The sequence below is a fragment of the Quercus suber genome, unplaced genomic scaffold (assembly GCF_002906115.3).
Source record: "Quercus suber isolate HL8 unplaced genomic scaffold, Cork oak 2.0 scaffold_419, whole genome shotgun sequence".
Lineage (NCBI taxonomy): Eukaryota > Viridiplantae > Streptophyta > Magnoliopsida > Fagales > Fagaceae > Quercus > Quercus suber.
The window spans coordinates 177,770-242,050 of NW_027069870.1; the positions used below are offsets into that span (position 1 = coordinate 177,770).

At 36.4% G+C, this 64,281-nt stretch overlaps 3 protein-coding genes across 5 annotated transcripts; all 3 read left to right on the forward strand.

Annotated features, from left to right (window-relative positions):
* Positions 1 to 21,308: 21,308 nt before the first annotated feature.
* Positions 21,309 to 45,719, forward strand: LOC111998263 (uncharacterized). Of its 3 annotated transcripts, none has more exons than XM_065761567.1 (4): positions 21,309 to 21,907; positions 43,812 to 44,045; positions 44,486 to 44,556; positions 44,706 to 45,719. In XM_065761567.1, exons 1-3 carry the CDS (start codon positions 21,854 to 21,856, stop codon positions 44,549 to 44,551), a joined length of 354 nt encoding a protein of 117 aa, XP_065617639.1. In that variant the 5' UTR covers positions 21,309 to 21,853; the 3' UTR covers positions 44,552 to 44,556; positions 44,706 to 45,719. The 3 variants fall into 3 exon arrangements, with proteins under 3 accessions (XP_065617639.1, XP_065617641.1, XP_065617640.1); XM_065761569.1 differs by having other exon boundaries at positions 21,309 to 21,550; positions 21,647 to 21,907; positions 44,486 to 45,719; XM_065761568.1 differs by having other exon boundaries at positions 21,310 to 21,907; positions 44,821 to 45,719.
* Positions 45,720 to 48,644: 2,925 nt separating this feature from the next.
* Positions 48,645 to 51,935, forward strand: LOC136062482 (cysteine-rich receptor-like protein kinase 3). The gene is made up of 7 exons (XM_065761566.1): positions 48,645 to 49,539; positions 50,160 to 50,270; positions 50,358 to 50,497; positions 50,592 to 50,802; positions 50,895 to 51,129; positions 51,303 to 51,444; positions 51,542 to 51,935. The coding sequence occupies exons 1-7, from the start codon at positions 48,768 to 48,770 to the stop codon at positions 51,869 to 51,871; spliced, it is 1,941 nt and encodes a 646-aa protein (XP_065617638.1). The 5' UTR covers positions 48,645 to 48,767; the 3' UTR covers positions 51,872 to 51,935.
* A 2,192-nt stretch (positions 51,936 to 54,127) lies between these two features.
* LOC111998278 (cysteine-rich receptor-like protein kinase 3) lies at positions 54,128 to 57,678 on the forward strand. Its single transcript, XM_024030381.2, has 7 exons — positions 54,128 to 55,022; positions 55,640 to 55,750; positions 55,838 to 55,977; positions 56,072 to 56,282; positions 56,375 to 56,609; positions 56,783 to 56,924; positions 57,022 to 57,678. Exons 1-7 carry the CDS (start codon positions 54,251 to 54,253, stop codon positions 57,349 to 57,351), a joined length of 1,941 nt encoding a protein of 646 aa, XP_023886149.2. The 5' UTR covers positions 54,128 to 54,250; the 3' UTR covers positions 57,352 to 57,678.
* Positions 57,679 to 64,281: the final 6,603 nt, after the last annotated feature.

Sequence of the window (64,281 nt, forward strand, 5' to 3'; positions counted from 1 at the left end):
TTTTTTTTTTTTGAGAATTATTGAATTCAGTATGACTACACTAAAAATTGGATCAGCTAAAAAAGAAAGAAAAAGAAAAAAAGAAAACAATGTGGGAACCACAAAGATATGCGAAACTTACACTATGTTTGGTAACTGTTTTTTTCCTCTTATTTTTTATTTTCGAAAACAATTTTCTATTTTTAAAACTAAAAAACTTGTTTGACAACTTAAAATGGATAGAAAACAAAAACTGTTCTCAAAACTCAATTTGTGAAGAAAACTGAAAACATGCAAAGGTTAGCATTAAAGTGAATGAAAATACACATTTAATTTAATGAATCTGTCTCATTTAATGAGTTAGCATTAAAGTTCAAATATTCGTAACAACATATTTTAGTATTTTCTATTTTTTTCTTCAAAAAACTTTTTTTTTTTTTAAAATTTCAACTAACAAAACATGCTTTTGATTTCAAAAATACAAGAAAATTGTTTTTTCATTATATTCCCAAAAACGAGTTTTTAAAAATAGAAAACAAAAACTGTTACCAAACAGAACCTTAGATTTCCAAATTTTCATCATTTGGGATCCAAGAAAACTAGAATTTCCTCCCACCTTAAATGTATAAGAATGGAACTCCCATAACTCCCTTTCCTATTTATTTGGTCACTCATCAGTTCATCTCAAAAACGATAAAAGGGTGTGCCTAATGCACAAAACTTGCACTTTGTGGGTTCTAGGAGAGGTGATTGATAGGCAGACCTACCCTACACTTCCTTTTTTTGGACATACTGATTCCCGGGTCACTTTTTTTTTTTTTTTTTTTGAATAGAAAAATGCAATTCCTTTTTTATATTAATAAGTTACACACACTTGGTGTGTCTTGCACCCACAACCTCACTGTCTACCTTGCTCTTACAAGGGGAGGAGATGCCATTTGACCTAGAGCCTATTGGCTAGAAAAATATAATACTTACATATGAGAAACATAATCAACTATAACATACATTTGGGCAAAACTGATTTCAAAGATTATCAATGAATCCTTTTTGGCAGCCAATAAAATTTACCACAAGCAAAAAGGTCAAAATTATATATTATGAGTATAGCTCAAAATTTTCCTTTCTTCTTTCTTTCATATTATAAATTTTCTCAACAACCAAATAGAAATTATATTTGCTTGTAGAACTGGTCCTAATATTTATCGTAATTGAGGTCAGTCTTTCATTTTCTATAATCCAACCCAACAAAATCCCCAGTTCTCAAAATTTTTCCTTTCCTCAACTTTCTCAGCATTCAAATAGACCAATCAGTAAAGGTTATTTTTGAATGCTGATTTTTCGCTTGTTCAATGCTTGGAAAACTGTCGTGCAAAACTTGGTGTTTGGTAAAAGGATGTATTCGGCCATGTAGGAAAAAGTATTGCCAAGTTGCGTAACATTTAGAATAGTTGGAATTGCAAGCTGCCTATCCAGTAAGAGAGATGCTACGTCTATAACAATTTTACAATAAATCACAGGTGGTTAGTTGTTATTGGTTCAAATTTGAAACTAACACTAAGATTACTTTTTTGCTCCAATAATAACAACCAGTAACAACCTACTACTTAGGAGTTGTTGTAAAAATGTTATAAAATTATTGTAGACATATCATTTCTCATCTAGTAAATATAATTTTGGATAAATTGCAAATTACATCTCTGAAGTTTGGAATTGATTGGATTTTACTTTACACCCCAAAGTTTCAAAAACTTGATTTTACACTTTGAAATTTGGTTTCGTTAGCAATTCACCCCTATGGTTAATTTATGTTGTTAAGTGACACATTATCATGCTAATGTGTTTTATTTTTGCCAAATTAGCCCCAAAACTACGTTTTAGGGATGACGAAGTGAAGAGCTAGCATGCATCAAAACTACGTCGTTGTAGGGATGATGAAGCGAAGAGCTAGCATGCATCAAAACTACGTCGTTTTAGGCCTAAACTTAAAACAAAATTCTCTAGCCTAAATGACACAGTTTAAGTCAAATTCCTAAATCCAAAAAAGAAAAAAAAAAAAAAAAAAAAAAAAAAAAAAAAAAACCGCGAACAATGTTGAGACCCACAAATGGCTAAACCTCACGAACCCAAAACGATCATCTTGCGTGATCCCAGGCAGCAACGACTCCAGGGGGAAAACCTCCCTAGCTTTGATTGCTCAAGTTATTTTACGCTAGATTGAATCTAAGCCCCGCGAACCCAAACCCCACAAACCCATCGACTCTTGTATACCTAGGCAGTGGTGACGGCTCTAAGTAGCCTTGGCGGCCACAGTGACAACCACAGGCAGCCTTGACGACAACGGCTAGATAAATCCAATTGTGAGTTGCTCTTCTCATGTGTCTTTTTCAAATTTGGCCTTTGTAAGTCTTAGCTTTTTGGGGTTTTGTTGATTGGGTTTGGTGGGGTTTTTGTATAAATTTATGGGTGATTGATTTGTTGCTGAAACTTTCTATATGTGTATGAATTAAACTCACTGTACAACTTGCTACTTTATTGAAACTGTGTGTATTTTTCTTTGATTTTTTTTTTTTTGGTTTTTGTATCACTTTGAATATTGTCGATTGGGATTAGTTTTGTATTATTTTGTTGTCAATGGATATTGCTAGTATTTGGTCATCGAGTTTGTTGTGCATACATGCTTACCGTATGATCCATTGTATTTATTATTACAGGTCTCAACCCAAACAAGTGTTGCTAGAAGCAGTGAAGTTGGTAGATATGGAAAAGGAAATGGAACTATTGCTAGAGGAAGAGCTGGAGATAGAGCAGGAAAAGTATGAGCGGCAGCAGTGGTACTAGTTTGTAGGACCTTTTATATGTTAGGACATTTGATTGTTAAAAATTTTTGTGGTTACTGTTTTGTAAAGATGTCCATTAGCTTAGTTGATGGTGTTAACGGAGAAAAGTAACTTGTTTTGTGTTGCTCTTAGGTAGGACCTTTGGTTTGACAAACATTATTGCTCACTTTTTTATAAAGTTTTCCATAAGCCTATATAATGGTGATACTGGATATAAGTATCCTATTTTGTGTTAGTCAATAGTTTACAAAACCTTTATGTGAACAACTGAATATTAAGGAAACTTTACTAAATTTATTTATCTTACATGATGTTTATGTGTATGGTATCTAATTAAGTCATATTCAATTGGTAAAGATTTAAAGAATTGCATATATGCATAATTGCACTCTACGGGTCTAATGTAATTGCAATTTGCATTTATGGATATCTATTTCAATTATAATAAATAATATTCCAATAAGAGACAAAACTAAGTGTCAATTTCCATTGCAAAAAATGCATTTCAATTTCCATTGGGACATAATAAAATGAGTGGCCATTACAATTTTCATTACATTAAACTAGATAAGAAACTAACTACTCTTTCAAAACAATTGTCACAACAATCTTTCACAATGATGAAACTAGGATTAATCTATTCCAAATACAAGTTCTTTTTTTGGAGATGCTTTCACTAAACAAACTAAAATGACCACCACAACTAATCATGAATCTATGGAAAAGTGGAAAAGAATGAGGGGTAGCAGACATGAGAGCACCAGCTGCTACTTCTCAAAGAAGCTACTACTTCTACAATTTTACTCATTCCCATTTCAAGATTGTCAGTTTGCAAGAGATAAGAGGCACATGTACAACTAGTCATGAATCTATGGAATAGTGGAAAAGGATGAGGGGTAGTAGACATGAGAGCACTAGCTGATAATGAATCCATGGAACAATGGAAAATTTCACTTCTTCAATTGTTCTAATGCTACTGGATGCATAGTACCAATGACACAATTAGAAGATTCTCCATGAAGGGCAGCACATGTCTTCCTTTGGGTGGAAGATACATTATCTACTTGTGACTAAATAAATTTTTTTTTTTTTTTTTTATACCAATGGAAAAGAATAGCAGCAGATTACAAAAAAGTTGGGTGAAACCAGCTGTGGTGGCCAGGGTTTTCGGTTGCTAGGCTAGCTAACCTATGCACTGAGCTTAAGATGACCGTTGGAACAAAAGCAGGTTTACACACAAATTCCTGCTGTTGTAGGGCCACAATATCAGCAACCATAGTTCTATCCTTCCAACCATTTGGACATTTCATGTTACAAGCCTGAACTATTCCTTTACTACTAGACAGAAACAAAATTCTACCAAGACCAAGATTTTTAGCTATCAATGTAGCCTCCACTAGAGCTTCTTGCGTTGCTCCAACTGTTGTTGCTACTGCACTAATAGCACCACTCTTGAAAATGGTCAAGCCTTGAAGGGTGATGGCTTCATATGCTTAGGCTGTTCTGCCACTTCTTCTTGTTTTAGGTCCTGAGATTTTGATGATCACCTCCGAATGCCCTCCTAAGCTCTGGCTAACTGAATTAGTTTTTGTGGATTTTTTGCCCTGATTCCTTTCCATGTTGAAAGCTTTCTTAAACCTGCAAAACAATCTCTGAGTAGTGAGAATAACTTCCAAAGGGTTAGGATTTTTTCTTTCATAAGTAACAAGATTCTTGTGATTCCAAGTGGTCCAACAAAAGGTGAAGACAACTTGCAGGTAGTCTATCATATCTTGCTCCAATTTTTTATATCTAATTAGTAAATTCTAAGCCATTGCTGGACAGGAGCGGCTCCCAATTCAAATGTGTGTACTGCCAAAAGGGAACCATGCCTGCATGCTCTAGCAAATGAACAGTAAAGGAACAAGTAGGAAGGGGATTCCTCCTCTTCCTTGCACATTGGGCAGTTACTAGTAGTTGCAATACCTTTGCTGCTAAGTGTAAAATACGTGGGGAGGCTATCATGCATTAACTTCCACACAAAAAGACTGATTTTATGAGGTACCTTCACTTTCCAAAGAAGATTCCACACCTCTGTTGGAATCAGGTAAGGCCTAGGACGTAGGGAGGAGTTTTGAACAAAGTCCTTAAGGAGGAGCTTATAAGCATTTTTAACCTTGTACCCCCTTGAGCTTAAGTGTTTCCATAGAAGTTTATTTGAGATGGTCCTTGTCTTAGAGATGGGAATTCCAAGGATATCAGCACATTGAGGAGGTGGATAATTTTTTCTNTCCAAGCCCCTACATGGGTCTAGTTCACTCGAGCCTGGTGTCCAATCTAATACCCCCCCCCCCCCCGAATTCGTGAAACGGAGATGATCGGGGATCTCTTGTTTGGTGGTCAGGGAATTTTCCTTTTTCTTCAGAAAAAAATGATGGTTATGCCTTAGGAAGACTAACAGTAGATCAATTAATGCAGCAGACAAGATAGCTTGCTCTTTTCATACATATGGCAGCACTTGAGGTATCGGACGGTCCAGATGGTCTGACGCTTCGATGACCGAGGCATGCGTGAAGAGACATGATGATACGCATTAATTGATTTTTAGCAGTTACAATTAATGACCCTTGTTCTTATAAATACTATCACAGTTCACGTTTATATTTTCTTTAGTTTCTTCTAAGTTTAGAACCCTACCTTTCTCTTGTTCCCGAACCCTTAATCTCCCTCCAAGACCACCCTCGTCTCCAAGAAGTCACTCAGTAAGTCTTCTTTCTTCTATCTTTTTCCTAATAACTTAGTTAGGATTGTAGAAATGAGTTTTTCTTATCTTTTGAAAACTAGTGCAGACATAGAGTCCTTTAAAGTTAGGTTCAATATCCCTCATGACGTTAACATATTGTACTATTACGAGGGACACATAAAAGACCAAAGGCTACCTTACGTAGTATTTTTCCCTTTAGAGTTGATACTTGAGGCGCGGGTGAGGTTCCCAGTAGATCCCTTATTGCTTAGGACCCTTAGTTTTTATAGACTTAGTCCCGACCAATGTTTGCCTAACTTTTATAGGGTAGTCAATTATGTGGGGTGTCTTAACTGATTATATGGCCTCAGCCTTACCCACCATGACATAAACTTCCTATATGCCATTCAGAGAAAGCTTGAAGCATGGGTATTACCTTCAGACCCAAAACACAATGGTCAGGCTGATATCTTGTCTCCCTGACTCAGATAAGAACTCGGCGGGGGAATTTGTGAGAGTGAGCGAGAATTGGCTGAATGGCGAGCTAACCTACCTGACCTCTCCTCTTCAGATAGGTCGATACCTTCTTTTTCTGACTCCTTAACATGCCCATATTGTGCTCTTCCCCCTCTCCCCTTCCTTTTATTTATACATTATTATTTTATTTGTTAATACTTGTTTTTGAATTTCTCATTAACTCCCCCTTATCCTCAACTGCAATTTTTAAAAAATTTCAACTGGATTTAGGTATAGTACGAGCTTGAAAGCTCAAATTTGTTCTACGCTCGGAAATATTTGTACATTATGATGGGTAGTTAAGAGCTTTCCACCTAATTTTGGGTTGTGTACCCTCCTATACAAGCTACCAAGACTCATCGAGCGCTTTAACAGTAAGCAGTCCACTCTTATCATAACTCGATGTTCGGTTGCTAGGATTTCTACCGAACGAACTAACTACCAAGGAGGCGAGACACCTGGGGCCCAAATTGGCCAGATACAATTCTCTTAAGCCTATACAAGACGGTTCGAGGGATAACATTTTCTAGGGTCGGGCAGTACACATTCCAATGGAAGCCCCCATTTTAGAGGACCCTATAACTGAAGGCCTTGCTGACGAGGATCCTACTGCCAAGGATCCAATAACCAAAGAACTCATCCCCGAAGAGCCCGTTCTGACAAACTCAACCACAGGGATGGTTCAGAAATGTTTCATGGCTTTGGAGCATTAGTTTTCGGCCACACAGCTTACAGGAAGCCAAGCTGCCCCTCGGCCTACCCATCCTACTTCTCAACAACGAAGGAAGCGATAGAAAGGTGCCAACGGTGCTGCAACTAGGAGCAAGACTCCTCTTGTTGTCCAACTCCCTACCCTAATCTCTGGTCGGGCAACCACTCGACCAACTAGTAGGACTCCCTAAGAGATATGGCCTAAGAGCCAGCCAATTATTATTGGTTCTTAAGTGGCCTCTGCCTCTTCAGGTTCCTCTACTTGGTGGGAGTGCTCCTGTAACATAGGGGACAAGGTTTTGCCCTCCGATTCATACACTCGGACATGGAGAAGTGACTTTTGAGGGCATGTGTCTGATAGCCTTGGGAAGACTTTGCTGCTGCCCGTAAACCTGAAGCACTACTCAGGCTGCCAGGATGATGACCTCATCCTTAAACTGAAGTGGCATAACATAGCGGTGAGATTTTATCTCTTTGAACCTTTACCATTTTGTTTGGCAGTTCATTTTATTATCATTATAATTATATATATATATATATATATATTTTTTTTTTTTACTTTTATAAGTGTTAGCAAGCGGGATATATTGACCCTGTCCTGTTTTGTTGTTGTCTTAGGCCGCCCAATTGACCCATATGGTGGAAAGTCAGATGGAGGAGGCAAATAAGGAGAAGGTTCTTAAGCAAGTAGTCAAGGCAAGCCTGCAGCAAAAGACATTAGGGCTGAACGTAATGGAGCAACGGGCAACCACCTCCGAGAAGGCACTGGAGGTGGCTAAGGAAAAAGCCGAAGACCTTTAGGGAAAGCTCGGCGAGACCAAAATCAAGCTAGCAGAGATGACCAGCCTTCTTTCTGCTCGTGACAAGGAGCTCGTTGACTAAAAGAGCATGGTGAAAGCTCGAAAGCAAACCTATTACAACAAAGGTTTTAGGGATGCCGAGAACTCAGTTGAACCGATCATATTTCAAGCTCCGAATTTTAGGTTTATGGAGGGTTCAATGGCTGCGGTGAATGTTGTCGGTCTTCTCAAGAATTCATTATTCAAGAGTGCTGACTAAGTCCCACTACCCGAGGACCTTGAGGCTGAGGATTAGGCTCCAAAGCAAGATAGAGATAGTAGTGAAGATGATAAGGGTACAGAGAGCCCTGAGATGAGGAAGTTATCTTAACAAATTGATTCCCATATAATGGTGCTCGATGAAGACAACCCGAGAATCGCTACTACTTCTATGATACCGGATATTACTTAACTTGCCCTCGGCTTTGATTCTCCACCGAGCAATGTAGCACCCATGTTAACCCCCATTGTTCCTGACAGAGGCCAAGGTTCTGTTTTTAGAAAATTTCGTTAACATAGTACCAAAATTTCAAATAATGCAACTAATATCTTTCCATTTTCCTCATTTACGACCGCCTACAACTTCCAATATATTTTACAACGTCACATTCTCATTTACTGATAACACTTCTTTAGATTGCAAACATTCCACGATAGGGGTAGAGGCCTTTATTCTAGATCCTCCAAGTAGTAAGCCCTCGCTCCGACCGTTGTGTAACTCAGTAGGATCCCTCCCAATTTGGAGCCAACTTACCAACATTCTAGTCTTTTATGTTTCCCATAGCCTTTTGCAAAACGAGGTCTCCTGCCACAAAGCCCTAAGGTCTCACCTTTTTGTTGTATCCTTAAGCCAACTTCTGCTGATAGTCTGTAAGCAGAACAACCACCATTTCCTGTTTCTCTTCCAACGTATCTAAGTCCTTTACTATACGCTTGTCATTACTACTTCGTGTGAAATCGGCCACCCTTATGCTTGATAAACCGACTTTTATTGGTATAACTACCTCGACATTGTAACTCATGGAAAAGGGGGTCTCACCCGTTGACCTTTTTGGCGTGGTTCGATAGGCCCATAAGACGTTCGGCAACTCTTCCACCTAATTGCCTTTCGCTCCCCCCAACCTCTTCTTCAAGCCATTAACTATTGTCTTGTTCGTTACCTCTGCTTGCCCGTTGCTCTGAGGGTATGCTGGTGACGAGTATCTATTGGTTATCCTAAGTCCGCCACAATATTTGCAGAAAAATTTACTGTCAAATTGAAGCCCTTTGTCGGATATGAGTACTTGGGTAATTCCAAATCTTAGAACAATGTTCTTCCACACAAACTTTTTCACGTCCAAGTCCCTGATGTTTGCTAAGGCCTTGGCTTCTACCCACTTGGTAAAATAGTTGGTAGCAATTACCATATATCTCTTATTACTCGGTGCCCAACGGTCCAATTATATATAGCCCCCATTGAGCAAAGGGCTAAGGGCTGATAATCAGGTTTAAATTTTTGCATGGTTGGTGCAGGATATGAGCGTTTCTTTGGCATTGATCACATCTCTTTATGTATTTAGCTGCTTCTTATTGCATATTCGGCCACCAAAATCCTTGAGTCATTGCCCAGTGGGCTAGTGATTTTCCACCTGAGTGCCCTCCACACACTCCTTAAAGTTCGGCTAATAGCTCGGGTGCAAACATAACAAGTATGGTCCTTCAAATGAATAGGATGACATTCTCCATAATTTCTCTGTCTCTTTTCCATTTGTCGGTAAGGACCCATCAGATAGAACGTGACGTAAGGATCCATCCAACTTGGTGTTTCTGCCAAAGCAACCCCTACCATCGTTCACCGCTCAATACTCGATTTCTCTAGTAGCTCCACGAAAATCATCTGGGGAATAGACGGGGTTAATGTCGCCAATGAATCGGCATGGCTATTCTGACTTCTCGGTACTTTAACTACACTTGGAAACTCGATCTGAGCGATTGGAATAACTTCAAATATTGTAACATATGGTAATCCTTCGCTTCAAAGCTAGCTTCTATCTGACTAACCACCAATCTCGAGTCCGAGTATACTTCAACCTCCTTGGCACCAAGTTTTTGCATTACTCGTAATCCAACAACGAGGGCTTCATATTCGGCCTCATTGTTTAAGGCGCGAAAGCTCAACCTAAGTGACTTTTCCATTCTTAACCCTTTGGGAGACACCATAACAATTCCAACCCTCGATCCCCTTACATTAGATGCGCCGTCCATATACACTTTCTAGTGTTTAACCCAGACTTGACATATTCTGACAGAAGCTCCTTGAAAAGGGATAAATTTTGCCACAAATCAGCCAATACCTATCCCTTAATCAAATTCCTCAACTTATACCAAATGTCAAATGTACCCAGCCTTGTCCCCCACTTTATTATCCTCTCAGTGAAATTTGACCTCCTTAAAAGGATTGTAAGGGGTACTCGGTCAACACCCACACTATATGAGCTGGAAAATAATATGGTAGTTTCCTTGTGGCATGAACTAGTGCCAGTGCCATCTTTTCCAATGGTAGATATCTAGTCTATGCATATACTAAAGTCTTACTGAGGTAGAATATCAATCTCTGGACCCCCTCCTATTGCTTAAGCAACATTGAATTGATGGCATGGTTGGATACCACCAAATACATGTATAGGTCCTTTTCGGGCTCAAGTTGGGATAAAATAGGCAGGTTGACTAGGTAAAACCTTAGATATTTAAATGTTGTGTTGCATTCCTCTGTCCACTGAAAGCCCTTCCACTTCTTTAATAGTTGATAGAATTGTCGGCATCTATCTGCCGATCTTGATACAAACCTATTCAAGGCAGCAATCATCCCAGTAAGTTTTGTACTTCCTTAGGGTTGTTAGAGGGGAGTGTGCAGCTATTAGATTGCTGTAATCTGGTCGGGGTTCACCTCTATGCCTTGTGTGGTTATCATATAACCAAAGAACTTACCTAATCCCATTTCGAAGGAACATTTTTTAGCGGTAAGGCGTAACTTGTGCTGCCTCATTACATCAAAAACCTCCATCATGTCACACACATGCCTTCCATTCTCCTTAGTTTTTACTACCATGTTATCGATGTAAACCTTTACCATCTTACCAATCAAATCCTTAAACATATGGGTAACCATCTGCTGATAAGTAGCCCCTGCATTCTTCAACTCAAAAGGCATCATTGTGTAATGGTAATTTCCCCCAGGCGGAATAAAAGGTTTTCTCTTGATCCTCGGGGCCAAAGCGATTTGATGTTACCCTTGGAAGGCATCCATAAAGCTCATTCTTTGGTGCCTGACCGTAGCATCCACTAATTGATCTATCTTCAGTACCGAGAAAGAATCCATTGGACATGCACGGTTAAGGTCAGTGAAATCAATGAAAATCCTTCACTTGCCATTCTTCTTTTTCACGACCATCGTGTTGGTTAACCATTTTGGAAAAAACACTTATTTAATAGCCGCCGCTCGCTTTAGCTTCTCCATTTCCTTTTTCACCGCCTCTACATGAGGTTTCGTGGTCCTCTTTGGTTTTTGCTTTTTTGGTGGGACTAGAGGGTTTACATTTAATTTCTGCATAACAAAAGCCGAGTCCACCCCTAGCACTTCATACGGGCTCCGAGCGAACACGTCCACTTTCTGCGCTAATGACAACAGAATCTCCACTTGGTCTTCCACTGACATGCTCTTCCCTATCTAAAAATACATGTCTTAATATGAAAAAATTCGTATTTGGACCAACTTTTTTTGCACTGTCAACGCCAGTCAGACCCTTGGTTATCGGTAATTGCTATAACTGCTCCCAATTAACTTGTTCCTTTTGCTTAATCTCATGATTTTTTGCTGCCACCAAGCATTGTCTTGCTACCTTCTGATCAACCCGGACTATTGCGACTCCATCTTCCATAAGGAACTTAATCTTCTGGTGTAGTGTTGAGGGTACCACCCCCATGGCATGGACCTAGGGATGTCCTAAAATCATCGTGTAGGGTGAGTAGTCGTTGACCATGATAAAGTTTACTTCCACCTCTTTTCCATCAGTTACCACGGGGAGCTTTATTTGCCTTTCAGGCGTTATAACCTTCCCATCAAACCTTACTAGGGGGGGTGTCATACTTTCTCAGATTCTCAAGCTTTAGTCCCAACCCTTTATAAAGGTCAGGGTACATGATTTCAGCTTCACTCCCTTGATCTACCATAACCCTCTTTACTAGGAAACCTCCAATCTGAGAAGTCACCACCAAAGCATCATCATGTGGTTGGGACATTCCTTCTAAATTCGTTTCACCAAAAGTGATCAGGACTGAGGCCCTCATGGGCCTCTTCTCAAGTCGGTCTATGACATTTTCTTCAAATGGAGACACTACACTTAGCACTCCCCTCTGACTATTCAAGCTTACATCCCGCGAGGTCACATGAGTAACCTCAATGATCCCTAATGGAGGGGGAAGAGTATGGTCATTTCGACTTCCGAATCCCTGGCTTACATTTACTCCTTCTTAGCTGACCAAAAAAAACTCTTTAGGTGCCCTACATTCACTAGCTTTTCCAAGTGATCTTTCAACACACGACACTGCTCGGTGGTGTGACCTTTCTCTCTATGATATGTGCAATATAAGCTCTGATTCCTCCTCACCAGATCCCAGCCCATCTTGCCTAGCCATCTAAAATAAGGTTCTTTCTTAATGCGTTCGAGGATTTTGTAAACGGGATCTTTGAATGTCACATTAACCCTTTTAGTACATTGCACTAGACCCTCCTCGGGGGCTCTCAGCTTTCTCCTTGTCCTCTGTTGAAACTTCTTGGGACGATACACTTTACTGTTGAAGATAGCACTACTCGAACTCCACAAAGACCACAACAGAGGTTAAAGAAGGAAAACGGAGGTTAAAGATGACCGTGTTTTGTATTCAGCTAAACGCATCGTTTTCACTAAATGGTTAAGTGTCAAACGCACCGTTTTCATTAAAAGAAGTCTTAATAGTGATACGGGGCGTTTTGGTGTACAAAGTTTAGTTAAAATAGGCATATAAGCTGTAGAAGTTTCTGAACAGAAATTCTAGGATTTATGGGCATTAGATTCGCATAATGTGGAGGATTAGTTGAACGGTTATGATTTATTGTGTAGTATAAATACAGAGCACCAAGTTCAGATGTGTATTATTGTGATTTACTGTTAATGAACACAGCTTTTCTCTCAAGAATTTTCTCTCTTTGTTTCTCTCATTTTCTTTCCTTTTCCCTTACTCTCTGTCACTTTCTCACTCTTCAATTCTTAAACTTCACAATCACAAGCTTCGTTGACTAGTTTAGTTAATCTTGGAAGTATAGTTTTTCTTCATGGTATCAGAGCAAGCAACTGCTGCTGCTACTCAGACTTCAACAATGACAGCTTCAAACACAACAATGGCTTCATCATCTTCATCCTCTGCTTCATTCAGTTCTGCTGTGAATCTGGTAAATCAACCTCTCTTGCTTCTGTCTAATATGTCAAATATGATGAAGTGAAGTTAGATAATACCAATTACATTGTTTGGAAACACCAAATCTCCATGGTTCTTAAAACTTATTCTTTGTTTGAGTTGCTTGAAGAGTCTCAACTAATTCCTGAGAAATTTCTCAGAGATGTTTCTGGAAATTACACGAAGGTTGTGAATCCAGATTACTTGGTCTGGAAATCAAAAGAAAAAGCTTTAGTTACCTTCATAAGTTCAACCTTGACTCCTTCTATTCTAGCACTCACTGTTGGATGTGCTACTGCCATTGAAGTTTGGAAGGTACTTGAGAATAAATTCCCTTCAATTTCAAGGTCTCACATCATGAATCTTAAAGGTGAGCTTCACAATTTGAAGAAAGGGAATGATAATGTAGATACGTATTTGCAGAAGATCAAAATTGTAAGAGACAAGCTGTTAGCAGTTGGAGTGGTTGTTGATGATGAAGAACTACTCCACATTGCAATAAAGGGACTTCCTTACTTTTCCCTTACTTTCTGTCACTTTCTCACTCTTCAATTCTTAAGCTTCACAATCACAAGCTTTGTTGACTAGTTTAATTAATCTTGGAAGTATAGTTTTTCTTCATGGTATCAGAGCAAGCAACTGCTGCTGCTACTCAAACTTCAACAATAGCAACTTCAAACATAACAATGGCTTCATCATCTTCATCCTCTGCTTCATTCAGTTCTGCTGTGAATCTGGTAAATCAACCTCTCTTGCTTCTGTCTAATATGTCAAATATGATGACAGTGAAGTTAGATAATACCAATTACATTGTTTGGAAATACCAAATCTCCATGGTTCTTAAAACTTATTCTTTGTTTGAGTTGCTTGAAGAGTCTCAACTAATTCCTGAGAAATTTCTCAGAGATCTTTCTGGAAATTACACGATGGTTGTGGATCCAGATTACTTGGTCTGGAAATCAAAAGAAAAAGCTTTAGTTACCTTCATAAGTTCAACCTTAACTCCTTCTATTCTAGCACTCACTGTTGGATGTGCTACTGCCATTGAAGTTTGGAAGGTACTTGAGAATAGATTCTCTTCAATTTCAATGTCTTACGTCATGAATCTTAAAGGTGAGCTTCACAATTTGAAGAAAGGGAATGATAATGTAGATACGTATTTGCAGAAGATCAAAACTGTAAGAGACAAGCTGTTAGCAGTTGGAGCGGTTGTTGATGATGAAGAACTACTCCACATTACAATAAAGGGACTCCCTAAGGAGTATAATGCTTTTAGATCTGCTATTAGAACTAGAAGTGTTCATCTAAGTTTTGATGAACTTTCTACTATGTTGAATGCTAAAGAAGAGTCACTCAATGAGGGACTAGAGGTCAAAGACACAATCTTTGCAATGGTTGCATCAGCTAATCAGAAACCACATAGTGGTAGTTGCAATCAATCCTCTCATAGAGGAAGAGGTAGAGGAAACTTTAACAACAGAGGTGGTAGAGATGGAAGAGGCTCTAATAGCCAATCTTATTTTAGTCCCTCTCAATTCAGTCCTTTCTATCAGTTTCAACAATTTCCTTCTGGTTCTGGTGGTGCAAAATCAGAGAGACCAATATGTCAAATATGTGGAAAGGCTAGACATTTGGCTATTGATTGCTATGCCTATCAAGGCAAGCATCCTCCTACCAAGCTTGCTGCAATGGCTACAGCATCCAATGCTTACATTACTCAAGATCAACCTTGGCTTGCTGATAGTGCAGCCACTGAACATGTGACTGCTAGCCTTAACCATCTTAGCTTTCCAAAGCCCTACACAGCTTAAGATCACCTCACTGTTGGGAATGGTCAGAACTTACCCATTACACACATAGGTACTGCACTAATTCCATCTTCTTTGTCTAATCTTCAACTTAGGAATGTCCTTAGAGTGCCTTCAATTACATCCAATCTTGCTTCTGTTCAAAATTTTTGTCATGGTAACAATTGTCGATGTTACTTTGATGAAAACATTCTTTCTATTCAGGCCTTGGACACGAGGAAAATTCTCTACCAGGGCAGGAGTAAAGATGGTGTTTACCCAATCTATCCACATTAAGCTTCTCATCTGACTTTACCTTTCAAGACTTGTAATACTGTTTCTAAAAATTCTGTCTTCACTAGGTCATCCTCATAATCAAGCTCTTAATGCCTTGTTTTCTTATGACAAATATGTATTCAATAAGTCAAACACTAATATTCAGCCTTGTACTCATTGTTTGTTTGGCAAAATGCATAATCTTCCTTTTCCTAATTCACAATTTACAGCTTCTGCACCTTTTGAACTTGTGCATTTTGACTTGTGGGGTCCTGCTCCTGTTAATTATGTGAATGGTTTCAGATATTACGTATTATTTGTTGATCATTACTCTAGACTTACTTGGCTCTATCTTTTGAAATCTAAAACAAAAGTTTTTTCTAAATTTGTTCATTTCCATGCCCTAGTTAAAACTCAATTTTCTGCCACTATTAAATGTTTTAGATCAAATGGTGGTGGAGAATTTACTTCTAATGAGTTTAAGTCCTATCTTTCACAACATGGTATATCTTATCATCTGTCTTGCCCTTACACTCCACAGCAAAATGGAGTGGTTGAAAGAAAGCACAAGCATGTTGTTGAGACAACTATAACCATGTTATCTCAGTCTTCCATGCCTTCCTCTTACTGGTCCTTTATAGCCCAGACTGCTGTTAGTTTAATCAACCTTCTTCCTACTTCTGTGCTTAATTGGGTCTCACCTTGGACTAAACTTTTTTCCACCACTCCTGACCTAACTCAGTTAAAAGTGTTTGGGTGTGCCTACTATCCAAACCTTAGGCCCTACAATAATCATAAACTTGAGCCTAAAACTAGGGAATGTGTTTTCATTTGTTATCACTCTCATTCAAAGGGTTATCTTTGTCTTGATCAGCCCACAAATCGTGTTTACACCTCTAGACATGTTTATTTTAATGAGACAAAATTTCTCTTCTCCACTCCCTGTAATCCTGTGTCTACTTCCATTTTTCCTCCTACTAGTATTCCTTCTTGGTTTTCCAATCAACTCTACCTACATTCCACTAATCAGCCTTCCTTACTTGGTGCATATCCCACTTCATCACCTGTTACCACTTCATATCACTCTCTCACATTAGATTCTAGAGATCCTACACCTTCTGCTCCTTCAGTTCCTGCAACTTCTACACATTCACCCCTTCACTCACCATCTTCTCTTCCCACGGACATTATCCCTGTTTCCATTACTTCTCAACCTTCACAGCCAGTCAATACTCAGCCTATGCAAATCGGGTCCAAAAGTGGCATTTCCAAACCAAAGTCCAAGCTTTGTTACAAAGTTGCTATGGACTATACCTTCACTGAACCCCCTTCCTACAGAATTGCCTCTCAATACCCTAAGTGGTGTGAAGCTATGAATGCTAAATTTCTTGCTCTTCAAAGGCAGCATACTTGGTCTCTTGTTCCAGCTCCTCCTAATGTGAATTTGGTTGGTTGTAAATGGGTTTATAAGCTTAAGCTGAACAATGATGGTTCAATCTCCAGGTATAAAGCCAAATTAGTTGCTAAGGGCTTTCATCAACAAGCTGGTGTGGATTTTCATGAAACCTTCAGTCCTGTGGTTAAACCAGCCACTATGAGGCTTGTGTTAGCCATTGCTGTCAATTATAGATGGTCCTTGAGGCAGCTTGATGTTTCAAATGCCTTCCTCCATGGTTATCTTAAAGAAGAAGTATATATGCATCAACCTCTAGGATATGTTGATTCAATCCATCCAAATTATGTTTGTAAGTTACACAAGTCTCTCTATGGTTTGAAACAGGCTCCAAGAGCTTGGTTTGAGAGATTTGCTTTTCATCTACTACATTTGGGCTTCATTGCTTCAGTGGCAGATAGTTCTTTATTGATTTTTTGTTTAAACAGAACTATCATCTATCTGCTTTTATATGTTGATGACATTATAGTCACCGAGAATGATTCAAGTCAGATTGCTTCTCTCATTGCTGCTCTTAGCACAGTTTTTGAACTTAAGGACTTGGGTGATCTTCATTATTTCTTGGGCATTCAGATTACTCCATCTCCACATGGTCTACTCCTCTCTCAGTCCAAATATGCTTCAGACATTCTTCATAAATTTCACATGGAGAATGCCAAGCCAACCAAGACCCCTTGCTGTCCTTCTACACGTTTGGTTCCCTCTGATGGTGTGCCTCTCTCTGACCCCACAGAATATAGGAGTATGGTTGGGGCACTTCAGTATTTAATCTCACTCGTCCTAATCTTGCCTTTAGTGTTCACCAACTATGCCAGTTCATGAGTCATCCTACCTGTACTCATCTTGAAGTTGCCAAATGGGTTCTTCGTTACATCAGGGGAACCTTATCTTTTGGGATTTCTTTCACTCCTAGTCCTTTGTCAATCACTACTTTTTTAGACGCAGATTTGGCTGGGAACCCTTCTGATAGACGCTCTACTACTAGCCTGCTTTTTTTTCTTGGGCCGAATCCAATTTCTTGGTCTGCCAAGTAACAATGCACTATGTCTCGTTCCTCCACATAAGCAGAGTATCGCGCCTTAGCAACCACTGCCGTTGAGTTGTCCTGGCTTCGCATTCTATTTAATGAGCTTCACATCTTTCTTCATCATATACCTGTTTTCTGGTGTGACAATGTCTCTGCCATTGCCCTGTTTGCAAATCCTGTGTTCCACTCTTGGACTAAGCACCTTGAAGTTGATTATCATTTTACTCGCGAGAAGGTCCTTCGTAAACAACTGAAGACTGGTTTTGTTTTTGGCAAGGATAACTTTGCTGATATTTTCACCAAGTCTCTTCCTGCTCCTCGTTTTCAGTTCCATTGTGCCAAACTTTTGGTTGATTCCTCCCCCATCAGTTTGAGGGGGGATGTTGAAGATAGCACTACTCAGACTCCACAAAGACCACGACAAAGGTTGAGGAAGGAAAACAGAGGTTGAAGATGACCGTGTGTTGTATTCAGGCACCATTTTCACTAAATGGTTAAATGTCAAACGCACCGTTTTCATTAAAAGAAGTCTTAATAGTGATACGGGGCGTTTTGGAGTACAAAGTTTAGTTAAAATAGGCGTATAAGCTGTAGAAGTTTCTGAACAGAAATTCCAGGATTTATGGGCATTAGATCCGCATAATGCGGAGGATTAGTTAAATGATTATGATTTATTGTGTAGTACAAATACAGAGCACCAAGCTCAGATGTGTATTATTGTGATTTACTGTGAATGAACACAGCTTTTCTCTCAAGAATTTTCTCTCTTCATTTATCTCATTTTCTTTCCTTTTCCCTTACTTTCTCTCACTTTCTCACTCTTCAATTCTTAAGCTTCACAATCACAAGCTTCGTTGACTAGTTTAGTTAATCTTGGAAGTATAGTTTTTCTTCATTTACGATACTGTGAAGGGGCTGGGGCTTTGCCTTTGCCTTGCAACCGATCATCTTCTAGCCTCTTATATTCTTCAATCCTTCTCATAAGTTGATGCATGCCTTTTGGGAGGCCACATGGTCAAAGAATCCCTCAACTCCGACTCCTTAGGGAGACCCAACTGGAAGGTGCTGGAAACTACCCCCTCGTTCCCTCCACCTATCTCATTAAACAATTCCCAATACCTATTCGCGTAAGATCAGAAGGTTTCCCCATTTCTCATCCTTATGGAAAGCAAGGTATCTATCGGCTAAGGAACTTTACTACATGTTATAAATCGGGCACCGAACGCTTGCATCAATTCCCCGAAATTTTGTATAGACCTTTTCCTTTAACCATTGAACCATCTCATAGTTGTCGGTCGAAGACTAGACGGGAATACCTTACACATCAACCCATCATTATGAGAATAAAGTGACATCATTTGTATGTAGTGACTTACATGCTCCACCAGATCGGTTTTTCCATCATAAATGGTGAATAGAGGTTGTGTAAACTGTCTCGGTATTTTTGTGTGCTTGATCTCATTCGACAATGGTGATCTGACAGCTCTCCTCAGTGCCCGGCTCATTGCATCCATAGCAGCATTATGGTGTTCGGCTTTCTCGTGATGGGGGAATTCGCGATAACGCCCCATAATTTCACAGGATCTGTCTCTTGATTTATGCGAACCACTACCTCGAGATGACTCTCCTACAATGTAGTCAGGATTGTCATATGAATCCTTACGCTGTCTTCTACGGTGTTGGCCTCTCAGCTCAATTTACAAGTCATTAACCTGCTTTCGCAGGTTCTCTAAGTCCCTCACCTGATCGTTGTGACGAGACCTCTCGAGAACATAAGATACAGTTCTTTCTCCCTATAAATATCCTTCGTTAGAGTCTACCTATTTCTTGTGCCCATCTTGCATGTGCTGTTGCTCCCTTCTACACTCCCTTTCTAGCCTTCTGTGACCCCTTAATGAAGCCCTTGAGTGATTTCCTCCAACAAAACTCTTTCCAACATGTTGGCCCTCCATAGTCGGACAGTATCAGGCTAGTTCAAAGCTCTAAAATAAGTAGGATTCCTACAGGTGGCGCCAATTGTAGTGACCCAAAACTAGAAACGTTACTACGAGAATCGATGGATTTGGGCTCTCAATTTATTTGTTAGTGGATATCCTCACTATCCTATAGGTTGTGCCTCAAACCTAGCCCTTACAGCCCAACAATCACACATCCCTTAAGATTTTGGCCTAACACTCTCTTTCCCTCGGCAAAGCTTGCCCTCTACTCCCATTGCTCTCTCCTTCCCTCCAAGATTGTACTCTCACTACTCTCTCCCTCTCTTTCTCATTTTTTTTTACTCTTGCTCTCCCCCTCTCTTCGAAACAACCAACCCTTTATTTGTGTGCCCTCAATCCCATATATAGCCTTCCCTTAGTGGGACTCAAATCATTACATTTCACTGGTTTCTATGCAATCCCACTTTTACTTCTAATCCCCATAAAAATCATGTCTTCTGGAGATTCTCTCGAAACTTTTTCCAAACTCTAAATAATGTTCGGCAATAGATTTCCCAAAGGCACTAACTATGATTGTTTACTGACCTAAATTCGCCCTATCCTCTCGTTGGATCCCCTCCGTTATCAGTTTGCACTGAGCCCAACATGGTCCCGAACGTAGTACAATTCCAGGAATGTTGTAATTAGACCTTAGCACATCTACCAGTGAACGGGTCCTAACCCAATAGTGCTAGGCCTCGATCATATGGGCCATTCTGAATCACTTGGGCCCAAGCCCCTACATATGGGCTGTTCTGGTTCACTTGGGCCCGAACCCCTACATAACTGATTTTTTCCAATTTCCCTTGATGGTTCTGTAACTATTGAATCCTTTCAAAAAAAAAAAAAAAAATCCAACGTAAGAGAAAATGAGGGAAAGAGAAAAGAAGAGAAGAGAGAGGAAAAAAAAGGAAAAAGAAAATGCTACCTTTTTACATGTCAGGAAAGAGCGGAGAAAGAGAAAAAAAAATTAATTTAGATAGATATATATATATATATATATATATATGTTTTTACTTAAATACTCCAAATAAAATCAAGAGCGTTTGTGGGGGACAAAATTGAAATTTTGCTTTATAAGTCATAAGTGGTGGGTTCCGAAAATTGCACCTTTTTACATAATGCAAACGAGGGAAATTGTCGCGCAATTTAAACTCAAGCATTGAGGATGGTTGACTGGAAGTCTTCGGTAAACTAAGCATTATTCCCAAGATAATGAACAGGAAGTCTTCGGTAGCACGCAGTGTTTATAAAAAGAGATAACTCTTGCATTACTCACCAGATGTTTGGCAGGAACAAGTTGGTTGACAAAAAGTCTTCGGTAGGAATTGGTCCTGCAGAGCGCTATAAATTTCCTTATGAGAGCATCTGTCTGTCCATCTCTTCTTCCCAGAAAATCTCAGAACTTGTCCTTGCAAATGGTGACGATCCTCTTTCTACTATCATCTGCTTATCTTTATTATGATTTTTTTTCTCTGCTCATATTTGAAAATAAAGTTGGGAAACTGGTTTTGGCTACAATGACCAAAACCAATGTATTTGCATTAATATTTTATAAATATACATGTAAATCTGTTAGACCTAAACAGATATAACAACAATTAAAATATAAGAAGATTATAGTTTGGTAAGAAATTTCTAATAATGTTGTCTATATTTTTTAAAAATACATATAAAAATACGTGTAATAATATTTAAACGCTGAAAACTTTTTTAATCAACAGCAACAAACGGACTCTAAATATCAGTTGTATGCCTTTCTATTTCAATATTATGCAGCAGCTCTGTTTTACAGGAAATTTGGTCTTATTTTTTTATCTTTCTCAAAACTATTGATCTCTAAACTAGCAGCGTACGGCTCAGGCGAGCACCGGCAAACAAGATTCAAAACGGTGGCGGAGCTAGGGGCTGAGGGGGCATGGCCCCGTGGCTTTCTAAATTTCCTATTTGAGGTTGGAATAAAATTACCATTTAAATAAATAAGAAATCTCCGCCCCCTCAAATTCTAGAATATGATAACCAAAATTTGGTCTCCACAATGCCGCCAGTTGCCATGTGCCTGGACAACAGCAGCTCCCAACAACCGTCACCTGCTCGCAAGGACCTTCTCCGGCCATCATGCTCGCCAGAAGCCAGTCGCCTCGGCCCTCGCTGTGACCGGCCACCGATAATGGTGGCAGCGAACTCTGAAACGACGGAGCAAGGAGGCTCTGCCATAAGTTCAGGTTACTCCGATTGATGAGGAGAATGAAGAGATGGATCGGGTTATGAAGAGTCCTGGTCGGTTGAGTGCATGGTCCACTGGCCGGGTATGTTTCAACCTAGCTCATTATGTATATTACTTTCCCTGTTTGGATTTTTTTTTTTTTTTTTTTAATTTTCAAAAATACCCTTGTATCGTTATGTTTAAAAAGAGATAAGATGAAATAATAATTTCTTTATGTTTAAAAAGAGATAAAATTAAAGAATAATTTGGTAAAAATATAACTCTAACTCTCACTAAAATATTGTCTAAAAAATAAGAGTACTTTCCTATAAATTTTTAAATTTCTTTATTCTCTTATAAATTAAATTCTCAAAATAAAAATTATATATAAAATAAAAATATAGATTTTTTTTGGCTACAAAATAAGATCACTAAGAAAAAAGTCTCATTGCACACTTAAAGTGCATGTGACGAAACTAGTTTTAATTTATTTTTTGAGAAGTAGTTTAGTTTTAATTTAAAGAGAAAAGAAATGCTATGCAAATAACATACATTGAAAAAAAAATATATATAAGTTTTTTAATTTAAATTAGAATTAATAGCAAATAAAATCAAAGGATTTACCCCTATAAAAAAAAAGTATTTACCTTAATTTATACAAAAATTCCTTTATTTTTAGTTTCATATTTTTTTTTTAATTTTATACACTTATTTTTCAAAAACTTTATGTTAGATTTCTTATTTTATACTATATTATATTAAAATATATTTTTTTTAATTTTTAAAATTTTTTTTTCATATACAATAATTACTTTTTACTCTCTTCTTTTAGTTTTAATAAATATAAAAAAAGAATAAAAAATTATATACAAATATAAATTTATATGGTAACTATAATAATTTTATAAATTTATACATTTTTAATTTGATTAATGTAGGTGATTTTAGGATTTGAAATTTTAAAATGGAAACATTTTTTCTGTTTTGCTTGGACGCAAATGCTCTTACGGTTTGAAAAAAAAAAAAAAAAAAAAAAAACCTAAATTCCAAGCCAGTCAACGGTTCCATTAAAAATCCAACGCTAATGGGCTTTTGATTAAAAATCTTAAATTTGTCAGTCAAAAAGAAGACAGCCCAAACTAAACTAAACCCACAAATAAAGGACCTAAGCCCATTTAAATAGAAAAACACAGTAAGCCCGTTTTAAAATAAGTATCCCAAATCAAATAAGAAACATAATCTCATTTGGAATCGCATAACTGATAAACCCAACATTTTCAAAATTACATTTTTGTTTTCAAAACTCTTCAATTCCTAAAATTTCGTTTTAACTCAAAATTGCACGAGGAAAATGTAAGGGGAGAAAAACTGCAAATTAAGCTTGCTGTGCTTTCTAAAGGAGTGAGTTTAGTTGTATTAGTTCAAAATGTAATTTGATTTTCTTTCAAATAATTGAATAAAAGCATGAATGTTTTGCCTCTAAAATGATTTATAAAAATAATTTTTTCCAAAAATCTCATGTCCAATATCCAAAACAAGATATCATCGAAAATTGGATGTTATGAGGTGTTTAATACCTTTTCTAAGCGTAACCGAACTTCTAATTTTATGTTTTATAGATGGAGACATGAATTTAGACTATAGTTTAGCTTAGGGATCTGTAGGTTATTCCTTAGCTTAAATTAGGTGATAGAATCATTTAAATATAGGTAATAAATCACACCTTATAAATCTAATAGTTGATGGTAACTATCTCGAGATGAATAAAAGATAAAGATAAATGAAATTGCATATGCACACACAATTCTCCAATAATAAAGTCATTTTGTATCATCAGTGCCAACAACAGTGCCTATTCAAATCGTTAGAAGCTTGTGTCATCGCTATCACCCGTGCACCTCTTAAGCTATATCCTCGTGCCATTGCCATCATAAGTTGTCTCTACCCTCTAAGTGTGATTTTAAAAATATACAAATAATGGAGGTGTTTAATAGCAAAAGATAACAAGACCAATTAGAAAAAATCTAGATTTAATTAAAACGTAATACTCAAATTAAATATGTATAAAATGTAATTAGCCTCTTCAAACTTGTTATACGTGTGTTTAGAGGGATTCTTTAAATCAAAAAATTAGGAATAGTTATAAACACATCTTTACATTTATCCTCAGAAAAATATATCTAAATAATAGGATTTTTATTTTATTTTATTTTATTTTATTTTTATCATTATAATGTAGCCGTGTTTATCAACAATTCTTCCAGTGCAAAAGCAAAGAATGGGGAATATGGAGTTTTAATTTCTACTGTGCTTTAAATTTTAACTTTGACCTAGACTTACGTGTTTGAAAAAATTTATTTTCCTTATTTGACCGTATTATCTGAAGTTTTTAATCTTGGAAAAACTACATTTTAAACCTATAGTTTAAGGGCTCAAACTCTATAGTTTCAAAAGTAACAAATTAAGCCTCAAAATTTTAAAAGTAACAAATTAAACTTAATTCAAAAGTAAAAAAATTTAACACCGAGATTACATAAAGAAACAAATTAAACCTCATACTTTTTTTAATAAGAACCTCATACCACTAAAGTGCAAATAATTGTGTTTGATGTTTAATTTTTTATTTTTTGAAATTACAGAATTTAATTTGTCACAGTTTGAAACATTGGGGTTCAATTTGTTACACGCCATAGACGATAGGGTATTATAGATAATTTTTCCATCAATTTATTGAGAATTATATGTGAGGCTACTTTAGAGCATTTAAAATTGAATAAACAATTCTATTCTCTTAATTAAATGACTTTCCCTCCCTTCCATAATTCTTCTCTACCAAATAATGAAAATATATATATTTTGCACTTTTCATATTTGGTAGAATCTCTACCAAACAATTCTTTTTTATTTTCTCACTTATCTATCATTCCTTTGATTTTTTTCATAGTTTTTCAACCCTTTCATTTTTAAAAGGAAAATTATATAAGATTGCTATACGACCGGCTGTACTCGGGCGGTTAAGAACCAACATATCTATAAAATGAGTGTAGCATAAATGAGAATGTTAAGATAGATAAGTGGGAATACATGGAAATATAGGATTTGAAATGAAGAAATCTGTTTAAAATTAGGGGTAGCTTATATTGATGAAAAGATGAGGGGGAGTCACTTGAGATGATTTGGTCATGTTCAGAGAAGAGCGAGTAATGAACCGAAAAGAAAGAGTGAGTTGGTCCATGTTGAAGGAAAAAAAAGGTAGACGAATACCAAAAATAATATCGTTAGAAGTAATTAAAAAAAGAAAAAGAAAAAGACATGTCAATTAGGGAGATAAAAAACCATGACTTTAGATAAGATAGAATGGAGAAAAAGAATTCACGTGACCGATCCAAATCTAATCTGTCAACCGACCCCAAATTATGGGACTAAGGCTCTAAAATTGGTGTTTTCAATTCTCTCATTTTTCCATCTTTCCTAATTGATATCATGAATTTTTTTTCTTCTTCTCATTTTTCTATTCTTTTATTCTTCTCTATGTTCTACTCTCCCATGGTCCCACCTTTTCATCCTCTCTCCATCCCTATCAATGATCGTAGTGGTGATCCTAAATAAGGTTGTAATCAAGTTGTTTATAAACAACTCAGGTTTGACTCAATAAAAAATTTGTTCATATTTGCTTTTTTGTTTATAACGAAGCTAAGGTTGAGCCTTGATTTTAGGCTTCTTTATTAAACGAGTTGAGCCAAAAAAAAAAAAAATGTTCATAAATAGGCTCGTGAACAATAAGGCTTGATAAAAAACAAGCAAAGCATATGCTAGTTTATGGGCTTGGTAATAAGTTAGATGTGGGCTTGAAACATAAGCTCATATCTTATTAAATCTTTAATTGATTGGGAGTTGTGATCACATCTCCAAACCAAATAAGCTTGATAATATGCTTAATAATGTATTTGTATTGTATCTCAAGCTCAAAAGCTTGATATTGAGCTCTATCTCAACCTGAATAATAAATCAAGTCAAGCTGAGTTCAAGCCTTTGGACTTTTTGACGAGCTTAAGCTCAAACATAGTTTGTAGGCTTGGTTCAAGCTCAAGCCGAGCCTAAACATTAGTTGTTGAGCCGAGTTTGTACATTCAACAAAGTTGGGCTCTTTTCCAACTCTTTCTAAAATGTAACAGTCCCCACCAGAGTCCTAACCTGATATTTTGTATTGTCTTGTAACAAATTTAACTTGATGAAACAATGGATTAGTATTATTATAACATCATTTTTTATTGGGACTATCACATATATTGTTTTTATCATATATCAATCACAATTTATCATTTTAACTTAAAAAAAATATTATAAAATATTTTGTATCACTAGACTTTTTGTTTTAAGAGTCTGTTTGGAAATAGTTTATTTAGTTGAAACTAAAAACTTTTTGTTAAAAGTATTGTAGGTGAAACTAAAAAGTAACTAAAATAGTATAGTGAAACTTATAAATAGTACCAAAAAGTGCACTGAGATCTATGAATAATAGCAAAAATAAGCTAAATAGTAAAAAAAAACTGATTTTTTAAGTCAATCATAATCCTAACCTTATTATAACTTTTGCTAAGTTTTTAGAAAGATTTTTTTTTTTTTTTTTTGAGAAAGTAGTTTTTAGAAAGATAATAATAGGAATACCGTTTCCATCCATTTGGCTTCTAGATAGAGCTTCCCTTTTCTCGGCTAGTGCGCCCATTGGTCAAGCAGTCAAAGCACTTAGAAAGTGATGGTAATATGATCTGGAAACCTTTGCTGCGGAGTTCAGCCAAAGTTTTTGACTTTCTAATGAAATTGCTGTGACTGGAATCATTAAAATTTAGTGCGATAGATAAAATAAAATAAATTATGGGCGAGTTTGGCTAGAGTTCTTTGCTATTTGTCCCAAGTTTTTTTCTTTTTCCAAATAATTTAACTTTTAGCTTCTTTTTTTTTTTGAAAATAAATTAACTTTTTAGCTTTTTATTACACTTTAACATAAAACATTAAAAAAACTATATATATATTTTTAAATACTATGCAAACAAACTATTGGAAATAAGCAAAAGCCAAATGCTAGTTTGGCCAAAATTTTTGTCTCATTTTTATTTGAAATAATTCAATTTTATTTTTTTTAATATAAATAAGCTTTTTTTTTTTTTTGGTCTTACATTATGTAAATAGGTTACCGGAAAACAAACACCCTTGACATGATGAGAATAATTAGTGAAATGAGAGAATTATCTTATACATTGGTTGCATGCAATCTAATGAAAGAATCTTTTAGAGTTGTATTAGGTCAAATTATTAAATTCACTATTTCTTAATTGTTTAATTTTTTAAAACAATCAATTACTTATCATGATAAATATAGTAGATCTTGAGTTCAAACCTTGTCTCTATCTTACCTCTCATTCAAAAAAATCTCACATGTTGAACCTTATTTAATAAAGGAAAATTGGGGCCATAGTTGAAGAACAAGTGTTAGATTAAATGAATAAATCTACCATTTTATAACAGTTTAAACTTATGGATTCATGTTCAAGATCTGTGTGTCATGCAAATATTGGTTTATTTATTTATTTATTTTTATTTCTTTAAAATTGGGAAATTAATTTTTTTTCCAATTCAAATACTAACATGGTATTTTTTAATGTCAATAAAATTTTTTATTATTATTTTAGTTACCACATAAGTTTTAAGTGTGTCAGCGTATACATCCTATGTCATCTTGGTGTTTTTCATTAGTAAAAGTTAATAGGTAAGCCTAACTTGACAGCAAGTTAAAAATATAGAAATTAAATTGACTAATATGAAAAAGTAGAATCAAATTAAAAGCGACTTCAAAATTGTAACTTCACCGTTCTTCTTTTGACTCATCATCTTTTTTCTATTTTTCCGATCTCATTTTTCCGTGTTCCTTGATCCCTAGTCCTACCAATGGATTTTTTTTTTCCACCCCTCATTTGTCTATTCATTTACCTATTCTTCCATCTTCTGTCCTCCCCCTAGTGCCTACCAACAAAAGACACTGGTGCTGTCGTTTTACATATTTTAATAATTGTACTATAGTGAATGTACCCACCGATGCACCTTAATCGTGCTCATGTCCGGGCCCCGAAGACTGACCCCTAAAGGTCAAGCGCTCCCTTGCTTGGAAATGCAGTGGCATAGTCAGACCCAGCTCTTAGAATTTTCCTGACACAGACTTTGGAAAACTGACCGTCAGTTCTAGCTACCATATTCCGTTCACACTGGGGAACTGTAATTTTGAAATATTTTGGAAATTTCAGTTAAGCCCCTTAAAAACCTCAAATCAAAAATAAAAATCATATTAGACCCCAAAAAAAAAAAATCCCTTTATTAAAAAAAATCTCTGCCTAGGGAAAAAAATTTAAATGAATTATATATTATGACTATATGTTTTGTTTGCCATTTTGGGGGTTGGAACTATCATTAATATTACTTTTATTGTACATAAATTATAATTTATCACCTTAACAAATAAAATATATATTATTTTTATTGTACACAAATTATAATTTATCACCTTAATAAATAAAATATATATTCTGAAATAATTGTTGTCGATAGACTTTTTGTCTTATTATAACTCTTGGTGAGGAAAGTTGTGAGAAAGATATTAACTAATAGGAAGCTAGGACTTAGGAATATCGTTTCCAACCATTTGGCTTCTAGAGGTTGGGTACACCGTACATGACATCGATCTAGCCGGCATTGTATAATAACCCATGTTAATGAGCTTGGTGGACATGCACATAAGCTTGTCCACTAGTCGAGTCGGGTCGATATTTGACCCAGCCTAGACTCAACCCGCTAGCATTGGGTGGAAGGTAAAGGGACTTAAAATCGATTGCCAGCGTCAATCGGTCAAGTCGGTTTTGGGTTCGGGTTGGTTCGATCAATGAAAAAATTTGCCGGAGCCTGCAAATGTTGCTGAAATTTGCAAAAAAAAAGAAATCACCGAAATTTGTTGGGATTTGGCCAAATCTGGCTAAATCTCACTAAATATAGTCGAGATCTCGTTGGATCTCCTCGGATCTGAGCTTGATTTTGTCAGTGTTGGCCGGATTTTGTATATAACTTTAGTCGGGTTGGGTGGCTCAAGTTTTGGAGAAGAAAACCTGCCACTCGACCCGTTAGCATTGGTTCTTGGGTGTGGAAACTTGCCACTGACTGATGGGAGCGTCAGTTCGGTCTAAAATCAAATGGGGATCGGGCGGTTTGGTCAGTCCGACGGGTATGGGTTGGGTCTGGACACCCTTACACGCACATATTCTAATTCTATGAGAAGTATGTTTCGTGATTTTATATAGGCGAAAAAGAAGTAAAAGGTGGCCAAGAGCATTCACATTATCTCTCAAACTCCAAAATAAGTTATTTAACACCCCAAACATCAAGAAAGTTTCTACATCCTATGTAGTAAAGCTAAAAAAATTTAGCAATGTACTATAGTAAATTGCTACTAATAGCCGTTCATTGTAGCACATTGCTAATTTCACTTTATTGTTTTTAATTTTCTCTTTTCTCTTTGTCTTTAAGGATTTGTTTGGTTGGAGGAGTGGAAAAGTAGAAGGATAGAAAATTGGGAGATGATAGAAAAGTTTTTAGTTTTACTTCATAGTATTTGGTTTGAGAGTAAAAAAGTGAAGGGATAGAAAATATAGTTTGTATAAATTTACTTTTATACTCCTAACAAATAAATAAAGGTATTAAATTAGAAGAAGAAAAATACAAATGAACCAAAAAAAAAAAAAAGATATAAAAAAATCAATTGAATGAAAAGTATATAAAAGGACAAAAAAAAAAAAAACCCAAAGAAGAAAATTTTAAAAAAAGGAAAATGACAAAAAACTAAAGAAGGAAATTAAAAAGAAAAAAAAGAAAAAAGAAGAAGAAGAAGAAGAAGAAGAAGAAATAGTTGATGACGGATCTGTTTGAGATTCGCTTATTTGCTGAAACTGAAAACTTTTTACTAAAAGTACTGTAAATAAAGGTAAAAGTTAACTAAAGTAGTACAGTGAGACTCATAAATAGTACAAAAAAGTGTATTAAGGCTCATGAATGGTAGCAAAAATAAATTGAACAGTAAAATAAACTGGTCTATTAATTTGGAGTTAAACGCACACAATGTAAGAAAAAAAATGACAAAACGTGTATAAAAAAAATACGAAAAAGAAAGAAAAAAAATTCAGAAACTATGAAAATTTGAAAACCTAGCATGTTAGCAGCACTTAGCATAGGGTGTTTTTTGTCCAAGCATTTTCTCTCTTGTTTTCTCCCCATTTTGGGGAGAAAACACCTGGACTTCACCATTTTTTTTTCTCTCCCTCTTAACCAAACACCCACTAAAAATATCTTCTCTCCACTTTTATCTCCTCAATTTTCCATCTTCCCTAAAATCCCAATAAACAAACATACCCTAATTCTACCTCTCTCTCTCTCTCTCTCTCTTCCCCCCCCCCCCCCCCCAACGCAAACCACGCAAACCACGCCATTGACGCCTCTGAGATGGAGATTGGCATGAGAAGTGGCTATGGGTTGTGGAGATTGGCGAGCCTTCCAATGTGTTGTTTTTGTCTCTTTTATTGTGCTGTCACTATAAATCAACCAAGAAGCCGAGATCTTGCCGAAATATGGAAACGCAAATCCGCTAGGAACCCAAATCAAAATATGGAAATCTATTGTTTTCGTTATAGGTATGTGGCTGGGTTTTTTTGGGTTGTGGTTGTGTGGTGGTTGTGCTTCATAAGTCGTGGCTGAGCTTTTTTCTGGTGGTGGGTCAATGCGTCTAGGTTTTTTATTTTTTATTTTTCGGTGGTTGTGCCTTATGAGCTTTTTCTAAAAGATTATTTTGGGTTATTGTTGTGGCTGGTGTTGGCTAGTTGTTATAGCCAGTTGTTGTTTGTTTTTGTGGTAGTTGTTGTTATGTTAATGAGTTATATGTTAAAATATGAGATAGAATATAGGGTGTATTTTTAAATGAGGTGTTAAAAACGATAAGAGAAATTATATGTCTACAATATTTTCACAACATTTTTATAACAGATTTTAAGTGGCAAGTTGTTATTGGTTGTTATTGTTGGGGCTAAAAAGTAATCTTATTGTTGGATTTGAACCAACAATAATTAACCACCTATGATTTGTTGTGAAAATGTTGTAAAAATGTTGTGGACGTAACATCTCTCAAAGGATAAAATAATTTTTTAGTTGCTAAAAGCTAAGAGTATGTTTGGTAACTGTTTTTTCTCCTTATTTTTTATTTTCAAAAATAGTTTTCTATTTTTGAAACAAAAAAATTTTTTTGGCAATAAAAAATGGATAGAAAACAAAAATTGTTCACAAAATTCAATTTGTGAAGGAAACTGAAAACATGCAAAATGCTATTTAATTTTTAGTTTTCAAAAGTCAATGAAAACACGCATTTGATTTAATGAATTTGTTTCATTTAATGAGTTAGCATTAGAGTTCAAATCTTAGTAACAACATATTTTTGTATTTTCTATTTTTTTTCAAAAAACTTTTTTTTTTTTTAAAAATAATTTCAACTAACCAAACATGTTTTTGAATTAAAAAATGCAATAAAATTGTTTTTTTCTTTATATTCTCAAAACAAGTTTTTGAGAATAGAAAACAAAAATAGTTGCCAAACATAACTTAAATTTTTTAGTAATTCAGATGTGAATGCTCTAAGGCTTTTATATAAAAAGTAGTGTGCACCACATGAAATAGAGAGAGAACACAGCCAAAGGAGAGTTGTGGTGCTGCGAGCCTGCGAGAAGAAAGGTGGCTGCGTGAGAGCCACAGTGAGAAGAAGAAAATGAAACTCGTAGGTGAGCATAATGAAGAAAGAAAATTGTGACAGCAAATAAAATAAAATGATTTTATTTAGCTGTGAAGCATATAGAAGATTAATTTGAGGTTTCTCTAGATAAGTTTTTTGGATACTACAACCGTTGGTAGTTGTATTCAAAGTGTGAGTGAAGATTTCAAGTGAGTTTATATCATTCCTAGAGAATGATATTATTGTATTTGGTATGGATCTTAAGTTAGGCATATATTTGAGAGGAAATTGTAATTGATTGATAATAGTGAAATAACTGTGGCTCCGTGGATATAGGTACATTGCTAAACCAAGTAAAAATTTAATGTCTTGTGTGATTGTTTTCTTTAGGACATATTTTCTCTGTTTTTCGCATCTCACAAATCTAGGTGTTGGGTTAAATTCCTAACACTAGATAGTTTTTTTTTTTTTTTTTTTTTTTTTTTTTTTTCACACGTGCTGGAACCACACATTAGTCAAGCAGTTAAAGCACTTGGAAAGTGCTAGTAATATGATATGGAAACCTTTTCTATTCTTATCTATACATTTGGTTGCATGCAATCAAAGCGTCGGTTTCAAAAACAAAAAAATTGTCAGTTATATTAGATTTTCTACCAAATACCTACAGTTGAAATAAAATAAATCGTTTTCTCTTCTTTCTCACTTTTGTATTCTTCCTGCTTCTTCTTCTTCGTTTTTTTTTTTTTTTTTTTTTCATGTTCCCAAATCACTATCAATTAATCTGCTTTTTTTTTTTTAATCTGTCTGTTCACCCATATTTTCTTCCTCCACCACCACTACAACTACCAGCCAAAGACAACAATGGCCCTACCACTACCAACCAAAGACAATACAATGGCCCTTCCAACACGGAATGAATCAAAACGTAGTGGAACACATTGATGCACTAGAAACGGTTGGTAAGCTGTCTTTTAACACATTTTCTAGTCAATGTCCAGTCAGCAGTGTGTGGCAAGAATATCAAGTCAAATTTCACCCGTAACAGCCACGACTCACCCTTCTCTCATGGAGCCCCCATGGGTGTTCCCAATTTCCCACCGGAATGCAATTATCCTCTTCTCCTCTCACAAAAAATTTTTGTTAGAAATACTGAATAAGTGTATTATATTTTTCAAGTAATAAAATATACATGAGTGCCTTTATATAGGAGGCAGAGTGTGCAGTACAAGTAAATATGCCATGCAAGTAAACAAGGTGGGCCTAAAACCTATATACCCTAATACACGTTAATAGCCTCCTTCAAACTCAAGGTAGATGTGAGACCAACTTGAGGTTGTCAATTAAAGTACGAAGTCGTCCCTTAGGATGTGACTTGGTGAAGATATCTACAAGTTGATCTTTAGAGGAGACTGAGATCAGCTTGAGAGCACCATGGACAAGATGATAACGGATAAAATGACAATCAATCTTAATGTGTTTAGTTCGTTCATGGAAGATATCATTGTGAGCAATATGAATGACACTTTGGTTGTCACAATAAAGATGAGTAACAGAGGATGTGGATACACCTAAGTCTTTGAGAAGTCATTGTAACCAAAGGCGCTTAGATGTGGTATTAGCAAGGGCACGATATTCTGCTTTAGTACTAGAGCGGGCCACATGAGTTTGTTTCTTGCTTCGCCAAGAAATCAGAAGAAAAGCAAGAAGAAAGCAATAACTAGTGGTGAACCTGTGATCAATGTGATCTCCTGCCTAATCAGCATTAAAAAATGCACGGAGAATAAGAAGAGACTGAGCAGAGTAGAAAAGACCATGGAAGAGAGTGCCCTTTAGGTATCGAAGAATGCGCAGAACATCAGAATAATGAGTTGATCGTGGAGTAGACAGATATTGGCTCACCTGGTAAATAACATAGGAAATATCTAGACGAGTGACAGTGAGATAAACTAGGCTACCAACCAAGCGCCTATAAAGAGAGGGATTAGACAATGGTTTCCCCCCTAAGGGAGTCAAATACGCATCAAGCTCAACTAGAATGTCAACAGTCTTGCTATCAGTGAGTCCAGCTCGAGACAAGAGTTTAGAGGCATACTTGGTTTGAGTAATATAAAGTCCATCTGTAGAATGAGTGATTTCAAGACCCAAGAAGTAGCTGAGATGTCAAGATATTTCATCTCAAACTGTTGACTGAGAAAATCCTTGAGTTCTTGAATGCCACTGAGGTTATCACCAGTTATGATCTTATCATCCACATACAAGAGAAGTAAAATAGTGCATTTGTCAGTGCAACGAAGAAATAAGGCAGAATCATAATGACAAGCCATATAACCCAAGTGAAAGATGGTAGAACTAAATTTGACAAACCAAGATTGGGGAGCTTGTTTAAGGCCATAAAGTGCACGTCGAAGGTGACAAATCTTATTTGATTCAACAGGGAGACCAGGAGGAGGTTGCATATAAACTTCTTTACTTAAATCCCCATTAAGGAATGCATTTTTGACATCCATCTGAAAAAGGTCTCATTTACTGGCAGCAGCAATAGTTAAGAGGGCACGAACAGATGAGATATGAGCAACCGGAGCAAAGGTCTCTTCATAATCAATCTCATACTCTTGTGTAAAACCTTTTGAAACAAAATGAGCTTTGTATCGCTCAATGGACCCATCAGATTTCCCAAGAGGGAGAGTCACCAAATTCCAAGTATGGTTTTTAGATAATGCATCAAGTTCCTCTTTCATTGCAATCTGCCATAAAATGTCAGTGGAAGCCTCAAAATAGGTGTGAGGCTTGTGCGGTGTAGCAAGGGTAATCTTACATTATTAAATGGGGTAATTTTACATTATTTATTGGTGGGACATAATAATTTATAGAATTGACAAAATTTCCCATAATAATAAATTTTATTTACAAAATTTTCATAATCTATTTTGAAACCCTAACCTCCCTCACTCATTAAAAGTCCAACTCAACCCCTCTCTCTCTCTCTCTCTCTCTCAAGATTGGAGCTTCTGATCAAAATCCATGGCTGATAGACCTAGCCTTTGCTTTGCTAAGATAAGCATTGAAGGATGCGGTAGAGCTGGTTTTGGCCACTACTAAGCTTAGTACAAAGAGATTTGGAAGAGAGGGAATTGGGTAGATGAGAGCTATCGTTGTGATGGCTTGTGTGAATGATTGTGGTTGCTAGCAATGGCCATGGATGCTCGGCAATGAGGGCTTTGGTAGCCACCCTCATTATGACTTGCAGTGGTTGTCATGAGAAATCCAGCTATGGAGGTTCAAACCTTGAGTGTGATAAGCAAAGGGTTTAGAGAGAGATGAGTCACAAATTAGAGAGAAGAATGGGTATAATTTGATTGGTTGGTGAGAAAGAGTGGGAAATTGTGATTTGAAATGATGTTTGGTTGGTGAGAAAATGGAGGAAAGTAAAATAAAATTTAATTTAGTTATTTAGTCATCTTTTATATATATAAAAAAAAAAAAAAATTTCCTTTAGTTATTTGAAAAGGATATTTTTGGAAATTCATTGTTAAAAATTTAATATTATAAGGGAGGTTAGGAATCAACCAAAAAAAGTAACATTACATTATTAAGATATGATAGGAATGTAAATAGTGAACGAAACACCTTAATATGATATTTCAATAATCAGATTACAAGAATCTAATATTACAAAAGAATGTGACATTACAGTGTAATGTAATACCATGCGAACCAAACACCTCCTCGGATTTTATAAAGCAATGCTTTTTAACAAAATAGTCTTGAGCTTTCAGAGCCTAGAAGCTACATTCTTTGAGGCCTTTGACGGGGGTTAAAAATAGGAAAAAATTAGTTTACATAACTTTTAACATAATTGTAATGTAGTTGAATATGAATAGTAGAGAAAAAGTGGTGGTTCATGTGAAAGCAACGTATAATCATTTAAAATCTAGTCATAATTAGCAAAAAATTGTGGATTGGAAGAATTCTTAAAATAGTTTTTAAAAAAAATTGTGGTGATAGGTTGGTCAGTTAGACGTATAGAAGATTTTCTTTGGAGGATATATTCATTCTTAGGGCATTTGCTTTAAAGGATATTTTTTAATCCTAGAAACTAGTATGGAATTCTAGATAAAATAGTGAATAAAACCTATCAATTAGTAAAATAAATTAAATTAAATGGAAAAGAAACATAAAGAATAATTTTTTTTGGAATAAATTAGATAGTTACAACTTACAATGGGGGGAGGGATTTGAACCTTAAATGTTTTTGTTGGAAACACAAGAAAAGTGAAAGTGTAAAAAGTTTTGTAAAAGTATAATTGAAGCTTTTAAAGGAAGTTAAACTAAAATTAAAAGTTTTGTACAAATATAATTGAAGCTTTTAAAGGAAGCTAAGCTAAAATTAAAGGAAGCTAAGCTAAAATTAAAGTCGACAAATCTTTTTTTTTTTGGGTACACAAACTGGAATATTACACATAAAGTGAAGTAAAGAGTTCACATTACACAAATATAGTAGCAATTGACTAAGTCAAGAAAATAACCCACAAGACACAGCTAAGAATAGAACTCACATAGGACCAAACCTTAAATAACGAAGCTACCACCTAGTACACCATAGAAAGTAGAAACTACAACAACCACATAACATAGTACAAGGACTACAAGTAGATATAGGAAAATGCTAGGACCGTAATTCTTGTCACAATTTTTATCACAACTTGCTCACGTGGCAAGTTGTGAGTGGAGGAGTTGTGGAGGATCCTTATATTGATCGTTATTTCTGGCCAGCATATTCTGTTCACACTAGGGAATTGGAAATTTGAAATATTTTGGTTGAAAATAATTGTACACCCTTGCCTCCCCAAGTCCTTTGCATAACTCCGCTTCCACAGCAACCTTATCCTCGGAAAGTTGAATCTGTGAAGGGTCCATATCACCAAGTATGGAAAATAGCAATTGATTGGCCACATCTTCCAAGGTGACAATTAGTTCACCACAGGAAAAGAAGAACATGTGGGTAGCACTGCACCAGCGACAGACCAAGTGTTCGAAGATTGAGCAAGTCTCGAAAGGTTTTCAAACTCGTAGAAGTAAGCATTACCTTCAAAACGCCGATCTATTAGAGTGTCTCCATGAAACCCACATTAGAAAGTTCCCTGTCTACCTACTCACTCCAACCCTTCGACTTCCCTGACCCTAACTCAAAATGAATGGGGACCGGTAAAGTATCCCCACGATGGATAGCGACATTCAAGATGGTATTAGGTAGAGGCGCCTAAGACATGGCAGTATTCCTCCTATCCAAATACAAACAAGCCCGATTTGCAGGAGGGGTATAGCCACTGCCACCATTGGGAAATGAATATGCGAGTCGTACCATGGATCGAGAAGAGGGAGACTCATGGCTAGGGTCATGGGCAGTCCCCCCACCCTTGGAGTGGTTCGATTTTGCAGAAGAAGCCTCCTCTTCCCATTCCTTCTTTGGTTCCGATGAAGGAGACTTCTCAAAGGCAGGCACTTTCCCTTTATGGCAGGAAGAGCTATTGCTTTTGGCGAGAGCTATAGAAACAAGCATGGTTTGGAAGAAAGAAGAAGAAAAAGACAAAAAGGGAAAGGGAAGGAGATTTGACAAAAAGAATGAATGAAGTGATGAAGGAAGGGATGGGTAGGATAAAAGTAAGGAGGGGAAACAGTGGGATGTGTTCCAAAAGAAGTGACTATTAAATGAAATGGGGGCTGTGAGTCTGAATGACAGTTAAACAAGGAAATTTGAAAAGACAACTCTGTTCGCAATAGAAAGAGAGAGTGAAGAAGAAGGTTGGGGACCACTATTCAAAAAACTCGCAAATGAAATAAGCACGATATTTGCATGTGAATTGCAGAACAATTCACATGCTGAGGGGTTGAATGTTGATACCCATTTTTTTTAACCTAGGCTTAAAAGTCCAATAGTAGAAAAAGTCCAAACAAGAACAAAGAATGGTGGTGGAAATAAATAAAGAAAGGCAATTGGACTACACTTTAAAGGCCTGAAAAGTAAACAAACTTGGCCCAAACAATGGCCCAAAGAGAGAAAATACCCAGGAAGAATAGAGAATAAAGCCCACAGCGGCTCATTGGCCCTCTTTAAGATACGGGCAGTGTATGGGAGCTAGACATGGTGGGATGACCCTCATTGAAGAATAAAAATGTGCCTTAGTAATGCCCAAGAAGGAAAGATGGGATAAGGTCCAATAAGGTCACACGGCAGAGACTAATGAGAAAAGTATTTATGGATTTCTGAGTCTAATTTTAAAGAGGAAATTCAAATATTCATTTATGAAATTGTTGGAACCAATGTTTTGAAATCTGTTCCATTTCGGTCGGAATGGCTGAAAGTTTCCATGTCGGCAACCAATCCCACACAACCATACCCCTTGTTCTGTCTCGGTTTAAATACCAGATCATTCTGGATAAAAACCGGCCATTCTAGTCAATTTCATGAGTTTCAGCTGGAAAATATGTTTTTCTAAATGACTTTGGTAGAATCATTCCCCCTTTTATCGTACTAGACCCAGATCGAGAGAGGAGAAGAGGGAAAAATAAATAAATAAGAAAAGGTTTACCATGCCGCTATTAGGTAGTAGTGAAAGAGGAAGAAGATTGTTGAGCAATAGCAAACTTATTTATATATATTGGACCATATTTACTTCCTATATCAAGCAGTAGCAAGACAGGAGGAAGGTTATAGAAGCACTTGACTGGATCTCTAATTGGTCAAAAAGAGAGTAAAGAAAGAGAAAATTAAATAAAAAGTGATATTTGTGGGTATGGTAATAGGGTTAAAAAAAAGGATGAAATTTCAAAAGAGAGAAGTAGAGGACAGATAAGATATTTTTAAAGAAAAAAAAAAGTGTTAGGTATAGTTAAAGGTAAAACAATAAGAAAGAGATAAGAATTATTTAAAATAGTAATAAAAAGAAGCATTAATTTGGGATAAAAAGAAGCATTAATTTGGGGAAAAAACCAGACAAATAAAACTAGCACATCACTTTATATATATATATATATATGTAGAGTTGGGTTCAAGTCACACTGATTTAACTTTAAATAATGTTATACCATTTAATATTTTTTAATTGGATATGAATTTTGACAAATTCACTGTTAAATTACATTATATTCATATATTTTCCATGTTTGCAAAATTTCAAGGTGATCAAAGATTAATAGCCATGTTATCAATTAATTATTTAAATTCAAGTTTTTGTAGTTTAAAATAACTAGCCGTGAACTCGCGCATTATGCGTGATAATTATTTTTATGGTGGTTTTAGTATTTTTTTTTTTTTTACAATTTAAACAAATTGAATAATTAATATATTTCATAATCATATTTTTATTTATTATAGGAATAATCATAAATCGTAAATATAAATTTTGTTGTACTAAAATGAAAATAATACAATTTTTCTCAAAAATTCAAAATGCAAGTTAACGAAAATATTCATTTTTTAATAAAAGTTATTTATAACTATGGGAAAACAAAAACTGTCCTTGTGGACCTCCACGGATTACAGGAAAAAAGCCTTACACAGTCTACTTATAATTAAAAAATAGGAAATAAACACTCCACAATGGGAAACAATTGGTTTCATTCATAACAAATATTATAGGTAAAGTTTTAATATTTCCCCCAAATCTCTTGTCCTCGTGGAGTTGTACATTCTCACTTTCTCAATTTAAGATTTCTCTCCCCTTCTTTCTTTTGAAAAAGTCCCTCTCTCTTTGCTTCTCCTCCCTTATTTATAGGTCTATTCCTTGTCCTTATCTCAACAGTTGTCCTGTTGCTAAGCACTCTCAGGGATATTTTTCTTTACTTTATCGGTTTCCTCCCCTCCCTTATCCTTGTACTTTGACTCTTGGGAGATGTTAGTATTGTTCAGGCTGTCTCTTATGCATTTAATGCGGTAGAATTTTGGTAAGAACCCCCTCATTAATGCGGAGGTAAGAATCTTCAACCTTCTTGCATGTTATGGAAGTTTCCCGTGGTCCTTGGCACCTTTTGGAAATTACACATGGATCATCCAAGCACATTGCTTCAAGTAAGGGTAGTCTCTTACCTTCTCCACGGGAATCATTTTCCCGTGGTGTTTTCCACTCTTGGATATGGGGGATGATTCAACCTCCTTTCTCTTACAGCCTGTTGCCCTCCTAGACTTCCTTCAAGTGCACATGCTAGGCCTAGTTTGTTCCCATGGCCTGGTCCGTTATTGGGCTTAAGGCCTAGACGGGGATTCTTCTAGTCCCCACAATAACATTTTGTGAATCATTAAAAAGAATATAAAATTTGGAAATTATTCTTTTAGTTTTAAACAAACTTTCTCAAACCTTCATTTTTTATTTTTTACCTACAATCCAAAATACTGAAAAATGTAACTAAAAAGATTAATAAAATTTAACAATGATTAATTGGACCAATTAGAAAAACAATTTGTTGTTGATAATCTATTACGGTTATTTTCTTTGCAGAAATTGTAATTTCATCCACCCAATACATATTATCAAATAAACAATTATTAGCAAAATCTAAGAATTAAATTTCTATATATGCATTGTTATAAAATAATAATAATAATTAAAATAAAATTGCAAAAGCTAAAATTTGTCACAAATCCGATTATTTTCGTTTGGCTAATCTTTGCTTTTTTTAAAATAAATGACATTATAGAGTACTTCTAATACAACTATTAAGAGAACTTTGTCTACCACAAAAGATTAAAAAATAAACAAAAATTAGTAAAATCTCATAATTTAATATCTAAATTGAGTATTATAAAAAATCATACTATGTAATAGAATAAGTACCAAATTATCTAAATTATGCTATGTAATATAATAATATTATATTTTTATGTGCTATATTTTATTCTTTATAACGCAATAGGATAACATTTAACAATTTAAGAGAACCAAAAAAAAATTAAAAATTAAAAATTAAAAATTAAAAAACAAAACTAAATTGCATTAACCCAAAGTAGAGTTTTAAAAAATATAAAAAATTATCAACCTAAAGCAGAGATGCAAGAATTTTTTTAAAAACCAACCAAAAAATTGTGTGTGTGTGTGTGTGTGTGTGTGTGAGAGAGAGAGAGAGAGAGAGAGAGAGAGAGATATCTTTTTTGTGAGAGAAAGTTATGTATAAAATGGAAAAGATAGTGATAAATTTATAGTAAGAGAGTGAATAAGAAAAGACAAAAATAAATGAAGATGAAGGAAAGTATAAAGAATAATATTAATGTAGATAATAGTGGGGAGATGAAAATGTAAGGGAGGGATAAAAGTTACAGAAGTAGTAGAGAGATGAAAAGGTAAGGAAGGGAGAAATGTTAGAGAAGTGTAAATATTAAAAAAATAAATGTTAAAAACAAGTATAGGAAAATTAGAAAGAAAAAAGATAATGATGTAGAGTTTGACGTGACTCAACTGAAAATAGCAACAATAAATATTAAGTTTTAATTTTTAAATATATATAAAATGTAAATATATAAAAAATAAATTTATAGATCTGATGGTCTTAACAGTGCCCACCCACAGATTCTTTGTTTTTTGAGATTACGCACCGAATCTATCTAAGTTTACTTCCCTTAAAATATTCATAATCGTGCCACGCACCACACCAAAGGAAAAGGCTCATGTCCGGGCCCCAAAGACTGACCCCAAAAGGTCAAGCGCCCCCTTGCTTGGAAATGCAGTGGCAGTGTCAATCCCAGCTGTCAGAATTTTCCTGCCAAAAGACTTTAGAAAACTGTCCCGTTCACTCTGGGGAAACTGGAATTTTGAAATATGTTGGAAAATTCGGTTAAGCCCCCCTATAAACCCCAAATCAAAAGATAAATCATTATAGACTAAAAAACAAAAAATCCCTTTATCAAAAAAAAAAAAAAAAAAAAAAATCTCTGCCTTTATCGTCTTTACTCCCAAAAATGAAAAATAAAATATAATCTCTGTCTAGAAAAAAAAAAAAATTAAATGAATTATATATTATGACTATATGTTTTGTTTGCCATTTTGGGGGGTTGGATTATTCAAAAATTAAAAGTTTAATATTTCAGTGCTATCTTACTGTTCAACTCCACCAACAGAGTTATTTTTAAAAATTTTTATTTAAAATTTTTCCTCATTAACAAGATGACTACAATTTAGTATCATTATTGATTGGGTATATATATTTTTTATGTTGCTATAAATGTCAATTACAACAAATCATTGCTACTTATTCTTAGCTTAGCTCAAGGTTTGATTTCTTGTCCCAAAAAAAAAAAAAGAAGCTCCAAGGTTTAATTGAGAGACGCTATGTATAAACCTTTTTAGAGTTGAAGATATTTGTTTAGTAGTAAGTAAGTTTTATTTTAAAGAATTTACAGATTGAAAATGAAATTTCACTATTATTATTATTATTTGATAGTTACAATAATAAGGGGAGTGAAGATTTGAACTTTAAAAACACTATGATGTGTCGATTACTAGGTACAAGACTTTTGACAAATTTTACCATTACTAGCATAATATGGTTTTGATATCTCAATTTGTTTTAAAAGAATATTAAATATTTTTGAATTGTGCCAATGACTAATAAGAATTAGAAAATTGATCGATTTGTTTAGAGTGGTTATACTTGTACTTATTCTAATAATTTTTTTGCAACAATGACACGAGAACTTTTAATAATGAATGTTATTAAAACCAGGTTCACAACAAAATATAAGATGATATTACAACTAATTCTTAGATTTTTTATATCAAAATGAAAATTATTACGAATTTAGTTTAGAATTAATCACCAATTATTTTTAGAATGGGTTATGATTAGTTAAAAAAATGGTGCAAAGTTTTCTTATACTTGGTCCCCAAGGTAAATTTCCCTGGTTCACGCCATCTTAAAGGGAGCAAATTCTTAGTGATTGCTTGCCACTCGCTCATCTTTGAATTGAGAAACCGGAATAATGAACTGAACTCCCAAAATTCCAAATGACCAAAACAACTATCTTCCTCTCCTTCCTTCTCCTCCTTTTCGGACATGCGAACTCTGAGTCTCAGCTCCATGACAAAGAACAAACAGTCCTGCTGAAACTAAAGCAACATTGGCAAAACCCACCATCTCTAAGTCACTGGCAAAATCCACTATCTCTAAGCCACTTGAACCCCCTAAACTCCTCCCACCACTGTAACTGGCCAGAGATCACTTGCACCAGTGGAACAGTCACCCAACTACTACTTCAAAACAAGAACATTACCCAAACAGCCCCACCCTTCATCTGTGACCTCGAGAACCTCACGATCATTGACCTCAAACAACTTCATCTCTAAAGAGTTTCCTAAAGCTCTCTACAACTGTTCCAAGCTCGAAGACCTTGACCTCTCACAGAATTACTTCAACGGCACAATCCCCGTTGACATTCACAGCTTGTCTCGCCTGCGCAGCCTCAACCTTGGAGCCAACAGCTTCTCTGGTACCATGCCACCATCTATTGGACAGTCAAACAACTTCATTATTTCCCAAGTTTCTTAAAGCTCACTACAATTGTTCCAAGTTCGAAGACCTTGACCTCTCACAGAATAACTCTACCAGCACAATCCTGGTTGACATTCACCAATTTTCTGGTTGGATTGGATCCCAGCTGGAGTGTCTTCCTGGAGGATGGTATTTGAGGCTTGTAATAACCTCTCTACTGGCACAATTCCTCGGGAATTAACATCTCTGCCTTACTTAACAACTCTTTTGCTTGATCAAAATCAACTCTCAGGCGTCCTTCCATCAAATATTATAACATGGAAAACGTTAAATACTCTAAATCTTCGCCGAAATAAAATCTCTGCACCTATTCCAGAGGAATTAGGTAATTTGGCAGGTCTTACAGAGTTGGACTTGTGAGAGAACCAACTTTCTGGCCAAATACCACCCCAACTTGGCCTCCTGAAGCTCACTTTACTGAGCCTCTCTTCCAATCATTGATTGGGAGGATCCCAACACAATTTGAAAATGATGCATATGCCAGCAGCTTCTTGAACAATCTTGCTCTCTGTGCTAATAAGCCATCACTAAACATTAACAGCTGCAACAATTCTGACCATCATAAATCAAGCAAAGTTCCATCCATATATCTTGCATTAATTATTAGCTTGGTGGCAGAAGCTCTACTGGGTTTAATAGTTTCAATATCCATGATCAGGAAGAGAAAGCGGGGATTGATGGCTGCCCCTTCCTAAACTCTCTACCAGACTACTTGCTTACTGCTCCATTATTGAAGGAATTGGAGATTTCTGGTCCACAGCTTCTCAAAGAACGTTTCCAAAGAGGGACCGGAGAGAAGTCAGAGAACTGGCACAAGATTTCTCACATCTCTAACATCAAATTGGATTGGGTGTATGTGCAAAGAGATGGTGAACCCCAGTTTGATTCAAAGGTAACTCTGCCTCCTTTCTTCTTCTTCCTTTATTTTATTTTTTCATTCCAAATATATCAATTAAATAGAAATATATGGATTGGATTGTGAAAACAGTCTGGAAGTTTAGTTTACTCCAACTCTCCTTCACTCAATGCCAACTTCTAAGCATGCATTTTATTTATTTATAAATATATGGATTGTATTTAATCCCCGCCTTCTCTTCCAAAAACCTTATCAGAACCTTCAAATTTGCTAAATTTATAGCTCAATTTTACCTTTCATACAATTTTCGCTCAAATTTAGGTCTCACAATATAGAATTTAGCTTCAAATTTTTGAAAATTTTTTTTCCATTGTTTTCGTATTTCTTGTTAAAATTTTCTTTTTAGGTTTTTTTATTTAAAATTTTAATTAGATTGAATTTATTTCAATGGATTTTTTGTAATGTGATTATGTCAGGGAATCAGGCGAGCCAAACAAGAGGAAGTCATACATGCCACCAGAGAAGCAGTTCTTAATTACTAGAAATGGTAAAAATTAAAACTTTACTTTGATTTTTACGTGTTTTTTAAATATGATAATGTGTGATGTTTTTGGTAAACAGCTACTATAATGGTTTGTTTTTTAATCCCCGCTTTCTCTTCCTGATCATGGATATTGAAACTATTAAACCCAGTAGAGCTGCTGCCACTAAACTAATAATTAATGCAAGATATATGGATGGAACTTTGCTTGATTTATGACGGTCAGAATTGTTGCCGCTATTAATGTTTAGTGATGGCTTATTAGCACAGAGAGCAAGATTGTTCAAGAAGCTGCTGGCATATGCATCATTTTCAAATTGTGTTGGGATCCTCCCAATCAAATGATTGGAAGAGAGATTGAGTAAAGTGAGCTTCAGGAGGCCAAGTTGGGGTGGTATTTGGCCAGAAAGTTGGTTCTCTCACAAATCCAACTCTGCAAGACCTGCCAAATTACCTAATTCCTCTGGAATAGGTCCAGAGATTTTATTTCGGCGAAGATTTAGAGTATTTAACGTTTTCCATGATATAATATATCTGATGGAAGGACGCCTAAGAGTTGATTTTGATCAAGCAAAAGAGTTGTTAAATAAGGAAGAGATGTTAATTCCCGAGGAATTATGCCAGTAGAGAGGTTATTACAAGCCTCAAATACCATCCTCCAGGAAGACACTCCAGCTGGGATCCAACCAGAAAATTGGTGAATGTCAACCAGGATTGTGCTGGTGGAGTCATTCTGTGAGAGGTCAAGGTCTTCGAACTTGGAACAATTGTAGTGAGCTTTAAGAAACTTGGGAAATGAAGCTGTTTGACTGTCCAATAGATGGTGGAATGTTACCAGAGAGGCTGTTGGCTCCAAGGTTGAGGCTGCGCAGGCGAGACAAGCGGTGAATGCCCACCGGGATTGTGCCGATGAAGTAATTTTTTGAGAGGTTAAGGTCTTCGAGCTTGGAACAGTTGTAGAGAGCTTTAGGAAACTCTTGAGAGATGAAGTTGTTTGAAAGGTCAATGACCGTGAGGTTCTTGAGGTGTGATATACAAAATGTAATTTCTTTCTAATGCACTCACTTCAATAGCCTATTGTATTTTGTTTGTGTGTGCTTTTAAAGGGTGCTGTACAGTATGCTCTTATCAGAGGGGGAAAAAAAAATGCAGCTTACAGTATTAATAATGAGATTATCAAAAAACAATTTCAAAATAAGAAAAATCTTTGTCAAAATATGAAGTTTTTTATTTTTATTTTTTTAGTTTAGATTTTGTATAATTTAGATTTCTTAATGATCATCCTAAAAAAATTTAAGGGAGTCGCCACTTAAGACTAAGGTACAAGTCTTCATAAAAGAGATTCACACACTCCCCTTTAGATTAAGCTTGAGCAAAAATTTCAGGTTTATAATTTAAGATTTGGTCAGCGAAATACTTTTTATTTTTTATTTTGATAAGTAGTTAGGGAAGTACCTGAAAGCAAAGGATAAGAACCAGTTTTGGGCTTTATTTACTAAACGGGCTCTGTGGTTTGCTTTTGGTGGATGGATCCTCTGATGTCGGTTTCTCCACAATTGAGGCTAGGGTGTTTGTTTTGTTTATTTATTTATTTTAAATATTGGATTTGAGGTAGATTTTATGTCGAGCCAAAACTATTGGTTTTTCATATACGCAAATGCCTATAGCTCGGTGTTATTATTAGGCATGTACAGCCTTGCAGGTTCGACCCAAAGCCTATTAGTTCCATTCATCTCAAAGGAGTCAATTTTAGTACCAATATTTTATATTGGTTTGGTTGGTTCCAGTGAAAAAAAAAAAAAAAAAAACGTAATTCAAAATTTTGGAAAAGAATAAGTGAAAAAACCAAAACCAACCACTTTGGGGAAAAATAAATCCCGAATTGCACAAGTATGTGTGATGCTTTATGATTCTAATTATAAATGTGACTTGCTAGATTATTTCCAGAACATAATTAGAATCATAAAGGGTTTTAATCAGAAATATCTTGTATAAGACCTGAGATTTTGACCCTAGAATAAATTTCTCTAATAAGATTTGGGTTTTCTCTTCAAGAACTTGAACAATCATGGCTGAAAGTATGTTCCATTTATTCTTCTGGGTAACTCTTTTTTTTTTTTTTTTTCCCATAATCCATAGCATGGTCTTTAAAATTGCCATATATACTCGAGTATGCCTTCATGGCTCATGCTCATTTCGCCTTTCTCTTTTCACAAATAACATGGATCAAAATTTCAGACCTTCTCCTAGCCTGGGTTCTTATTGATCTTTGATAAGATGTTAAACACCGACCACTTTAACATAGATATTAAATTTAGGTTGCGTATATACACTCACATTATTGTTCGTAAAAGTAAGACTTCATCTTAACTTCTTTTTAAGTGGTCTCTATTGGACAGCTGAGAGGTCAGTCAATTAGTAATGCTAACGAGACACTCCTTCACATACATAAATTGACACATTGCTCCTTAAAAAAAAACTCATACTTTGTTTATGTGTCAACTCTTCATCGGATTTCAGTATTTGTAACGTGTGTTCATTTGAGAATAGCTTATTTAACTTTTTGTTAAAAACATTTTGTTGTAAGTGTGTTAAGGTATATTTATACCTTGAAAAAGTAGGAAAAAGTGAGGTTTTAAAAAGCTGTATATAAAAACTAAAAAACTAAAAGTTAAAAGCTAAACTGAAATTAGTGAACTAAAAAAAAAAAAAAAAAACGTAATTCAAAATTTTGGAAAAGAATAAGTGAAAAAACCAAAACCAACCACTTTGGGGAAAAATAAATCCCGAATTGCACAAGTATGTGTGATGCTTTATGATTCTAATTATAAATGTGACTTGCTAGATTATTTCCAGAACATAATTAGAATCATAAAGGGTTTTAATCAGAAATATCTTGTATAAGACCTGAGATTTTGACCCTAGAATAAATTTCTCTAATAAGATTTGGGTTTTCTCTTCAAGAACTTGAACAATCATGGCTGAAAGTATGTTCCATTTATTCTTCTGGGTAACTCTTTTTTTTTTTTTTTTTCCCATAATCCATAGCATGGTCTTTAAAATTGCCATATATACTCGAGTATGCCTTCATGGCTCATGCTCATTTCGCCTTTCTCTTTTCACAAATAACATGGATCAAAATTTCAGACCTTCTCCTAGCCTGGGTTCTTATTGATCTTTGATAAGATGTTAAACACCGACCACTTTAACATAGATATTAAATTTAGGTTGCGTATATACACTCACATTATTGTTCGTAAAAGTAAGACTTCATCTTAACTTCTTTTTAAGTGGTCTCTATTGGACAGCTGAGAGGTCAGTCAATTAGTAATGCTAACGAGACACTCCTTCACATACATAAATTGACACATTGCTCCTTAAAAAAAAACTCATACTTTGTTTATGTGTCAACTCTTCATCGGATTTCAGTATTTGTAACGTGTGTTCATTTGAGAATAGCTTATTTAACTTTTTGTTAAAAACATTTTGTTGTAAGTGTGTTAAGGTATATTTATACCTTGAAAAAGTAGGAAAAAGTGAGGTTTTAAAAAGCTGTATATAAAAACTAAAAAACTAAAAGTTAAAAGCTAAACTGAAATTAGTGAACTCATGTGAAAGTGCAGAAATTCAATCAAAAATTATCACATAAATATGACGTGTTTTTGGATGTGAAAATGAGAACAATACATCATATTTTAAATGCATAAATCCTCATTTTCACATGAGGGTGAAGTTGCGGAATAGGTGTGTCCCTCGCATTACTGGTTGGTGCATGGCTATACAAGTTGTGTCTTTGGTGGGACCAGTGTTTGCTCTAAATTCGTTTGGTCTTTTCCATTCAAAGCCACCACAATAATAAAATCATAGCAACCTCGGTTAGACTTAGATCCTACATTTTCGACGCGAAACATAATGACTAACATTTCTAATAGCTATTTGAAAAATAAAAAAAGTAGTAATCGATAATTGGAGTTGAATGTCAACCACACTAATAGCTCGAACTACTTGTGTATTTTTAAAAGCAAATTTCCTCGTAGATCGATCTTTGCTTTTTTTTTTTTTTAATGTTGCGTGAAGAGAACTGATATCTCTTTGCATAGTTTCTTTATACAATAAGCCAATCAAGTATCAATTCAGATCACTTTCCATCAATCAGAAGTCAGAGTTGCTCTGTTCTCAACGATTACATATCCAACTCTTGCTCTTTTTTCGGTTTGATGTATTACTCAATCTTTGTTCTTCTTCTTTTCTTGTTATCTTTCTTTGTATATAGTTCTCTTTCTGACCCAAGAGCCACAGAGGCTGCTCTTATATGTACAAACAAATCAGCAGCCTTGTCTGAGCGTCAAACTTTCATAGCAAACTTCTTGGCAACCATGGACACTACGACCCCATTGGTTGTCACACAAAGATACGCAGCTGTCATGAATGGGACTGGTAATACCACAGTTTACACCTTTGGTGAGTGCATGAAAGATCTCTCTCAGACAGACTGTGATCTCTGTTTTGCACAGAGCAAGACCCGGATACAATACTGCTATCCATTCGTAAGGGCCATTCGTGGAGGCAGGCTTTTCATGGACGGGTGTTATCTCAGGTACGATGACTACAATTTCTTCAATGATACTTTGGATTCACAAGACACAACCGTGTGTGGGACAGAAGATTTTGTGGGGAACCATAGTGTTTTTGGAGCTAATGTAGAAGAGTTGGTGAGGAATCTGAGTGTGGAAGCGCCTAAGAATGATAATTTCTTTGTGGGGTTCGTGAATAAAGGAAATATAACGGTTTATGGATTGGCTCAGTGTTGGGAATTAGTGAGTAGGACTGGTTGTGAGAGGTGCTTGGCCAATGCTTTCTATAACATCAGTTCATGTACTCCAAAGGAAGAAGGAAGAGTCTTGAATGCTGGGTGTTACATGAGGTATTCCACTCAAAAGTTTTATTATAATGCAAGTAATACAGTGGGAGGAAATAATATTCATCAAGGTGAGTTTTTTGGTAAAGATTTATAGTTTTTTTCTTCTTTACCTCATTGAGGCAATTAGTCTTTGACTACACCAATTATTTAGTTTGAAGATTTCCTCCTTGCTTGACTTAGCCAGAGCCCATAGGTGAAAGTGGAATTGGAATTGGCCATATATAATCTTTTTTTTTTTGGAGAAGAGGCCTTATATAATCTAAATCTTTTATGCCATCAAAAGGATAATTAGTAAAGTTTTGTTTCTGGTTCTTTTGTTATCTTAGGTGTACTTTTTAAGAGCTTAGATTTTAGATTGCTTGGGCTTTGGGATTCATAAATAATTTACTAATTGGTATGACTACAGAAAAAAGCTGTAGTGGATCCATTTATAATATGATGCTTAGACAGGAAACATAAGTAAGAATTTGCATTTTCGTAAATGACAAATAAAACATCTTTTTTTTTTTTGGGTGAGAATTTGACATTTACTTATAAAGAGAGTGCTTGTATAAAAGTCCTTCACAATTTTGTTCATTGTGCTAACAACCCCTACAATATCCGTGGTACTTTGTTTCATCTAATAAGTGCTTTAAACATTTACTTCATATATATGCTTTATAATGATTAATATGTTTTTCTTGGTTAGGATACCTCTTAGCTATTACTTTGGCTGCAACAAGTTCTGCTTTGGCTCTTGTTTTGGTTGTAACAACTGTTGTTTTTATTGTGAGGAAGAAAATATTGAAGAAGAGGAGAGGTACCTATGGTTTATATTTAGATTTTGAAATATTGTATGTGACGTATTGAGTTAATAGTTAGCTTATTTTCTTGGCCTTTGTTTCAGAGAGAAAGCTAGTAGGTGATCTCTTGGCCACCTTATACAAGTCCAAACTTAATTTTTCATATGAAATTCTAGAAAGGGCCACAAATTTCTTTCATAGTTCCAGTAAGCTGGGACAAGGAGGTTCTGGTTCAGTTTACAAGGTAAATTCAGGTTTCATTATCTATATTTGTCATTTGAGGTACTGAGTTTTTTGCACATTAAATTAAGTAGGTAGATTTCTTTGTTTTATATCAGGGAGTTTTACCGGATGGGAGGGTTGTTGCTGTTAAGAGGCTCTTCGTCAATAGTGTACAATGGGTGGATCATTTCTTTAATGAAGTCAATTTGATCAGTGACATCCATCACAAAAATCTAGTAAAACTATTGGGATGCAGCATTACAGGCCCTGAAAGCCTTCTTGTTTATGAATATGTGCCAAATCAAAGCCTTCATGATTACTTTTCTGGTTCCACATTCTAGTCTTGAACTCTTATTCACTTTAGAATATTGCTCTCTTATTCAGTTCATTTACTTGTGCCCGCTTCTGATTTGATTCAGTTAAAAAGAATCTTCAGCTGCTAAGGTGGGATGTGAGGTACAAAATCATATTGGGTACAGCTGAGGGCTTGGCCTACCTTCATGAGGAATCAATATTGAGAATAATTCATAGAGACATAAAATTAAGCAATATTCTCCTCAATGAGGACCTTATGCCAAAGATTGCAGATTTTGGACTTGCTAGATTATTTCCAGAAGATAAGACTCACATCAGCACTGCAATTGCTGGCACATTGTAAGTGCATATACCTTCTATATTATCTTCTTTTGTCCATAATAAAGATTATCGTTCTGTGATTAATGTCACCTCCACATTGAAAAAATTCCATGTTAGAAATATTTGAGCCTATTATCTTCGATTACATATTCATTTTCAAGATAAGAATTGTCCATATTTGTGTTCTTTAGGGGTTACATGGCTCCAGAATATGTTGTTCGTGGCAAGTTGACTGAGAAGGTAGATGTTTACAGTTTTGGAGTTCTTGTGCTTGAAGTTGTATGTGGAAAGAGAAATAATTCATATTCTGAAAATTCTTCTATCCTACAAATGGTAAATGTTTTTACCTGGCCTATTAGCCAATGTATGTTTTAGTGACAAATAATTCTTCTTATAAGTCTAAAATGTTGACCAAGCCTTTTTTTTAAAGGTTTGGAATCTTTATGAGGCGGGTAGGCCATGTGAAGCAGTTGACCCAAAATTAGAGGCTAATTTTCAAGAAGTGGAAGCATTTCGATTACTTCAAATAGGCTTACTTTGTGTACAAGCATCTGCAGAACTGAGGCCATCAATGCCAGTAGTTGTGAAAATGCTAACTTATAATCAAGACATTCCTCAACCAACACAGCCACCATTTCTTAATTCTAGCATTAGAGAAGCTAACCAAATTGTTCCACTTAGAGCTTATAATTTTCAGCTCGAGTCGGACACCCAGACTTCAGGGAACAGCATGACAGAAAGCTTGATGGATCCTAGATGAACATTTATTTTATGCACTTTTTCATGGGAACCCATGTCACCAGGTGTTGCTGTTGCCAACTTGAAACTCCTAATAGGCTTACTTTGTGTACAAGCATCTGCAGAACTGAGGCCATCAATGCCAGTAGTTGTGAAAATGCTAACTTATAATCAAGACATTCCTCAACCAACACAGCCACCATTTCTTAATTCTAGCATTAGAGAAGCTAACCAAATTGTTCCACTTAGAGCTTATAATTTTCAGCTCGAGTCGGACACCCAGACTTCAGGGAACAGCATGACAGAAAGCTTGATGGATCCTAGATGAACATTTATTTTATGCACTTTTTCATGGGAACCCATGTCACCAGGTGTTGCTGTTGCCAACTTGAAACTCCCAGCTTTCCAGTGTGTTCCTTCTTGAATTAGTACAGAGGAGATCCTTGCTCAAAGAGGCAACATTATTCTGAGCTCATATGGCTCAAGTGACTAGGTCAGGTAATAGTCCTTGGTGAGCCTAGTGAAGATCATAATTCATATATAGGATAAAAAGTGATCCAGGGCTATAGAATTACATTGTTGTCTATTTTCTTGATATTCTAACAATATGGGTAGAGTTAAATGCCACATCCTACATGAAAAGAGCTGCTTAATACTCTTTTACAATGCATATACAAGAAAATTAGAAAATCTCACGTTATTGAAATATTAAGAAAACATAGAACTTCATGGATATGACGCCTTGGATTCAACTGTTTAATGCCATTCACACTTCCTCTTCTATGAGATGGTCTGTATTTCTCTTTTGTCCAATCTTCATCCTAACTTTTAATTCTTGTATTACTATGATGTTAGCTTTCATTATAACCAACGTAGGCTCCTAGATGCAATATATATTTATTATTAGATTTTTATTCAATATGTACAAAAATTATCTTGTCTATATGAAGAGCCAATTGGTATCTTAACCTTATGATAAGAACATGCAATTGTCATGAAGTGGATATCATAGTTCAAATCTTATCATAACTATTTAAAAATGTCGATATTATTTCTTATAATGCTCTAACATGACAATGTTTTGCAAATTTTTTTAAAATTAAAAAATTATTTCTAAACATCTCCCATATTACTTCTTCCAACCTAGCGTTACTAACTTTGGTATATTCTCTCCTATGTTTCAACCCCTTTGGGTAACTCTTTTTTTTTTTTTTTTTTCCCATAATCCATAGCATGGTCTTTAAAATTGCCATATATACTCGAGTATGCCTTCATGGCTCATGCTCATTTCGCCTTTCTCTTTTCACAAATAACATGGATCAAAATTTCAGACCTTCTCCTAGCCTGGGTTCTTATTGATCTTTGATAAGATGTTAAACACCGACCACTTTAACATAGATATTAAATTTAGGTTGCGTATATACACTCACATTATTGGTCGTAAAAGTAAGACTTCATCTTAACTTCTTTTTAAGTGGTCTCTATTGGACAGCTGAGAGGTCAGTCAATTAGTAATGCTAACGAGACACTCCTTCACATACATAAATTGACACATTGCTCCTTAAAAAAAAACTCATACTTTGTTTATGTGTCAACTCTTCATCGGATTTCAGTATTTGTAACGTGTGTTCATTTGAGAATAGCTTATTTAACTTTTTGTTAAAAACATTTTGTTGTAAGTGTGTTAAGGTATATTTATACCTTGAAAAAGTAGGAAAAAGTGAGGTTTTAAAAAGCTGTATATAAAAACTAAAAAACTAAAAGTTAAAAGCTAAACTGAAATTAGTGAACTCATGTGAAAGTGCAGAAATTCAATCAAAAATTATCACATAAATATGACGTGTTTTTGGATGTGAAAATGAGAACAATACATCATATTTTAAATGCATAAATCCTCATTTTCACATGAGGGTGAAGTTGCGGAATAGGTGTGTCCCTCGCATTACTGGTTGGTGCATGGCTATACAAGTTGTGTCTTTGGTGGGACCAGTGTTTGCTCTAAATTCGTTTGGTCTTTTCCATTCAAAGCCACCACAATAATAAAATCATAGCAACCTCGGTTAGACTTAGATCCTACATTTTCGACGCGAAACATAATGACTAACATTTCTAATAGCTATTTGAAAAATAAAAAAAGTAGTAATCGATAATTGGAGTTGAATGTCAACCACACTAATAGCTCGAACTACTTGTGTATTTTTAAAAGCAAATTTCCTCGTAGATCGATCTTTGCTTTTTTTTTTTTTTAATGTTGCGTGAAGAGAACTGATATCTCTTTGCATAGTTTCTTTATACAATAAGCCAATCAAGTATCAATTCAGATCACTTTCCATCAATCAGAAGTCAGAGTTGCTCTGTTCTCAACGATTACATATCCAACTCTTGCTCTTTTTTCGGTTTGATGTATTACTCAATCTTTGTTCTTCTTCTTTTCTTGTTATCTTTCTTTGTATATAGTTCTCTTTCTGACCCAAGAGCCACAGAGGCTGCTCTTATATGTACAAACAAATCAGCAGCCTTGTCTGAGCGTCAAACTTTCATAGCAAACTTCTTGGCAACCATGGACACTACGACCCCATTGGTTGTCACACAAAGATACGCAGCTGTCATGAATGGGACTGGTAATACCACAGTTTACACCTTTGGTGAGTGCATGAAAGATCTCTCTCAGACAGACTGTGATCTCTGTTTTGCACAGAGCAAGACCCGGATACAATACTGCTATCCATTCGTAAGGGCCATTCGTGGAGGCAGGCTTTTCATGGACGGGTGTTATCTCAGGTACGATGACTACAATTTCTTCAATGATACTTTGGATTCACAAGACACAACCGTGTGTGGGACAGAAGATTTTGTGGGGAACCATAGTGTTTTTGGAGCTAATGTAGAAGAGTTGGTGAGGAATCTGAGTGTGGAAGCGCCTAAGAATGATAATTTCTTTGTGGGGTTCGTGAATAAAGGAAATATAACGGTTTATGGATTGGCTCAGTGTTGGGAATTAGTGAGTAGGACTGGTTGTGAGAGGTGCTTGGCCAATGCTTTCTATAACATCAGTTCATGTACTCCAAAGGAAGAAGGAAGAGTCTTGAATGCTGGGTGTTACATGAGGTATTCCACTCAAAAGTTTTATTATAATGCAAGTAATACAGTGGGAGGAAATAATATTCATCAAGGTGAGTTTTTTGGTAGGATTTATAGTTTTTTTCTTCTTTACCTCATTGAGGCAATTAGTCTTTGACTACACCAATTATTTAGTTTGAAGATTTCCTCCTTGCTTGACTTAGCCAGAGCCCATAGGTGAAAGTGGAATTGGAATTGGCCATATATAATCTTTTTTTTTTGGAGAAGAGGCCTTATATAATCTAAATCTTTTATGCCATCAAAAGGATAATTAGTAAAGTTTTGTTTCTGGTTCTTTTGTTATCTTAGGTGTACTTTTTAAGAGCTTAGATTTTAGATTGCTTGGGCTTTGGGATTCATAAATAATTTACTAATTGGTATGACTACAGAAAAAAGCTGTAGTGGATCCATTTATAATATGATGCTTAGACAGGAAACATAAGTAAGAATTTGCATTTTCGTAAATGACAAATAAAACATCTTTTTTTTTTTGGGTGAGAATTTGACATTTACTTATAAAGAGAGTGCTTGTATAAAAGTCCTTCACAATTTTGTTCATTGTGCTAACAACCCCTACAATATCCGTGGTACTTTGTTTCATCTAATAAGTGCTTTAAACATTTACTTCATATATATGCTTTATAATGATTAATATGTTTTTCTTGGTTAGGATACCTCTTAGCTATTACTTTGGCTGCAACAAGTTCTGCTTTGGCTCTTGTTTTGGTTGTAACAACTGTTGTTTTTATTGTGAGGAAGAAAATATTGAAGAAGAGGAGAGGTACCTATGGTTTATATTTAGATTTTGAAATATTGTATGTGACGTATTGAGTTAATAGTTAGCTTATTTTCTTGGCCTTTGTTTCAGAGAGAAAGCTAGTAGGTGATCTCTTGGCCACCTTATACAAGTCCAAACTTAATTTTTCATATGAAATTCTAGAAAGGGCCACAAATTTCTTTCATAGTTCCAGTAAGCTGGGACAAGGAGGTTCTGGTTCAGTTTACAAGGTAAATTCAGGTTTCATTATCTATATTTGTCATTTGAGGTACTGAGTTTTTTGCACATTAAATTAAGTAGGTAGATTTCTTTGTTTTATATCAGGGAGTTTTACCGGATGGGAGGGTTGTTGCTGTTAAGAGGCTCTTCGTCAATAGTGTACAATGGGTGGATCATTTCTTTAATGAAGTCAATTTGATCAGTGACATCCATCACAAAAATCTAGTAAAACTATTGGGATGCAGCATTACAGGCCCTGAAAGCCTTCTTGTTTATGAATATGTGCCAAATCAAAGCCTTCATGATTACTTTTCTGGTTCCACATTCTAGTCTTGAACTCTTATTCACTTTAGAATATTGCTCTCTTATTCAGTTCATTTACTTGTGCCCGCTTCTGATTTGATTCAGTTAAAAAGAATCTTCAGCTGCTAAGGTGGGATGTGAGGTACAAAATCATATTGGGTACAGCTGAGGGCTTGGCCTACCTTCATGAGGAATCAATATTGAGAATAATTCATAGAGACATAAAATTAAGCAATATTCTCCTCAATGAGGACCTTATGCCAAAGATTGCAGATTTTGGACTTGCTAGATTATTTCCAGAAGATAAGACTCACATCAGCACTGCAATTGCTGGCACATTGTAAGTGCATATACCTTCTATATTATCTTCTTTTGTCCATAATAAAGATTATCGTTCTGTGATTAATGTCACCTCCACATTGAAAAAATTCCATGTTAGAAATATTTGAGCCTATTATCTTCGATTACATATTCATTTTCAAGATAAGAATTGTCCATATTTGTGTTCTTTAGGGGTTACATGGCTCCAGAATATGTTGTTCGTGGCAAGTTGACTGAGAAGGTAGATGTTTACAGTTTTGGAGTTCTTGTGCTTGAAGTTGTATGTGGAAAGAGAAATAATTCATATTCTGAAAATTCTTCTATCCTACAAATGGTAAATGTTTTTACCTGGCCTATTAGCCAATGTATGTTTTAGTGACAAATAATTCTTCTTATAAGTCTAAAATGTTGACCAAACCTTTTTTTTAAAGGTTTGGAATCTTTATGAGGCGGGTAGGCCATGTGAAGCAGTTGACCCAAAATTAGAGGCTAATTTTCAAGAAGTGGAAGCATTTCGATTACTTCAAATAGGCTTACTTTGTGTACAAGCATCTGCAGAACTGAGGCCATCAATGCCAGTAGTTGTGAAAATGCTAACTTATAATCAAGACATTCCTCAACCAACACAGCCACCATTTCTTAATTCTAGCATTAGAGAAGCTAACCAAATTGTTCCACTTAGAGCTTATAATTTTCAGCTCGAGTCGGACACCCAGACTTCAGGGAACAGCATGACAGAAAGCTTGATGGATCCTAGATGAACATTTATTTTATGCACTTTTTCATGGGAACCCATGTCACCAGGTGTTGCTGTTGCCAACTTGAAACTCCTAGCTTTCCAGTGTGTTCCTTCTTGAATTAGTACAGAGGAGATCCTTGCTCAAAGAGGCAACATTATTCTGAGCTCATATGGCTCAAGTGACTAGGTCAGGTAATATTCTTAGCTTTCATTATAACCAACGTAGGCTCCTAGATGCAATATATATTTATTATTAGATTTTTATTCAATATGTACAAAAATTATCTTGTCTATATGAAGAGCCAATTGGTATCTTAACCTTATGATAAGAACATGCAATTGTCATGAAGTGGATATCATAGTTCAAATCTTATCATAACTATTTAAAAATGTCGATATTATTTCTTATAATGCTCTAACATGACAATGTTTTGCAAATTTTTTTAAAATTAAAAAATTATTTCTAAACATCTCCCATATTACTTCTTCCAACCTAGCGTTACTAACTTTGGTATATTCTCTCCTATGTTTCAACCCCTTTCTTATATATCAATACCGGTTAATACTAGTGTATCATTTTAGAATTACCACTACTTTTACACACACACAAATTAAAATCCACACATTGTTCTCTTCTTCGCATAACCCATTTTCATGTCCTTAATTTAAACACATTCTTGTTAAATTCGACATTAAATTTTGGGCTCTACATTAAATTTTTGGGTCTCTATATTTTGGACTATAATTTTTGGGCCCTACATTAAATTCAACAAATAAATTTTATTATCAAAAAAGCTAAGAATTGAGACTTGTTTGTTTCCAAAGAAAATTGATCAACAAGAAAGATTTTATTTTTTATTTTTATACATTGATAGTTGGGCATGGGGAGATTTAAATCCTAGATGTATCCATTGAAAATATCAAGATATGCAAATTAGTTAAACTACAAAACTCTTAACAAGAAAAGCTAAAATTTGAAATTTCAATTTTGAAATTTTATTTTAACCAAAAATTTAGTCAAAATAAAACATAAGTTGTGATTTAAAAAAAAAAAAAATTATTAAAAACCTAACTTTTCTTTACAAAAATCCCTAAAAAACATTAATCGTTTTAGGTCAAAATCATATATAATCTCAAAGAACCTGCAAATTGAGAATAAAAAACAATAACGAGAAAGGCAAAGGAGGTTGGTGTTGATTTTTATTTGTGTGATGTCATTATTTGGAAAAATTATCTTTTGAAATGGTATTATAAAGACATTTCTCTCACAACATGTATGAGTCCCACACATGTGAGATCCACAAATACCTTCTCAAGTGGGGGTGGCTGTGAAATGAGGTGTGTTGATTGAATGAACTAGGGTACACCATTGTGAGATGGGCTATGAAAGGAAGTATGTGCAAAGGTGCGTGTTCACAAACACTTAAAAATTCATTTTTTAAGTTTAAAACATTACCCATAATACAGTAGCCCAATATATTAACACAGCATATTTACAACCCCTAATCAACATAAGGGAAAGAAAGAGAGGAGAAAGGTGGCAAGGTTGTCCCCTAGGCACCTAGTCTACCCAATTCTTAATAAGTTTTTTGGGTTCTAACTCTCTAGAGTGTTAGTCATGATTTTGTTTAGAAAATAATGTAATCCAATGGGAATTTGTCACAAAAACACAATTAATAGAAAATTATCAAGGGATGTAGCATTAACAAGAGGTACATCAAATTTATTCTAGTCATGTTAGGGATACTGGGATACTATAAATTTGACTTCTTGAGGCTTATAAAATGACGTGTTACTAATCATATTTATAAAAAGTAATTAAAAGGTTCATTTATTAGGTAGTTGAAGTCCATCATTAATCATAACTAGTAAGTTGTCCATGCGATGTACAGATAATGTTGTAATACTTTAAGTAATTTTTTTTTAGAGAATATTGTACATATATTATAACTGTAGGGACCAGGCTTGAGCACTTCTACGGGATGAGAGAGTGGACCCAAGCCCAGCTTGCCCTGCAATGAATTTATAGAGAGTGGGCTCAAGAACTAGGCCCTAGTAAAGAATGCAACTGCCCTACATGGTTGCATGTGGGCTTAACAACCTAAACATGAATTGGGGCACTCAATGATGCTTCTCGGACTTGCCTTTCGGAGCTTGGAGTTCTTCTTATTTCTTTGAAGATTGATTACCAGGGTTCAGAGAATACAAGTTGCTACAGTACTTCTTAATGCAGATTCTTTTTCTTGTCCCCCTTTCAAGAGAGACTCCTTACATTATATACACCTCTCTCAACTGATCCTAACCCTACATTCGTTGATCAGCCAGGCTACTACTTGAGAGCCTATCCCAGCAGTCGCATTCCCATTCCTCCTGTGGGTTGTAGCACCCAAGACAGCACTGTTCAGGAGTTCTATCCTCATTAATGCGGCCAGGACGTTAGTTGAGGGCATTTAATGTGGAGGTGACAGCTCGCCTTAGACTTGCTCCTTCACCATGCTCTCGTCGCCGACGCATGACGCTTGCCCTTTCCTCCTCGAATATTCAAGAAGACCCCTCTTTGGTGGAGTGGTGCTCGTGCACTTCTGAGGTCTCGGGTGTCCGAGGACGGGGTCGTCCTCGAATATGTTCCTTGGGGGCCGGACATCGTACTTTCATCCTCGGACCCCACATGCATCCTCGGCATAGGCCTATGGGCCTGGTTTGAGGTGGGCCGAGACTACCTGATTTTCTGGCCCTAAAATAGCCCCTTAAAATCTTGCTGCACGCATCCTTGGGCAGGGAGAAGGATTTTGACATCCTCAGACCTGCTCCGTGCCCAATCAAGCCTTACCCCCTGTCAGTACTAGGGTCTATTCATCTGCCCAAGGCGCGTTGCTAACGTTTCGGAGTGCGTAACGTGCCCTTCATTAAATTCAGGCGGCTCTGTGCTCCCCACATTCAATGAGGCGTTACCAATCTAACGGTGGGGATTCGCCTCGCATTTATGGGCGGGAAAACCCGCATGGTTCTTCGATTTGGGGTATAAATACCCATTCGAACTGCTTTTTCCTGTTTCTTATTTGCAATCAAGAATTCTTGAGCGCCTATCCTGAGTTCAACCAAACTCTCACTTACATCTCCAGCACAAAAAGCCTGTCCGAGGAGCTCTTCCTCTTTCCAGTAAGTCGCTCTATCCCTCTTTGAGCTCTCTTCCTCTTTACCCCTTCTTCTCTTTCGTTTGTTCTTTCTTAGTTCCTTTAGGCGTCACTTGGGATGGGTAGATTTAAGAAATACGTCTACACTGAGGAGGCGATAGAGAAATTCATCACCGACTATAAGATACCTAGCAATGTAGGCCTGAGGTATTGTGAGGATGGAGAGTGGCTCCTTCAAAGACGGGAGGGCAAAGTGGTGATCCCCATTATCGTTTCCTCGAAGGGGGTATGAGGATCTCCATGGGGCCGGTGATGAGGGGCTACCTTACACACTTTCGGCTAGCCCCCACCCAGTGCGCAATAAATGTCTTCAAGATTTTGAGCTGTGTGGACGCCCTGAACGAGAAGATGGGGCTGAGGTTGACCCATCACGACGTGAACTGGTGTTACAACCTTCAGCTCGTTAAGGGCAAGTCGTATTACCTGAAGACAAGGGATGACAGGGTACGGCTCATCCAGTGCCTCCCTGAGTCCAGCAAGGGGCTGAACGAGGATTTCCTTATCGTGTCCGGGGAGTGGCACAATGGCCTTCACTGCCCAACGACGGAGGGAATACCAGGTGGGGCAGTGGGAATAGGAGGGGGTTCAAGCTCTCTTGTCTTTTTCCCTTTTTTTTTTTTTGCTTTGCTTGGTTACTAATGTAAAGGTGTTTTCTCCCTGCAGACCCGCACGCCTTTGAGCGCCACTTCCACCTAGTCAACAGGGAGGATTTGCAAAAAGTACTAAGAGCATCAGTTTTTGTAAACGAGGACGACCATCAAGTTAGAGCCGCCCACAAAATATTGGGGTACACTCCTGTTCAGAAGTCATTCCCGGTTCCGATGCACATGATCCGAGCGAACGATCCTCGGCTACAAAAAATTACAGTAACCGAGGATGGGTTTCTGTTCCCCGAGGAACCCTCTGATCCAGAAGTTGTCACCTTGGCCGTCCCCTCTTCCTCCCACATATTCACCGAGGCTACAGAGGAGGATCTAGAGCGGGTAGAGGAAGAGGCCAATTTTGGCCCCGCCGAGGAAGAGTTTGACATTTTCGACCAGCTCGATCAGTCCGAGGATCCTCCCAAAGACTTGGGCGACCCTTGTCTGACGAAGCAGACCTTGCCTCAGAAACCTCTCCTCCGCCAACGATGGGTTACAAGAGGAAGCCCCACACCAGCCTGTTGGACCTGATCGAGGGCCAACCATGGAAGTCCCAACAAAAACTTCCCCCTCCTCCTCCCAAGACTCAATCTGTTCAGACTAGGTCGACTTCTGCCCAGCAGAAGCTTCCCCCTCCTCCTCCTCCCCCTCCTCAGACGAGCCTGCCTTCTGGGTCCGTGCCCGCCGACCCTAAGAAGAAGAAGGATAAGGGCAAGAGGCTTATGGAGGATAAGCCAGTGTCCTCGCAAGATGAGGACAACATTCTGCGGCCTACTAAGCAGATAAGAATAGGCGGCAAAAGCTAGGATAGGCAAGTCGTCACCACCCCGTCCGAGGCTCAGGCCTGGCTCCCAGCCCCAATGCTCCATGGGGAGCCCTTGAGGGATGACGCCTCCCTCAGAGACTTCAATGAGTGCGAAGGTGCGCACGTGGCCGACGTGCTGGAGAGGTGCCTGCTGCTCCCGGCGGATATGGCCGAGTTGAATTCTTTGAGGAGCAAGCAGGTCTTCCTCAGTCTCAAGCGTTATCTGGGGATGGTAAGAACTCTGATTTCAACTCTCCCCCCTTTTTTCCCCCTTTCCTTTTTTTTTTTTTTTTTTTTGGAGTTGGGCTTATGGTACATTGGTTACTCTGGCAGGCTGTCCAGGCTACCTATAGGTTGGAGGCGGCGGCCAACGACTAGGGGAAGGCCCTCGACCTAGAGTGTGAGAGGCGCTTTCAGGCCACCCGGACCCTCAAGAACTCCGAGGCTGACCTCACCACGGCCAGGGAGGAGTTGAAGGCGATGACCAGGGCTCGGGACAGCGCGGAGTCGAGTCTCGCTGGTGCCCAGAACCAGGCCAGGGAGCAAACGAGGCGCCTGGGCGAGGCGGAAGAGCAGCTGAGGATCGCGAAGGAGCTGATCGCAGATCTAAAGGCTCAGGTAGCTACTACTGAGGGGGCCTAGAGGGAGGCGCAGTGGGCCAAAGATGAGGCCCTGCGGGCTAAGGCCGAGGCGGATTTTGGCAAGAAGGAGGCCCTGGCTGCCAAAGAGGAAGCCGTGGCTGCAGCCTATGCTGAGGGGGTGGCCGAGATAGAGGCTGCTTATAAAGCTCAAGTTCCGGGGGTATGTAGGCGCTATTGCTTCCAGGTCTGGGCTGAGGCCCTCAAACAAGCCGGGGTGGAGGCCTCGTCCGACCTGTGGAAGGCGGAGAGCGTATATTACCCCCCTACCATCTGCGAGGCCGCCCTTGATGGCGCCGAGGTTGGGGAGGTTGTTGAGGAGGTAGGGGCTGCTGAACCAAGGGAAGACCTGAGCGAGGAGGCGCCCCAAGAGGTAGCGGACGTCCCTTCTGATGCCCAGATCCCCGCCACCGAGGAAGCAGCCATACTCGCTGTACCTNAAATGCAAATGTCAAATCTTGGACTATAGACAGACAGGCTGAAAATAAAATAGGGGTAACCTGCACGAGAAAAACCTTGTACATTAAAAAATTTAATAAATCAGACGGTGAACAGATCTTCAAAGGAATCGAAGATGGAGAGTGGGCCCCCACCATCCACATCCATTCGTGTTCCGTGAAATATAGTACAGCGGAGGCCCATTGGTCCACAGGTTGGAGGTGGGTCCTGAAATGTAATGGGGATGAAAAGTACCGTAGCAAAACAAAACCTCAATAATGGGGTCCTTAATTTTAAGCTGCAACGTGCATTTTTCAAAAATAAAATACACATTTTAATAATTTATTAAAAAATAAAATATACATTTTAATAGTTTATTGACAGCATTGCAAAATTATTATTTATTTTAACATATGAATTTACTTCTTTTTTTTATATTTTAAGTACTAATTTTTCAAAACACCGTACATATTACCTATTTTACTTTGTATTTCATTAAAATATTAAATTTTCTTATTTTTTTTTTAAATTTCTTCACACACACAATAACTACTATCCACTCTCTTTCTTCATCCTTAAAATATGTAAAAACAAAAAACAAAAAATTAAATGTAAAATAAATAGTATTAGTGTAAATTTACATGATTATTGTAATAAGTTAGCAACTATGCATTTTTACACATAAATTGATGTAAGTAAATTTTGACTTTAATTAGCTAAAATATAGCATTTTTTTTTCTATTATACAAACACCTATGCTGTTCTTACATTCATAAATTTATTGTGATTATACATAAAATTTTGGATATATTTTGTACAATTTGACATATTATTATTGTAGGTGAAGAATTTCACACAACATCTGATTGTATCCTACCGCGGTGCCTGGCGCGGTGCGGTTTTGTCCTCGTCCCCGAGTATGGCCCTAGCATGCAAGCGCTTAGCTTGGACAAGTGGAATCCCACATCGGTTAGAGAGAGCGCCCCACTACCCTTTATAATGCTTCAGGAGCTTGGGTAGTGTACCACTACTCACATGTGAGTAGTGGTACACTACCCAAGCTCCTGAAGCATTATAAAGGGTAGTGGGGCGCTCTCTCTAACCGATGTGGGATTCCACTTGTCCAAGCTAAGCGCTTGCATGCTAGGGCCATACTCGGGGACGAGGACAAAACCGCACCGCGCCAGGCACCGCGGTAGGATACAATCAGATGTTGTGTGAAATTCTTCACCTACA

Bases quoted from the DNA above. Each gene is read 5' to 3' on its own strand.
- LOC111998278 (XM_024030381.2), top strand. From the start codon at position 54,251: ATGTATTACTCAATCTTTGTTCTTCTTCTTTTCTTGTTATCTTTCTTT. The intron at 55,023-55,639 runs GTGAGTTTTTTG...TTTCTTGGTTAG, and splicing joins AGGAAATAATATTCATCAAG to GATACCTCTTAGCTATTACT. The intron at 56,925-57,021 runs GTAAATGTTTTT...TTTTTTTTAAAG, and splicing joins ATTCTTCTATCCTACAAATG to GTTTGGAATCTTTATGAGGC.
- LOC111998263 (XM_065761567.1), top strand. From the start codon at position 21,854: ATGGATCGGGTTATGAAGAGTCCTGGTCGGTTGAGTGCATGGTCCACT. The intron at 21,908-43,811 runs GTATGTTTCAAC...ATCCATGATCAG, and splicing joins GTGCATGGTCCACTGGCCGG to GAAGAGAAAGCGGGGATTGA. The intron at 44,046-44,485 runs GTAACTCTGCCT...TGATTATGTCAG, and splicing joins AACCCCAGTTTGATTCAAAG to GGAATCAGGCGAGCCAAACA.
- LOC136062482 (XM_065761566.1), top strand. From the start codon at position 48,768: ATGTATTACTCAATCTTTGTTCTTCTTCTTTTCTTGTTATCTTTCTTT. The intron at 49,540-50,159 runs GTGAGTTTTTTG...TTTCTTGGTTAG, and splicing joins AGGAAATAATATTCATCAAG to GATACCTCTTAGCTATTACT. The intron at 51,130-51,302 runs GTAAGTGCATAT...TGTGTTCTTTAG, and splicing joins ACTGCAATTGCTGGCACATT to GGGTTACATGGCTCCAGAAT.